This window comes from Ceratotherium simum, unplaced genomic scaffold (genome assembly GCF_057802395.1).
Source record: "Ceratotherium simum simum isolate JZ-2026a unplaced genomic scaffold, ASM5780239v1 HiC_scaffold_43, whole genome shotgun sequence".
In the NCBI taxonomy this organism is placed as follows: domain Eukaryota; kingdom Metazoa; phylum Chordata; class Mammalia; order Perissodactyla; family Rhinocerotidae; genus Ceratotherium; species Ceratotherium simum.
In genome coordinates this window covers 9380019-9440966 of record NW_028261259.1, presented here as the reverse complement: position 1 = coordinate 9440966, position 60948 = coordinate 9380019, and the positions used below count along the sequence as shown (strand labels likewise).

General features: G+C 42.2%; 1 protein-coding gene and 1 pseudogene across 1 annotated transcript; both read left to right on the top strand.

The window, feature by feature from the left end:
• Nucleotides 1-1121: 1121 nt before the first annotated feature.
• Nucleotides 1122-38422, top strand: LOC101407321 (adhesion G protein-coupled receptor E1-like). Its single transcript, XM_087428085.1, has 15 exons — nt 1122-1264; nt 3115-3261; nt 11748-11836; nt 13677-13760; nt 14446-14623; nt 16443-16562; nt 17957-18156; nt 19180-19350; nt 21149-21343; nt 22656-22891; nt 25959-26025; nt 27958-28049; nt 32589-32757; nt 32878-32982; nt 35924-38422. Exons 1-15 carry the CDS (start codon nt 1231-1233, stop codon nt 35927-35929), a joined length of 1893 nt encoding a protein of 630 aa, XP_087284211.1. The 5' UTR covers nt 1122-1230; the 3' UTR covers nt 35930-38422.
• Nucleotides 38423-47824: 9402 nt separating this feature from the next.
• LOC106800255 (putative adhesion G protein-coupled receptor E4P) overlaps nt 47825-60948 on the top strand; it is a 29732-nt pseudogene continuing 16608 nt past the window's right edge.

Genomic DNA, 60948 nt, shown 5'->3' with positions numbered 1-60948 from the left:
AGAGCCAGACAGAACGTGGATTCCAATCCTGATTGTGCCTTTCACAAGCTATGTGATGATGCACAATTTTGAAGCCTCAGTTTTCTCCTCTGAGAAATGGAACTATTAGTTTACACCTCATAGGGCTACTACGAGCATTCATGGAGCTAATGCATGTAAGAGATCTCTGTCAATGCCTGCCACAAAGAAAGCTCGACATGTTAGTGGTTAATTTTTATTTTAGTTAAGATTAACTTGCCTAGTACTTACTGTGCTCCAGGCTTTGTGGTAGGTGCTTTACAGAGGTCACCTTATTTAATCCTCTGAATGACCCTGTGGGGTGGGTACTATTATCCTCATCTGACAGATGGGGAAACCGAGACACACAGAGATGAATTGTCTTGCACATTGTGTTAGGAAGCTCGGGCTGCATCACCAAATATTATAGACTGGCGGCCTTAAACAGCAGAGATTTATTTTCTCACATCTCTGGAGGTCAGAGGTCTGAAATCGAGGTGTCAGCAGGGCTGTGGTTTCTCTGAAGGCTCTAGGAGAGAATCTGCTCTGTGTCTCTCTCCCAGCACCTGGTGTTGCTGTCAATCCTTAGCATTCCTTGAGCTGTAGACGCATCACTCCAATCTCTGCCTCTGTCATCACATGGTGTTCTCCCCAAGCCTGTCTCTGTGCCCGTTCTCCTCTACTTATAAAGACACCAATCAGATAAGATTAAGATTAACCATCCTACTCCAGCATGATCCCATGTTAACTTACATCTTAATTGCAACTAGAAAGACCCTGTTTCCAAATAATGTCACATTCTCAGAGACCCGGTTTAGCACTTCAACATATCTTTTTTCTCTATGCCAAGAAAAAAAGACTACGGCCATTTGTGCAATCTGTGATCATTACGTTTTGAAATTATTCGTCACCCTTTTCCTTACATATTATTGGCCAGAATTTATTCTCATGGTCCCACGTAACAGCAAGGGAGGTTAGGGAGAAGGGGAGAATGTGAGTATTGGGGAGCCTCAGTGCTGTGTGCCACAAGATAAGAACATGTAGAGCAAGTCTGCACTTGCAGTCTCCTGCTCTCATTTCCTCATCTGCCTTAACCCGGGTTTTCTCTTCTACTCTCTAGATGTGGATGAATGTGTGGATCTCAGAGACTGCCCAGAGCATGCGACTTGCCACAACAGTCCTGGAAGCTACTATTGTGTCTGCAACCCAGGATTTGTTTCTAGCAGTGGAAACATGACATTCCGCGGTCCAGGGGAGACGTGTGAAGGTAGGTGGAGGGATCTGTTGGGGAATCAGGTCCCATTCTGTTTGCAAATTCAGCAGTGGTGGGTGATGAGTAGGGACATGTCTCGGCTGAGTTCAAAGACTTTTCTGCAAAGCTGATGCTAATAATCATTCATTCATACACTCACTCATTCATTCATTCATTCCTGCACCTTTCGACCAATACTACTTGAGCATCTACAATACAGCATGTTCTATTCTAGGAATGGTGAATACAGCAGTGAATAACACAGGCAATAATATTTGTCCCCCTGGAAATTATCATCTTGTTTGCAGGGAGATAGATAACAAAAAATAGAAGCACGAAGATATTGTGTGTTAGGGATACCTAAAGGAGATGAAGACAAATAAGGCAGGAAATGTAGATATAGAGTTCCGGAGGTGGGTTTCTAATTTTAACACGGTGGTAAGAAGAGGCTGTGCTGAGAAGATGATATTTGAGACAAGATCTGAAGGAGGTGAGGGAGTGAGAGATTGGGTATCTGGGGAAGGATGTTCCAGGAGGAGGGAACACCAGGTACAAAAGGCTGGAGGCAGGATCCCAGCCAAGGCGCTAAGCTCTCCCTCTCGTGTGCTCATTCAGTCCTCCCAACAACCTGACGGTATTGGTCATATTCTACACCCATTTCACAGACAAGGACTGTGAGCCTCCACTGTGGTGGAATCACCCTCCCAAGGCCAAATAGATAGGAGGTAGGAGAGTCAGGATCTGAACTTGCCCAAGAGTGACTTCACACCCCAGGCTCACAACCACCATGCCATTCTGCCTCCAAATGAGGCTGCAACCTCTGGCAGCTCAAGGAGGGCTTGCATAGGACAGACATTGATTTAATCACCAAATTTCCAGACTCTGGCTCTCAAGACAGCCTGAGAAGCTGTCATGCAAATATTCCAGAGCCAGACGGAACCAGGATTCCAATCCTCGTTGTGCCTTTCACAATCTATGCGACGTTGCACAATTTTTGAGTTTCAGTTTCCTCCTCTGAAAAGTGGAAATATTAGTTTACAGCTCATAGGGCTGCTATGAGAATTCATGGAGCTAACACATGTAAGGGATCTACGGCAATGCCTGCCACAAAGAAAGCTCGACATGTTAGTGGTTAATTTTTATTTTAGTTAAGATTTGCTTGCATAGTACTCACTGCGCTCCAGGCTCTGTGGTGAGCGCTTTCCAGAGGTCACCTTATTTAATCCTCTGAATGACCTTGTGGGGTGGGTATTATTATCCTCGTCTGACAGATGGGGAAATTGAGACACACAGAGATGAATTCTCTTGTCCATTGTGTGAGGAAGCTCGGGCTGCATAACAAAATATTGTAGACTGGCGGCCTTAAATAACAGAGAATTATTGTCTCACATTCTGGAGGCCAGAGGTCTGGAAATCAAGGTGTCAGCAGGGCCGTGCTTTCTGTGAAGACTCTAGGAGAGAATCCGCTCTGTGTCTCTCTCCCAGCTTCTGGTGTTGCCAGCAATCTTCGGTGTTCCTTGACTTGTAGATGCATCACTCCTATCTCTGCCTCTGTCATCACATGGTGTTCTCCCCAAGCCTGCCTCTGTGCCTCTTGTCCTCTTCTTATAAGGACACCAATTATATCAGATTAAGGGACCATCCTTCTCCAGCATGATCCCACATTAACTTGCATCTTAATTGCATCTACAAGGACCCTATTTCCAAATAAGGTCACATTCTAAGGGACCAGGTTTAGGACCTCAACATTTCTTTTTGGAGGACACAATTCAACCCACAGTGGTCTCCTTCACTCTCAAATGCTGCCTTCCCTTGCAGCCCTGCTCTGGGGCGCTAACTCAACATTTTCCTTCTACGCTGCCTAGATGTGAATGAGTGTGCGAATTCCACCATCTGCCCAGCTAATGCAACCTGCACCAACACTTTGAACAGTTACTACTGTACTTGCAAACAAGGCTTCCTGTCCAGCACCAGAGAGGCACAGTTCATGGGCCCAGGAGTCGAATGCAAAGGTGAGTTCACGTCGCCTCACAGGTGGTCGGAAAAGCAGGTAGAATCTAGCTGGGTAGCAGATACAGATGCTTTTTGTTTTTGCCCCAAATATTAATTATTTATTTATTTCCTTCCTTCCTTCCTGCTTTCCTTCCTCCTTCCATCCTTCCTCCCTCCCTTCTCTCTCTCTTTACCTTTCTTTCTTTCTTTCTTTTCTTTCTTTCTTTCTCTCTCTCTTTCTTTCTTTATTTCCTCCCTCCGTCCCTCCCTCCCTCCCCCATCCCTCCCTCCCTCCTCCCTTCCTTTCTTTCTTTCTTCTTTGCGTTCTTCCTTTCTCTCTCTCTCTCTCTTACTTTCTATTTCTTTCATCATGAGAATTATTCCTGGTCACTAAAATTTCCAAAGATTATAGAATAGCATTAGGATGAAAATTAAAATTAAAATCATGCTCCCTGCCAATATCCAGAAATACCCACTGATATCATTGTGAGGGCCCATTGTTTGGTCGCCTTTCCATGGAGATAGTTAGAATTTCCAACATTTATAGAGTGCCAGGTCCTGTGCGAAGTGCTTTATGTGCAATGTCACGTTAAATGGACTATAGGCATTTTGATGATCTCCATTGTCCAGATGAGAAAACTGAGGCTTGGAGAACTGAAATGACTTTTTTAGGGTCATACAGTTGAACTGGGATTCAAACCCAGGACTTTCTGACTCTACTGAGGGTGTCTCAACCACGTTACTTAGCTACCACACTCTAGTTAAGAGATGTTGGTGAAATGTATTTCATCTCTATAAGCCTCAATGGTTCCATCTGTAAAACGGGCGTATAAGAGTATCCAACTCCAAGGATAGTTGGGAAGATTAAATGCAATAATGTATGCAGTGTGCTAGGCACATGTGCAGTATTAAGAGCTATATTAACATAAATAATATAAAGTAACATAATTCCCAGAAGGAGCTAAGTTCTCTGTCGGTGTTCCTTATATTTAAACCCCAGTTCTCCTCTTGACAGTAAAGATCTGATTATGCCTCTGAATAAGACCAGAGGTTGGCAATTTTTCTGTAAGGGGCCACACAGTAAACATTCTGGAAGTTGCAAGTCGTACGATCTCTGTCACGACCACTCAGTGGTGGTGCAAACACAGCCAGAGATGACACAAACATGAATGGGTGTGTCTGTGTGCCAACAAAGCTTTATGTACACACACAGGTGGTGGGCTGGATTTGACCCATGGGGTGTAGTTTGCTGAGCTCTGAAGAAGATGATGCATTTCTATCACTTTTGCAGTTAGTTTCCAGGGATCCCCAAACATCGTTCTTTATCTTTGGGCTACAGTTCATGGGTTATTCAGTCAGTTCAGTAGTGCTGATGAGCCCTGGTGTTTAAATTTGGGGTGAAATCAATATTAACCATATAGAAAATGATGGATACTACAGCAACTATTTTGTCTACTCTATGTCTTTGACCCCCAGTATGGTGACTGATACATTGTGAGTATTTAATATGTATTTGTTGAATGAAGGAATATGTACCTTATTCTTTATGTCAACTCCAAATTGAGTCATCCTTCTATTGGCAGGCACTTAGGTTTTTCTAATGTTTTACAACTTGAAACAGAGCTGAATGAGCATCCCTGTGATCTGGGAGGGAGCTATATGAGACTTGCGTTGAAGTTGTGCTTCCATAATAAGTACATAGCAAGGGTTTATTTGGAGTAACTTGTCAGAGCAGGGTTGAAATAGATTTGTGGAGGGCCACCCCATGGTTCCATGACTGCATGATTCCATGGGTCCTTCAATGAGTAAATTCCTAGAATTTGCTTTGCAAGGTGTCCGAGTTATCTATTGCTGGGTAACAGACCACCTGCAAATTTAGTTGCAAATAGTAAACATTCATTATGCTCATGAATGAATCTGCTATTAGGGCTGAGTTTGGAGAGGATGGCTTGTCCCTATTCCACACAGTGTCAGTTGAGTTGGCTCAACTGGAGGCTAGAGGACCCACTTTGAAAAGGGTCTACTCACAAGGCTGGCAAGGTGGTGCTGGCTGTTTGACTGGCTGCTCCCCCAGGGCTGTGGGCTGGATGTCTTAGTTCTTCCCCATTGAGCTGCATTTTCATGGCTGGTTGGGCTTCCTCAAAGTATGGCAGCTGATTTCCAAGAATGAGCATCTCAAGAGAAGAAGGAATTACATTATATTTCTAGGACCTATCATGACATTCTTCTGACTAAGCATGGTATTTTTATGACCTGGTGTCACTTCCACCATAGTCACAAGCATGCTCAGATTCCAGGGGAGGGAATATAGACCCCAATACTTGATGGGTGGAGTACCAAGGTCTCACTGAATGAAGGACATATGGGAGGGAAACATTGTTTCAACCATCTTTGGAAAATACAATGGGCTTCACAAGATGAGGCAACTTTGTAACTCTGACTCTTTCTCTATCCAGATATGGATGAGTGTTCTCAAAACACGCGACAATGTGGTCTTAACTCAATCTGCCAAAACCTGCCAGGGAGGTATGAGTGCAGCTGTTTGCCTGGTTTCTCTTCTTCTACTGGAACCAATTGGAACCTGGGAAATCCAGGTCATTTTGCCTGTACACGTAATGCTCTCAGGCTCTCAGGCATGGTCTTTGGTGGAAAGCTATCATTGAGTTGGGTACATGTGTTTCTCATCCTAGACACCCAATCTTTTGTCTGCTCACTCTCCTCCACTGCTCCTCAGACATCAATGAATGCCTCTCCAGTGGGATCTTCACAGAGCGTTCTGAGTGTTCCTACTCCTTAGGAAGCTATAGGTGCAGCTGTCGAGATGGGTTCTTCTCTAACAACTCCACCTGTGAAGGCACAGAGGGCCTGCCCTTCTTTATTTACCTACTTAATTAAGAATCACCTCATTTCATGATCCTATTAGGTAGTGATCATGATCCTTATTTTAGGAATGAGAACACAGAGGCTCAGAGAGGTGAAGTGACTTGCCAAGGGATGCACAGCTACTCAGTGGAAGAATCATGGTTTGAACTCCCGTTGAGGGCCTACTGTGACTTAAGCAGTAAGTCAGGCAGTTCCTGTGAATAATGTGGGGGCTCCATCTCTATAGCGATTTTCTCTCCAGTGGACATTGGCAATGTCTAGACACATTTTTGATTGCCACAGCTGTTGTTATTGGTGGGATTGTGTGTGCTACTGTCCTCTAGTGGGTAGAGGCCAGAGATGTTGTTAACCATCTTACAATGCACAGAACAGCCTCCCCACGACCAAATATGACCCAGTCCCAAATGCCAGTAATGCTGAGGTAGAGATACTGTGTTATAGGGAGAGCTCAGACTCAAACCTCAGCACTTTTTCCTAAAAGGTATTTGAATTAAGACCTGAGAGTTACCCTCATCCTCCCTCCCCTTCCATATTAAATCGGTCATCAAGTCTCAGAGAATCTAACTGCTAGATATGTCTTGACTCTCCACTCTTCTCCATCCTCTACTCAGGCTGCATCTTCACTGCAGCAGCATCCTCACTGGTCTCTCCCTTTCTCCAGGCTTCCCCTCTCAAATCCACCCTCCACACTGCAGCCAGAATATCTCACAAAGACACCATGGCTCCATCTTACTGATCTAGGGTGGTTCTATTGTTTTCCTTTTTCATTTGTAGGGAGGATGACTTCATTCAGCAGGGCATGGAGTGATCAAGCCCTTATCACATTCCCTTGGCTTGGAATCAGAGATATTTGAAGTCATCTCTGATTTTTCTGGTCCATTTGTAGCAGTTAGCTATTGCTGAGTAACAAATCACCCTGAAAGTCAATGGGTAAAAACTAGCACCATTCATTTAGCTCTTGATTCCATGCATTGGTGGTTTAGGTTGGGCTCTGCTGGTCAGTTCTTTGGGTCTCAACCATTCTTCTTCATGTGAGGAGAGAATGAGCCTTCATGAATTCACAGGTAATCAATGAATCTGGATCGTGAATTATGAAGGGTTTAGAAGCAAAAGATGAGCATAGGTGAGAACAAACTCTCAGGGTCTTGCCTGTTCTAATGAGGAGTTTGGATTTTATCCTGAGCTGTGAGGACCCTCATCAGAAGATTTGCCTGGGTCATAAACTTGCCTCTAAATGCTTCCTTTCTGTAATGATGAAAATGTGTTTAAGAAGGTGGGACCAGAGCCAGGGAAACCCATTGGCTTCAGTCAGTGGTGGGGCTGTGCACTGCAGCTGCAGCCTCAGCATCCTTCATCCTTTTGACTTAGACCAGTTTTCTGCTTAGATATGGATGAATGTTCCAGGAGCTTGACTCTTTGTGGTCCCAATTCCACCTGCACCAATATCCCGGGAGAACACAGTTGCTCCTGCCTGCCTGGGTTCTTTTTGCCTGATGTTTGGACCCCTGAGAAACCAGAGGCTTTCAAATGTACCAGTCATTCTCCCAGCCATGCTGAAGAATCCTCAATGGATGTCAAACTACTCTGAAATGCAGCAGCTTATAACAACAACCATCTGTTCTTGCTCATGATTCCATGGGTTGACCACATGGTTTTTCTGGGGCACTAGGATGGCTGGCAGGTCCAAAGTAGGCTCGCTTACGTGACTGGTAGTTGGTGCTGGTCTCTGGCAGGGCCCTCAGTGGTCCTTTCCACATGGCTTCTTGGGCTTCCTCAGAGCATGGCAGCTGGTTTCCAAGAAGGAAAGTTCCAAGAAGAAGAAAGCAGAAACTGCCAGTTCTCATAAGGCCTGGGCTTGGAAGTCCCCAAGTGTTATTTCTACCACATTCTATTGGTCACAGTCACAGGGCCAGCCTAGATCCAAAAGAAGGGGAAATAAACTCTCCATCTCACTGGGAGAGCAATATGTGCATACAGGAAATGGAAGAACTGATGGCGCCATCTTCAGAGGGTCTACCATACAGCAGAACACATTTTATAGTCTTCAATCCCCGGGGAAATGCATGCTTCTTTTCATTAGAAATATTATATTTCTTCTTATTCGTTGATCTTTACTAGCTGCTGACATTGTTAGAAGCAGAACAATAGAGGCATAAAGACGAAAAGGACCTTAGAGAGATTAACACAGCTCTAAGGGCTCTAGGAACCTATTCAGAATCCCCATCTAGGGCCAGAAAACAAGGCCATGGTCTTCCACTCTCCTTTCAGTCAAATTGTCACCTCTTTTATTTGTCTTACCTATTCGGGTTTCACTTCACAAGAAGGAAGGTTTCTTGGGCCAAAAAGTTTTGAAAGCCATGCCCCTAGTCCAGTTCTATATGCAAAATATAAATTGCACCTGTGGTATGTCTGACAAGCGCTCACTTAGTCAATGCTTAAATATTTCTGGAAGTGAGCAGCTTGCGGTGAAAAGAAACCCACTCCTTGGTTAGAGATGTTTTCTGTTATACCAAGAAAAAAACCACTTCCCCATGTCTTCCAACCATGTCATTTGAGGCCTCCAAATTAGTCTACGTTCCTATCACAAGGACTTCTCATCCCAACTCTCCATGGTATCGCCTGGTGCAATATACCATATACTTGTGTAAGCCCCTAGTGTGGACAGTGCCTATTTATCCCTCATGTTTTTTGAGATGACATAGAAATATGAAAGGTTTTGTCCTTACCTCCCTCCTATTCTTTTTTTTTAATTATTTTTATTTATTTATTTTTTTTTTGGTGAGGAAGATTGGCTCAGAGCTAACGTCTGTTGCCAATCTTCCTCATTTTGCTGGAGGAAGAGTGACCCTGAGCTAACATTTATGCCCATCTTCCTCTACTTTATATGTGGGATGCTGACCTAGCATGGCTTGATGAGTGGCGTGTAGGTCCACGCCTGGGATCTGAACCCACCAGCCCTGGGCTGCTGAAGCAGAGTGTGTGAACTTACACCACCGGGCCAGACCCCTCCTATTTATTTTTTTCTGGGACATTCTATTCCATATATCCTCTGTGGATCAGAAACCTTCAGAGGGAGAAGTAACCTCTTGTTGCCACAGTGACCATACATCACCCTGTATTGGTTAAGCTGGGTTTTCTCAACTTTTGCACTATTAACATTTTGGGCTGGATAGTTCTTTGTTGTGTGTAGAGCTATTCTGTGCATTAGTGGATATTTGGCAGTATGTTTGGCCTCTACCCCCAGATCCCCGTGACCACGAAAAATGTCTCCAGACATTGCCCAACGTCCCCTGGAGGGGCAAATTGCCCTCAGTTGAGAACCACTAGCTTAACATAATAGAAATTTCTTACTCCCTTAACCATCCAGTATGGATATCCTTGGTCAATAGGCAGCTTTCCTCCACAAGGTGATACAGGGATCCAGTCCTCTTGCATCTCTGGTTTTTCTATGGTTAGGACCTTGGAATCCTTGGTTTCAGCCAGTGGCAGGGAAAGAGAGAGAAGACACACTCACTTCTTAACCACCTGGGCCCAGGAGTGATATGCCATACCCTCTCCCATTCTATGAGTGAAAGCTAATCACATGGCCTGCCTAGATGCAGGGGGTTCTGGGAAATGTAGTCCCTTGTTGTGCCGCCATTTTTTAGTGACAACGCTATGCCTTGGAAGGGGAAGCATGACTTTGTTGGATTGTTGGCCAACTCTGCCTCACTCCACAGGTATTGATGAGTGCCTTGATATGTAACCTTTCGGCCAAAGGCATTGAAAAGTGCCTTTTCAATGCAACGTGCACCAACACCCACCAGGAGCTACTTTTGTACCTGCCACCCTGGCTTTGCACCAAGCAAGGGACAGCTGAACTTCACAGACCAAGTTGTGGGATGCAGAGGAGAGCAGAGGGTTTGCTGGTCCACCCTGGAAAGAAGGATATCCTTGTTCCTCTGGGTTTTTTGATCTTTTTGAGTTCTTTGCAGATATTGATGAGTGCTCCCAAGATCCATCACCCTGTGGTCCCGATTCTGTCTGCACCAACGCCCCAGGCTCCTACAGCTGTAGCTGCGTTGTGGGCTTCCGTCCCAATCCAGAAGGCTCCTGGAAACATGGCAACTTCAGCTGCGAAATTAATCCTCTCCTTATGTGTCTTGGCAACGGAATCTGTGTCTTTCTTTGGTTGTAAAATCCTCACTCTACCCAAACTCTGGATCCTCTTCTTACTTTCATTCATTCTCCCTTTTTATATTCTTTCACTAATACATTAATTTGATAAATTATTTTTGAAGCATTAATTAATTAATTAATTAATCAAACAGGCCCCTGCACTAGGTACTGGGGATTCAATCCTGGATGTGATGGACATGATATTTGCCCTCATGTAGCTTATAGTCTAGGGAAGGAAGTAGAGAGCACACACATAATTATTTAATAATTGAAAAATTGTCATGCCCTTTGGCATATTATATACCCCATTAGTGAGATATATAATATGCTCCAGGCAAGTGACATTTAAGCTGAAGCTTGAAGGAAGAGTAGGGATTATGCAGATGAAGAGTGGAGATCACAGCCCTGAGGCTAACAAAGACTGAGGACAAAGGGAAATGGCATTAGCTGCATCTGAGCAGGTGGGCAGAGGTCAGATTCTGCAGGACCTTGTGTGCTGTGTGAAGAACTTTAGTCTTTCTGCTGAGAACAGTGGGGAACCATGAAAGGTTTATGTTTTTAAAATTATGGATTATCTGATACATTAAAAATATAAGTAATTTATATGGATGCAATGAAGTATAATAATAAAATTGATATATCCAAGGCCCTTACCAACATAAGAACCAGAATATCATCAATTTTATTGCATTTTCTGCATGCTTCTTCTCCACTCCGTATATCCTTGTCTTCTCCCCAGAGGGAACCACTCGGAATTTTGTGTTTATAATTCCCCTACTTAAAAAAAACCCTGCCATTTATGTATCCCTAAACAATATCTTGCTTAGTTTTGTTTGCTTTGGAACTTTATAAAAATGGTTTCATAGCACATATGATCTTTTTTTATTGATATATAATTGACATATAACATTCTGTTAGTTTCAGGTGTACAACATAATGATTGATATTTGGATATATTGCAAAATAATCACAATAAGTCTAGTTAACATTCATCACCCTACATAGTTACAAAATTTTTTTTTTCTTGTGATGAGAACTTTTAAGATCTACTCTCTTAGCAACTTTCAAATATGCAATACAGTATTATTCACTATTGTCCCCATGCAGGACTTATTTATTTTATAACTAGAAGTTTGTTCCTCCTGACTACCTTCATCCATTTTGCCCACCCTCCACCCCCACCTCTGGCAACCACCAATCTGTTCTCTTATCTATGAGTTTGGATTTTTTTTTTAATATTCCACATATAAGTGAGATCATATGGTATTTTCCAGAGTTGCTCTTTTTCACTCAATAATCACACTTCCCAGAGTCCCTGATGTTGTGGCGTGTAGCTGTAGCTTGTTCATTTCCACTGTTGTGTAACATGGCAATGGATGCATTTACAGCATGGGGTATGATTGTGTAAATAATCATATCTGTCTGTGGTTGACATTTGATTTGCTTGCTTTTGTTTTCATCCTAGTGGTTGCCTTCAAGTGTAAAGAAGATGTGTTACCCAACAATGAGCAGGTCCAGCTATGCCAAGAAGGAGCAGTGGCAGAGCCTGAATATGTAAGTATTTTTGAAGGTTCCTAGCTCTTGACGTTGTCCTAGAAGCCACTTAGGTAGGATGTTGCTTTGCAGTTTTAACAAAGACAAAAATATACAGTGGCCTAAACCAGACAGCAGTTTATTTCTCTCTTTGTAACAGTCTGAGTGTAAGCTGCTGAGAGCTGATGTGATGGCTCCATAGTGCTCTGTCATCATGAACACAAGACTCCCTTGTTGTGGTCCAACGTGGCTGCTCCAGCCCCTGCCATCACGTCTGCATTTCAGCTGGTGGGCAAGGGAGAAGGGGAGGTGACAGGCACTGTCCTTCCCTTCAAGAGTATGACCCAGTATCACTTCTGCTTATACCTCATTGGCCAGAAATTAGTCATGTGATCACACCTAGCTACAAGGAAAGCTGGGAAGGGAGGACATTTGCTCATCTAAAACTTGGGAATTCTCTTACTAAAAGAAGAAAGGATGTTGGAGTCTCATTATTAGTGAAGATGTTGGTGCTGCGTCTGTGTGATATGGGATGCATGTGTGATACATAGCCCCCAGGCCAGGCACAGAGGAATCTGGACATCTGATTCTCTAATGGAGTCACTCCAGTGAGTAAAGGCTCCATGAGCATCTTCAGGAATTGGTGTAACTATTTTAAATATGAGCTTATACGGCTTGTGAAGGCGGCGTTTTTCCTCTCCGGAAGGGAGTCTCTGCCTCTTCCACCTCAGTTAGGATTGTCCGTTGTTGCAGGAGTTCCTCTTATCCAGTTTTCAGTTCTGTCTCAGGGGTAATTTTTCCACGAGTAGCTGTAAATTAGCTGTGTCCACGGGAGGAGGTGAGTTCAGAGTCTGCCTACGCCGCCATCTTGACTAGCAAACACATAGGGACAGAGATTGGATTGGTGGTTACCAGAGGGGAAGGGGGGAGGGAGGAGGGTGAAAGGGATAATTCGGTACATGTGTGTGGTGATGGGTTGTAATTAGTATTTTGGTGGTGAACATGATGTAATCTATGCAGAAATAGAAGTACAATGATGTACACCTGAAATTTTTACAATGTTATAAACCAATGTTACTGCAATAAACAAAAAATTTAAAAAAATACATTTAAACTAAAAATAAATAAATAAATAAATAAATAAATATGAGCTTATAAATTAGCTTTGGAATTCCCATGCACTTTGGACCATTGTCATGTTTTTTTTTCATTGTGGTGAAATACACCTAAAAAATTCACCATTGTAAAGTATACAATTCAGTGTTATTTAGTACTCATAATGATGTGTAACCACCACCTCTATCTATCTCCAAAACATTTTCATCACCCCCAAAGGAAACCCTGTACCCATTAGCAGTCACTGCCCATTACCCCCCACCCCAACCCCTGGTAAACACTTATCTACTTTCTGTCTCCACAGATGTGTCTATTCTGGACATTTCATATAAATGGAATCATACGCTATGTGGTCTTTTGTGTCTGGCTCCTTTCACTGAGCAACATGTTTTCAAGGTTCATCCATGTTGCAGCATGTATCAATGCTTCATTCCTTTTTATGGCTGAGTACTATTCCATTTGGACCACTGTTTTTTCACACATTTCCCCATCTTTTTACCCCACTAAATAGTTTTGCTGTCTATGTTTCTTTTGTTGTTGTTGTTGTTCATGGAAGAGAAAGGTGCTGTGGTTCCAATTCTGATCAAATGGTGAGTTTTTATTTCCCCGAGAATTCGAGAGACTCACGAGACCTCAGGAATTTGGGACCACCCTGTATGGTGGGCTTGATGGCCCAATTTGTACCTTACATGCTTGGGGGATAGACTGATCAATGCTCACGAATGCTGTTCCCTCTGGGGCACAGGTTTCCTTTTGTGCACTAATGAACACCACCTTCAGCATCCTGGACGATGCCTGTGAGAACAAAGCCACCGTCGTTTCTCTGCAGGTAATGAGGAAATCTTTGCAATTGTGTTTCCAGTTTCGAGCATCTTGGGGGACACTTTGGGAGCAGAAAGTCCTCTTTATAATTAATAGACTGTGAGTTAATATTTAATTTATTACAGTTGTAAGTTTTTAAAAATTAACACACAGTAAAATTGCCCTTTTCTTTACAATCCTATGAGTTTTATTACCTGAGTAGATTTGTGTAACCACCACCACAGTCAGAATACAGAACAGTTCCATCTCCCCCAAGAACTCTCTCGGGTTTTCTCTTTACAATCAGATACTCCCTCCACCACTAGCCCCTGTAAATCCCTGATCTGTTCTCTGTCATTATAGCTTTGTCTTTTCCAGAATGTGATATAAACGGAATCACATGGCCTTTTGAGTCTGGCTTCTTTCATTCAGCATAATGCCTTCGAGATTCATCAATGTTGTGTTTATCAATAGTCCCATTCCTTTTTTTCTGGTAACCATTAATGATATTTAGTACATTTACAATGTTGTCTAACCATCACCACTATCTAGTTCCAGAACATTTTCATCACCCCAAAATGAAATTCCCTACCCGTTAAGCAGCCACGCCTCATCCTTCCCACGACTGCAACCCATTCTCTTGATGAGAGAGAGAGGACAGCTGCTATTTCATTGATGAGAGAGAGAGAGAGCAAGTACACCTTTCTTTGCAGAATACGGCTGAGAGTGTTACCTCTGTGCTTGAGCAAACGTCCATGTGGTCCAACTTCACCAAAGAAGAAACGTCCACCCTGGCCATAGTCTTACTGGAGACCGTGGAGAGCACCACGTTGGCAGCGTTCCTGAAATCCTCAGAGAATGTCAGTCAGTCTATTCAGACGGAACACCTAGGTAGGCTATACCCTCCACGGCAAGCTCACACCTGGGCACTGATTTTGAGGGGTGACATCAGCAATGTGACTCTCCATGTCTTTTCCATATACCGTTTCCCTGACTGTTTCTAACCTCTGAACTCACACAAAGCAAGCCTATTATAGTAACGACATCTCTCATTTATTGAGCATCAGGCATTGTGTTAAGAGTTTGTGGCCAGGCACTGTTTGGAGGGCGTCGTTAATTCATTCAACAAATATTCGTTGACTGCCTACTGTGTGCCAGGTGTTAAGATATGATAGTCATTTGCTGTGTTCAAATATTTCGAGCTCTTTCTTCTGGGCCCACGTTAGGATTGTACTTCCTGGCTTGGGGTTAGGTGGGATTTTGTGATGAGTTTAAGCCAGTGAATTGTGAATGGAATAGTTGCTGGTGTGAGGCCTTCCAGAGCCTTCTTTCCCTCTACTCTAGGGACAGGCAGTGTTTCAGATCACAATGTCTCCATCTGTGTGGGTCCCAGGGCAAGGAGAACACAGAGCACAGCCCCAAGTCTATTCACGATGGACACAAAGCATTAATGAGAAATAAATAATTATTTATAACCCACTAAGATTTGGGGTTGTGTGTTACTGCTGCATGCCCAATCCTCTCCTGACTGATACAGCTATGGATTTACCACCCTGAACGTGCTTGGTGGGTGACTGCGTGGGAATTTTGGGTACTGTACGCCTTAATGGCAGCACCCCACTCCTGGTGTAGCTCCAGTATCAGTCACATAATCCCGGGTAGTTCCATCCTCATGGGTGCCCAGGAGGCTAAGAGGTGGAAATAGAGTGTTTGGTGAACTGCCAACAGAGTTGAACAAAACTAGCCTCGTGAATTTTATATTTTAGTGATAGACCTATGGCATACCAGATAGAGCTAGTGCTACTGAGAAAAATACAGCAAGCTAAGGAGGCTCGAGAGTGTCAAGATTAGTGGGAGCGTTGCTATTGTATATAGTGCGGTTAGGGGAAGTCTCACTGGGGCAGAGACCTGAGGGAAGGGAGTGTAAATATTGGGAGACAGAGCAAGTGTGTTCCTTGGAACACCTGGTGAGTTCAAGGAACAATGAGCAGGCCGGTGTGGCTAAAGTGGAGTAGAGGATGGTGACAGCTGCAGCAGAAGGGGTCAGAACAGAAAGGGAGTGCAGATTTTGTAGATGAAGGTAGGGACTCAGGATTTTATTTGAGGTAAGATAAGGGGGTGGGATTGGAGAGTTTGAGAAAATGCATGGCATTATCTGGCTGATATTTTTCGAGGGTACCTCTGGTAGAATTATCTATTTTGTTTTCAATAAGAGTCCTTTAATCATTGCCATGCTGCAGGTGAGAAATTTGTGGCTCAGAGAGGTTAAGTCGTTGCTCAAGTTTGCACAGCTGGTGAGTGGCAGGGCTGGACTCCATCTGACTGCAGAACCCAAGCCCTCATCCACCATACTGGGCTTGCCCCGGTCCCTTCCTAATTCCTTTGGCTTTGGAAAACTTGCCTAAATTTGGAGTAGCCAGAGTCACAACTCTGTCACCTTCCATCACTGTCGACTTCAATCCCATCTTTTCCTCATGCATCCCGTATGATGTGAGGGCTCACGCCTATGGCTCCACCTGGGTTGCTCACATGTTTGGTGCTACCATCCTCCTACCAATCATCAGGGGCTCAAGAGGTTTCCCATGATGAACTGGCCTTTCTGTTCTCTCCTTTGCTTGCTACTATGGATGCTTACCTTTCTTGGACAGAAACCAAATTCCGGACCCACTTTCTGGGTGACCTCATGCAAACTCTCCCTTTCTCCTTCTAGATATTAAGACTCAAGTTATTAACAAAGAATGCTCTGAGGAGAGCACCGTCTTTAACTTGAAAGCCAAAGGGGATGAGATGAAGATTTGGTGCTCCACAATTAAAGAATCCGAATCCACAGGTACAGACCCGCTCCTGAGAATCAAGGAGGCTGGTTGTGGTATATTCAATCAGCAAATATTTATCCATCACCTCCCAGGTGCCAAGTCCTGTGCCAGCTGGTGAGGGAATCTCTGATGGCAGAGGCAGAAATAGCCCATGCCCTTGGGGAGTTTTCCATCTGCTGGGGAAGGCAGACATTAAATAAATAATCTCACAATACTGGAGTACTGAAACCTTCCTGACCAGTACAGCAGCCACTGGCCACACTTTGTTACTGAGCACTTGAAATGTGGCTAGATTGTGAGCATAGAATACATACCAAATTTCAAAGGCTTGGTACACAAAACAGAGGATGTAAAACATCTCATTAATAATTTTTCTAGGGGCCGTCCGATGGCGCAAGTGGTTAAGTGCACGTGCTCCGCTGCGGCGGCCCAGGGTTCGCCAGTTCAGATCCCAGGCGCGCACTGACGCACTGCTTGGGAAGCCACGCTGCGGCGGCGTCCCACATAAAGTGGAGGAAGATGGGCATGGATGTTAGCCCAGGGCCAGTCTTCCCCAGCAACAAAAGAGGAGGATTGGCAGATGTTAGCACAGGGCTGATCTTCCTCACATACAAAAATATAATAATAATTTTTGCTATTGATCATGTGTTGAAATGATAATATTTTGCATGTATTGAGTTAATATATTATTAAAATGAATTTTACCCGTTTTCTACTTTTCTGAAATGTGGCTACTAGAAAATCTAAAATTGCATATGTGGCTCATACTATGTTTCTAGCAGACGGCACTAATCTGTATCAAGGGTTGGCAAACTTTTCCTGTAGAGGGCAGGTTAGTAAATATTTTAGGCATTGAGGGCAATACAATTTGTGTTGCAACCATTGGACTCTACTGTTGTGCAAAAGCATTCATAGGCAATATGTAAATGAACGGGTGTGGCTGCGTTGCAATAGAACTTTTATTTACAAAACACAGGCGATGGCCAGATAAGCCTGTACATTGTCCACCACCCCTGATCTACATGCTCTCTGGAGGGCACAGACCTAGGACACATCCTGGGAGACCCCCAACGTTGAAAGGGGAAGCCGACCAAAGAGATTAGACAAGAATGACCACAAATGTGGGAGGGGAACTTATTTTCCACTGCTGAGTTGAATTGTCCTTTAAAAACACAAATTCAAATTTGTTTTTAAGTATAGCCAAGATTTCTCCAGGTGATAGCACCTCAGGATTTTTTTCTATGGTTCTATGAGGGTCACCAACCAGAAGCCCACCCATGTTTTAATCCTCAGAGCAGGCCAGTGAAGGTGCAGGGATGCATGGGATATTACGGTGCATATACTAATAAATACTGAGCAAATGATTCCCTTTTTTTGTTTTTTTTTTGGCGTTTGGGGCAAATCGCAGGGACCACTGGGGTGGCATTTGTCTCCTTTGCGGGTATGGAGTCTGTTTTGGATGAGAGCTTCTTCCAAGACACTCGGGCGCCCTTGGGCAACTCCAGGAGGAAGCTGAAGATGAATTCTCGCATCGCTGGGGGCATCATGACTGGGAAGAAGAAAGATGGCTTCTCCAACCCAGTTATCTACACTCTGGAGAACACCGAGGTTTGTGACGAGGTCTCCACTGAGCCCCCATCTACCCGTTGAGAACTCCCCATCCCCTAGTGGGCTTAACTCTTATTTTTGTTTATTGAGGTAACGTTGGTTATAATATCATATAAATTTCAGGTGTACATCATATATTTCGATTTCTGTGTAGACTATGTCATGTTCACCACCCAAAGACTAATTACCGTCCATCACCACACACAGGTACCCTGTCACCCCTTCTGCCCTCCTCCCTCCCCCTTTCCCCTCTGGTAACCACTAGTCTAATCTCTGTATCTATGTGTTTGTTTACTGTTGTTGTTGTTGTCTTTATCTTCTATTTATGAGGGAGATCATATGGTATTTGACTTTCTCTCTCTGACTTATTTCTTTTAGCATAATACCCTCAAGGTCCATCCATGTTGTTGCAAATGGAAAGATTTCATCTTTTTGATGGCTGAGTAGTATTCCATTGTGTATATATACCACATCTCCTTTATCCATTTGTCCATTGATGGGCACTTAGGTTGTTTCCAAGTCTTGGCTATTGTTAATAACACTGCAATGAACATAGGGGTGCAAGTATCTTTACACATTCATGTTTTCACGTACTTTGCATAAATACCTGGCAGTGGAATAGCTTAACTCTCATTTTTAATAGGCACCCATTAAGGTGGCAAGCTTCCACAATTTCTAGCAACTTAAGCCAATCCTCAAAATCCACCTCTAGAGGAGTAAACTTTCCTATTTCTATGTGGCGTTCTTCCATTCATCAGCAGGCAAGATTTAGGTTAGGTTAAGTAACACGGATGCAGGTATATTTACAGACTTTAGTTACATTAGCTATGACCAAGTCAGTGGGAGAGACAGATCTGACATCCAAGACATTTCTTCTCATGACTGCACAATGAAATGGCAGCGTTTTCCTCCATCCCCTATAGAGCATACCTGCATCTTCTTGCCCCAGATGACTTCAGGTTGGCCACATTGCACTCATTCAGGGGGGATTCTCAGGTGACCAGGGCCTTTGAATTTTTTCAGCCAAAGCAGAAGTTTGAGAGCCCCATCTGCGTTTCCTGGACAACGGATGCAAAGGGTGGTAGGTGGACGCCATCTGGCTGCGAGATCCTTGAAGCTTCCGAGACGCATACTGTCTGCAGCTGTAATCGAATGGCGAACCTGGCCATCATCATGGCTTCTAGGGAGCTCACGGTGAGTACTGATGCTCTGTTTCTTGCTCCCCAAATCCAATGGGAAAATATTGACTAAACATGCATGGTGTGCCTCTCAAGGTCTTGTGTGTTGTGGGAGGAGTCATGGGGGCACAGAAGGGGTGTGTGCCATACCTCTGCCCTTGGAGAATTCATGGTCTTGTTGGGAAGCCATGGCCCTCATATGTCAGATGAGGAATGACCCTAAACAGGTGCAGGCACAGTAAAAATCACAGATCCCATTTACTGAGCACTGATCTTGTTCTGGACCCTTTATTTTAAGTGTTTTTAGACCCATTGCACAGGATAAGAGACTGAGGCTCAGTAGCCTTCTAGTAATTGGAAGGTGGGATTCTATTCCAGGATAGTCTGGCTCCAGAAGTCTCTTTCCACTGAACCATACAAATGGTGCAAGAGGTTGCGCTGTAGGAATTCAGAGGTGTTTCAGTGAGATCTGGTGACAGATCAGGGAAGAAATGAAGAACAAAGTGAGCCTTGGTGAGCAGGCAGATTTGGTAGAGAGGAAAGACATCCTCATTAGTGCTGTGGTGAGTTTCCTTACCTCTCATGCAAGATCTGAGGTGAATTCTCTGCCAGGGAGGCCCTAACTGCTAGTTAGAGGAATATGTGGCTTGGGACTTGAGAGAACTGGATCCAGAGCAAGACCAGCCGAGTTTCAAGTCCATCTCTGTCACTTCCTAGCTGTGTTTCCTTGGGAAAACCACTCAGCCTCTCTGAGCTGAGCCCAATTTTCTCATTTCAAAAATGAGAACAAGAAAAAAATAATGATGACAACTAACAATTATAGGGTACGTAATATGTTCCTGGCACAGTTGTGAGTACTTTAAGTATTTTCACTGAATCCTCCTGAAAAAACTGTATAAGGTAGTTACTATTAGTAGCCTCTTTTTAACAGATGAGGAAACTGAGGCACAGAGCAGTGAAGTGTCTTGCTCAAGCTCATACAGCTAGAAACCGGCAGAACTGTAGTCAGTTCTCTTAAACACTAAGTCACGCTAGCATGGAGATGAGCTCATGAGATGGTGCCTGGCATATCTTTAACACACAGAAGGCATGCAAATAAATTTAGGATTAATTTAAAAATTAGTTATGAATAACAGCACAGGGGAAGGACTCAGCTTGTCATTTCCACTCCCAGAAGTTGAGGCATCTCTGAATGCCTATGTATCAGTCCTGGTTTGGTGCAGGAAAAACAGGAAGCACTCTAGGTATTTCAAGCAGAAAAGGATTTAACACGGGGAACTGGGTGCTCACCAAATCTGTGGAAGGGACGAAGCAGTTGAAGTCAGGGGCTGCTGCTTGGATTTTGGTTTCAAGATCACCCCTCTGCAGCTGTAATCCAGAGGTGAGAAGTTGCTTCTGTCAGGTCACCCCACATCCATGAAATTAAAGACTGGACAGTTGGAATGTGGAGTCCAGCCCCAGCTCACTCCTGTCTGCAGGAAGCTGGTATCTGCCTCCATTCTGCCTTGTAAAACTTTCATGCAGGCATCTCGTTGGAGAACCTAACTGACATCCAGGACCTTAGCCCCAAAGGATTCTGGGAAATGTAGTTTGTAGACATGATGGGATGGGGTGTAGGATAGGGGTGGGAATGGGTGCTGATGGATGGCAACAGATGCCAAAGGATGATGATGGACAGTATCTACTTCACTCTGAGTGTCAGAGGGAGAAAAGGTCCTCAAGACCTTTTTGCCCAAGCCAGGAGTCTGGATAATTCTTTCTCCTGCCCAGGGCATGCTGGTCCCTCTCTGAGTAGTGTATCTCTTTCCTGACAGATGGAGTTCTCTTTGTACATCATTAGCCACGTGGGCATGATCATCTCACTGGTGTGTCTCGTCTTGGCCATCGCCACCTTCCTGCTGTGCCGTAGCATTCGCAACCACAACACCTACCTCCACCTGCACCTCTGCGTGTGCCTCTTCTTGGCCAAGATTCTCTTCCTCACCGGTGTAGACAAGACTGACAACCAGGTCCCACATCCCTCAGGCTATGCCCCCATCCAGCCCCATCATCTCCACATCTGCCTCTGCTCATCCCTACCCACTCCCTCTATGCAAGTTCCCACCTCAGGACCTTTGCACACGCTGTGCCCTCTTTCAACAATACTCATCTCCCAGCTCCTCACCTGCTTGACTCCTTCTTGTGATAGAAAGGTCTCAGTTTAAAATAATTTCCCTGATCATGTTATATATTGTGGTGGTCCCTCCTATTACTCGTTAAACCATTGGTTCTCATCTGGGATGATTCTGCCCCCTAGGGGACACATGGCGATGTCTGGAGATGTCATTGGTTGTCACCACTGGGAGCAAGCGCTACTGCCATCTAGTGGGTGGAGGCCAGGGATGCTGCTAAACAGCTTACCATACACAGGACAGTCCCCACAACAGAAAAGAATCTGGCAGCAGTGGTTCAGATGTCAATAATGCTACAGCTGAGAAACTGCTCCTTGTAACTCTAGTTTGCGTTCTTTCCCAGCACTTATTCGAAACTATATTGATCAGTTATTGTTTTACTTGTGTATCTACCTCCTCCCCTACGCTATGTGCCCCGTGAGAGCAATGACTTTGGCCAATTTACCCCCTATAACTGTGCCAGAAATAGTAGGCTCCCAGGTCTTTCCAAAAGGAGCACTATTGACATTTTGGGTGGGATGATCGTTCTTTGTGTGGGCCTGCCCCTCTCGCTATGGAATGCTTAGTTTCCCCAATCCCTTGAGAACTCAAGACCCATAGTGCCCCGCTCCCATCATTTGACCAGGGGTGGGCAAACTCTGTCCGTAAAGAGACAGATATAAATATTTTCGGCTTTGCGGATCCTACAGTCTCTGTCATGACTGCTCAACTCTGCTGTTTAGTGTGAAAACAGCCATAGAGAATACATAAATGGGTGTGGCTGTGTGCCAGTGAAACGTTATTTACAAAACGGGCAGCCAGCCCAACGGCTGTAGTTTGGGGGCCCCCCGTCCCCATCCCATGTCTTCAGACATCTCCTCAAGTAGGGGGATCATCCATCAGCTTTTCCCCCAAACTCTCCCAGTTGTAGCGTTGACAGTCACGTGTCCTGGGAAACCTCAGTCCCGGGCAAACCAGGGCGATTGGTCACCTTACCAGAGGGATGGAGAAGAATGGTGAATGTGGTGAAGAACATCTCTATAAGTATTTGTGGAATGAACGAATGGGTCGTGTTTGGGGAACGCCAAAAAGAGTACTCTCTCCGCTGCCCTCTTCTTCTGAGCCTGCTCCTTGGAGGGGGGTCCTGAGTGCACCCGCTCCTCCTCTGCAGACGGGCTGTGCCATCATCGCGGGCTTTCTGCACTACCTGTTCCTTGCCTGCTTCTTCTGGATGCTGGTGGAGGCCGTGATGCTCTTCCTTATGGTCAGGAACCTGAAGGTGGTGAATTACTTCAGCTCTCGCAACATCAAGATGACATACCTCTGTGTCTTTTGTTATGGGCTCCCGGCGGTAGTGGTGGCTGTCTCCGCCGGCCTGCAACCACAGGGCTATGGGATGTATGATCGGTGAGTGACATCCCTGTCTCTCCCAGAAGACCCTGCTTCCGGGGTTCATGATGATAATTACATGAACAAGAAGAGCAGTAACAGTAGCAGTAGCTGTGGCTGCTATTTATTGAGCTTTTACTTTATGTGCTTGGTCTCAGGTTGCCATGGTCTCAGGGCTGCCATGTACAGTTGCACAAGTTGTGCGCTTGATTGTACACAACAGTAAACTTGATTGTACAGTTTTAAAATCATGGACTCTAGAGCCAGCCTGCTTGGGTTTGAATCTTGGCTCCACCCCCTTCCGTCTGTGCTACCTCGGGCAAGACGCTTAACCTCCAGATGCTTCCATGTCCTCATCTATAAAATGGAGGCTAACAACAATGCCTACCTCATAGGGTTGCTGTGAGGGTTAAATGAGTTATCTGCAAAACATTGAGAACAGCGTCTGGCGCAGGCTAAAGCATTATATACATTATTATTATCACCATCATTATTAGCGTTGTCTGTTTTAAAGTGAGGTATATTTATCGCATGGTTCCATGCCAGATGATTTTAGGTAGTATGCTGGTGAGGACTAATTTTTAAAATATTTTTGTATTTATTTTATAGGGCATTAGAAAAAGAAATTTCCAGCATACCAAAATCATGATTTCACAGACATGCTTCCATTGTATAAGTAAAAAATGTGAGTCAATTTGAGGGGAAAAAATTAGGTAAAGGGCAGAACAAGCAGTATGTGGATAGAGCAGAGACTGTAACTCAGTGTAATATTTCATTTAATCCTACGACGGACCTTTGAGATAATGTTGCTATTCTAATTTACAGTTGAGGAAACTGAGGCTCAGATGGGTGAAAGATTTTTCTCGCCATTATGGTGAGAAAGGGGCAGCGTGAGGATGTGAATCTGGGTCTTTGCAATCGCAAGGCCCCTGCTTGTCACCTCGTGCTGTAGGCACTTTGCTGAGTTGTGTTAGGGGATTAAATATCCGGGTTTCCTCCCTGCCTGCTGATGGCTGATACTTCAGGTAAGGTCATGAGATAAGGGGTGAAGGGAAGAATTTGTACTAAGTGAGCACCCATCGTAACCTAAATCCTATAAGCTTTACAAACATATATTATCTCTGTTACTTCTCAACAAAATTCCTATGTCTCCACTGTGTACAGCAGTGTCATTCAACTATACTATAGTGTAAATAGTACCCCCCAGATTTGTGCAGTGCACAACCTGTGCTGCTGTATGTGGTGGCCCTGAGACCAAAAGTATATAAAGTAACAGCTTCATAAATAGTAGCTACAGAAGACATTGAGGCTCAGTGCAGTCGCAGAACTTGCCCGGGGTCACATGGCTAGTAAGTGTCCAAGCTGAGTTCAGGTCTGACTGTCTTGTCAGGAGATGGTGGTGACAATGCAGGGCCACCATGAGGAAGAGTCTGATGTTGATGTGAGTAGTATAAGCCCTGACACAGAGCAGAGAAGGACGATGGCATATGGGAGCTGGAAAGTTCATGGAAGGCTTCCTGGAGGAGGGAGAATTTGAATGAGCCTTGAAAGCTCTAGTGAAATGTACACAGGCAAAGAGGAAAGGGGGTGGCAACATAGGTGAGGGCAAAAGCTTGCCCAAAGGAGAGCTTGAGGAGTGTTTGGAGGTCCGATGGATTGCACGGGAAGAAGGGGAAATGGGGGGGGGCATGGAATTTGGAGAATACCTCTCAGGTGGTGGGAACCACAGAAAGTTTTGGAAGAGAGGAGTCTCACTGACAAGGATTTGAGATGATCTTAGGAAGCACTGGAGAATGGGGAAGTGAGACAGGGAAGAGAAGGAGCAAATACGGGGTGCTTTCATGAGCAGGCTCTGCTCTGGGAGGCTGGGCTCGGTCTCAGTGGGTACCTCTGGGAGACCCTGTAGGGCATGCACCACAGTTATCCCACCCAAGCGGTGAGGGAGCTGGTGTATTTATCCACAACTCCCTCCCATCAGCCGTCGGTTGAGGGCTGCTCCTGGGAGAACTAATTCTCCAGCACTTTTAGTCTGATGCCCCAGGCAGAGATGCAGATGCTGATAAGGGAACTGGCCGGTATTTACTGACGTGATCATCCTGAAAGGAGGTGAACAGCATCTTCTCATGATGCAAACATTTTCCTGCCTTTTATTCACTCTATTACTGGAGACTCACAACATCTGGTTGGCCAAACTTGATTATTTTCCTTCTCTTGAGCGGGGAGGCACACTTCTGCTAAAGGAATATTGGGGTGCTGTTACCCAACATGGTGGAATGGTTGTTGGGTGATGAAAACAGCGAATATCTACTAGAGACATGAAGGAAGGAGGCAACGTATTCCTCCTTCCTTCCTTCCTCCCTCTCTCATTCCCTCCCTCCCACCCTCCCTTATTTCCTTCCTCCTCCTTCCTTCCTCCCTCCCTCTCTCCCTTCTTCCCCCTCTCTCTCCTTCCCTCACTTTCTTCTTTCTTCTTTCTTTTCTTTTAACAAATAATTCTGGAATGCCTCATCCATGCCAGGCTTTGCACAGAGTCCTAGGTATTCAGAGATGAACAAAACATTCGAGGTCCAAATTCTTATGCAGCTCATAGTCTAGTAGGGGAAGATGGACAATTCGCAAGCAAACAAACAACTGAACAAGATAATTTATGATACTGAGAGATGCCATAAAAAAAGGCAGCAAGCTCTGCTAGAGAGGCACCAGGAGCAGGGATAGTACACTTAGCTGGGGGTAGTCAGGAATGGCTTTTCAGAGTAGGTGACATTTGCGCTGAGATTTGAATGACAAGGTGTGCCAGTGGGGATTCTGGAAAGAGGGAAAAGGGGTTACGGAGTTTATGAATGGAGAATGGGCTCTACCCAGGGCACTAAGTAAACTTTTCAGGAACAGTTTCCCAGCAAGAAGGTCTCTGAGAGGATTTGCTGTGGTCCAAAGAAAACTGAAATTCGACCAGCCCCATCAGGAGAATTTTCGTCTCTATCTCATCTCCCAGTAGTCTCCTCCATTAGTGCCTTTGTCAGGGCATGAATAGCTGTAGGGTCAAGACCCTGAGACAAGCACTGACTCCTCCTGTTTGTCTCTATAGCTGCTGGCTGAATACGGAGACGGGGTTCATTTGGAGTTTCCTGGGGCCAGTTTGCACAATCATAGTGGTAAGCAGATTGCTTGGTGCTGTGTGTTCTGGAGCAGGAGCAAAGAGAGTTGAAACGTCAGGAAATGCCAGTGGAAGATGCATAGCTGAGGTCACCTATTCTCCTCAAACGTTCTCTATTCTGATCCTCAATTCTCGAGATTTCCAAGTGAGACTGTAATTTCTTTGATTTGGGATTTTTTTTTATGCCAACATGCAAATGCTCCTGGGAGAACCCACAGTCTTATGTGCCCTTTGTGCTTCAGTGTGAATGTGCCTGTCAATCTTTTCTGAGTACAGATATTAAATGAGAAAAAAGGTAGAAAGAAATTAAAAACAATTGATGGGGAAGAGAGAGAAGGAAATGATGGGATGGAGGCAAAGGGGAGCCTAGAGGTTCTTTTCCAGCTTTATGGAGGTATAACTGACAAATAAAATTATATATATTTAAGGTGTACAACTTGATGTTTTGACATATGTATACATTGTGAAATGACCACCACAATCAAGCTAATTAATATATCCATCATCTCACATACTTCCATTTTTTTCCTTTCTCTTTTTTTTGTGGTGAGAATACTTAACGCCTACCCTCTTAGAAAATTTCAAGCGTACAATACAGTTTTGTTAACTATAGTCACCATACTGTACATTAGCTCTCCAGAACTTATTAATTGTGCATAACCGAAACTTAGTAGGCTTTGACCAACGTCTCCCCATTTCCCCCAACCCCCAGCCCCTGGCAATCACTATTCTACCCTTTGAGAATCCTGGGGATGTTCAGCACCATCTCCTTGCCTCCAATCCGGACTCTGCAATCCTACAAGACGTTTCTTCTGACTCTCATTCATGGTGGCTCATTTCCTTGTGTCATTTGTAATTGCTACTTGTGAGCTCCTATCTGACCGATCTAAATCTTGGGAATTCTTGAGGTTGTATTCCTCCAGGAAGTTTTGCTTTGACTTCCATCAGATTTTTGGGGGGCCATGTATTAGTTTCCTAGGGCTGAGATGATAGAGTATCACAAACTGGGTAGCTTAGAACAACAGAATTTTATCGTCTTAGGGTTCTGGAGGCTAGAAGTCTGAAATCAAGGGGTCAGCAGGGCCACGCTCCCTCTGACGGCCCCAGGGAAGGATCTGTTCCAGTCTTCTCTCCAACCTCTGGTAGCCTCAGGCATTCCTTGGCTTGTAGATGTCTGTTTTCTCCCTGTGTCTCTTCACATCATCTTCCCTGTATGCATGTCTGTCTCTGTGTCCAAATTTCCCTGTTTTATAAGGGCACCAGTCATATCGGATTAAGGCCCATCCTAATGGCCTCATTTTAATTTGATGACCTCTGTAAAGACCCTATCTCAAAATAAAGTCACATTCTGAGGTCCTGAGGGCTAGGCCTTCAACATATCTTTTTGAGGAGGGGGCACAGTTCAACCCATAACAGGGTACTGGTCTTGATTCTAATTTCCTGGATGCATCCAGTGGAAATAAACGAAGATCGCCTAAATAAGAACAAACAAAAGCTATTTATTCGGAGATTGCCGTAATAAGAAAGTCAGCCACCATCACTTCCATTCGTCAGAGCCTCAAAGGCAGGCAGAGGAGTGGGAAAGCTTTGTAGAGAGAAACAGAAGGCTTCAGACGTGCCCCGAGTGGAGGTTGTTGACATAGGGATGCTATAGGTGGGCTAACTCGAAGCAGGCATCCTACGTGATTGGTTAGGGGAGCATATTGGCTTTCTCCTTTTGGTGCTAAGTCAGAAACAGGGGCAGAAGTTAAGGAGGCTGTCAGTTATTGATCAAGTCCTGGTCATTTGGAATTGATTGCTACAGAAGTTATTGTTTGGCTTCCTGGAGTGGTTACTGCAGACTACGGGTCAGAGTTCTCTTTTTATAGATGGTCTGGCCATTGTCCTCGTGTATATCCAATCTTTCAATCCCTTTTGCTTGACTTTGTAGATCAATTCCATCCTCTTCACTTTGACACTTCGGAGCCTGAGGCAGAAGCTTTCCAGCGTCAATGCCGAAGTCTCAACGCTCAAAGACACCAGGTGAGTCCCTCCTTCCTATCGTCTCCCCTTCCAATCTCACTTCCTTATTTCCACAAATGTTCATTGAGTACCTTTTATATGCCTGGTCCTGTGCCTAAGACGGACCAGCACAGTATCTGGATCTGGGGGGATAAAACCCCAGCTCTGTCACTTACAAGCTGTGTGACCTTAGGCAAGTTACATAACCTCTTTGAAACTCTGTTTCCTCATCTGTAGAATATGTGGAGATATTAACATTGCCCACTTTATGTGGCTTATGAAGCATTTAGCACAGTTACTAGGAGAAGTGAGTGTTTCATATATAGAAACTATTAATAAACTTTTTAATTTTTCTCCTGCGTGTACATAGTAGAATAGAATCATACTGTTTTATTTTTATAACTATTTTTTCTCTTAATAACACGTCATAAAATTTTTCTTGTTTGATTAGAAATTTGTCAACTATACTTTTTTTGTATAACTCTTCAGCGTAAGGAGCCAGCACAGTTTACTTGAATCATCCCTCATTTATGGACATTTAAGTTATTTCTGACTTATTATTATTTTTTTTTTTTTGCTATTACAAACAGTATTGTCTTGAATATCCTTGTAGGTAAATCTTCTTCCACATCTGTGGTTATTTAATCATAACACTAGGCATGAAATTGCCTGAGTCAAAGGGTAGGTTGGATTGTAACACTTTTAGTGTATATTGCAAATTGTTTTCCAGAAAAATTATTTCCATTCACAAGAGTGCTTGTTTACCTCCAGCCTTGCCAGCATTAGGGTTTATCATTTTTTGTTGTTTTGCTGATTTAATAGATGAAATACACTATCTCATTATTTTATCTTCATATATATTATTCTGTCTTACAGAGGTGGGACTTTTTCATATTCTCATAGAGGATCTGTGTTTCTGAACTTCACCATTCAACTAATGTTCATTTTAAGAATGTACCCAAACTAGACATTGTCTAGATTTTATTGTCGGTAACCTAATGATGGTCGCTTGTTTGTTTTCCCATCAGTGTCCAATCCTTCATCCATCTTAAATATTTTTTTCTAAAAATTATTTTTTAAAAATTAGTGCAAAAAGTTAGAATAAAGTTAATGTATGCCATGGCAAGAAAAATTAAGCAGTAAAAAAGGAAACACGTGAAAACTAATTCCTTCTCTTTTCCCTGACTCCCCAGGTCCCCAGATCTCTCCCACCTCAAGCAACCATTATCACCTGAATTGAGCTTCCTTCCAGAATATTCTATACTTACACATCCATCTTCTATTACATAAATGACAGGGTACTGTACATATCATTCTGCACTTGTTTTTTTCCACATAATAGGTAGCTTATTACATATCAGTACTTAAGGTTAAAAACAACTAACAAAAATGTTTATTTTGTGCCAGACATTGTTCTAAGCACCTTTAGGTCTAATGCTATCTCATTAATTGGTAGAACAAGCTTATAGTGTAGGCATTGTGTTGTCATCCTTATCTCAAAGTGAGGAAACTGAGGCACAGTGACGTTAAGTAACCTACTAAGGCCACAAAGTTAGTGAATGGATCAGAATTTAAACACAGGCAGTCTGACCCAGAGCCTTACCCACTATAGTATATTGTCACTCTCATCTCATTTTATTTTATTTTATTTTTTAATTTTTTGTTTATTGTAGTAACATTGGTTTATAACATTGTAAAAATTTCAGGTGTACATCATTATACTTCTATTTCTGCATAGATTACATCATGTTCACCACCAAAATATTAATTACAACCCATCACCACACACATGTATCGAATTATCCCTTTCACCCTCCTCCCTCCCCCTTCCCCTCTGGTAACCACCAATCCAATCTCTGTCTCTATTTGTTTGTTTATTGTTGTTATTATCTACTACTTAATGAAGGAACTCATACGGTATTTGACCTTCTCCCTCTGACTTATTTCACTTTGTATTATACCCTCAATGTCCATCCATGTTGTCACAAATGGCTGGATTTCATCATTTCTTATGGCTGAGTAGTATTCCATTGTGTATATATACCACAGCTTCTTTATCCATTCGTCCCTTGATGGGCACTTAGGTTGCTTCCAAGTCTTGGCTATTGTAAATAACGCTGCAATGAACACAGGGGTGCATGTACCTTTGCAAATTGTTGTTTTCAAGTTCTTTGGATAAATACCCAGCAGTGGAATAGCTGGATCATATGGTAGTTCTATCCTTGATTTTTTGAGGAATCTCCATAGTGGCTGCACCAGTTTGCACTCCCACCAGCAGTGTATGACAGTTCCCTTCTCTCCACATCCTCTCCAACACATGTTGTTTCCTGTCTTGTTAATTATAGCCATTCTGACGGGCGTGAGGTGATATCTCATTGTGGTTTTGATTTGTATTTCCCTGATAGTTAGTGATTTTGAACATCTTTTCATGTGTCTGTTGGCCATCTGTATATCTTCTTTGGAGAAATGTCTGTTCAGGTCTTTTGCCCATTTTTTAATTGGGTTGTTAGTTTTTTTGTTGTTGAGATGCATGAGTTCTTTATATATTTTGGAGATTAAGCCCTTATCAGATGTATGGTTTGCAAATATCTTCTCCCAATTGTTAGGTTGTCTTTTCGTTTTGTTGATGGTTTCCTTTGCTGTACAGAAGCTTTTTAGTTTGATGTAGTCCCATTTGTTTATTTTTTCTATTGTTTCTCTTGCCCGGTCAAATATGGTGCTTGAAAAGATGTTGCTAAGACCGATGTCGAAGAGCATACTGCCTATGTTTTCTTCTAGAAGTTTCATAGTTTTAGGTCTTACATTCAAGTCTTTAATCCATTTGGAGTTAATTTTTGTGTATGGTGTAAGGTAAGGGTCTACTTTCATTTTTTTGCATGTGGCTATCCAGTTTTCCCAACACCATTTGTTGAAGAGACTTTCTTTTCCCCATTGTATGTTCTTGGCTCCTTTGTCAAAGATTAGCTGTCCGTAGATGTGTGGGTTTATTTCTGGGCTTTTGATTCTATTCCATTGATCTGTGTGTCTGTTTTTGTGCCAGTACCATGCTGTTTTGGTTAGTATAACTTTGTAGCATATTTTGAAATCAGGGAGTGTGATACCTCCAGCTTTGTTCTTTTTTCTCAGGATTCCTTTAGCTATTCGGGGTCTTTTGTTGTTCCATATAAATTTTAGGATTCTTTGTTCTATTTCTGTGAAAAATGTTGTTGGAACTTTGATAGGGATTGCATTGAATCTATAGATTGCTTTAGGAAGTATGGACATCTTAACTATGTTAATTCTTCCAATCCAAGAGCACGGAATATCTTTCCATTTCTTTGTGTCTTCTTCAATTTCTTTCAGAAATGTTTTATAGTTTTCGGTGTACAGATCTTTCACCTCTTTGGTTAAGTTTATTCCTAGGTATTTTTTTTTTTTGTTGCAATTGTAAATGGGATTGTATTCTTAATTCCTCTTTCTGCTACTTCGTTGTTAGTGTACAGAAATGCAACTGATTTTTGTATGTTGATCTTGTATCCTGCAACTTTACCATATTCGTTTATTACTTCTAAAAGTTTTCTGGTGGATTCGTTAGGGTTTTCTATATATAAAATCATGTCATCTGGAAATAGTGACAGTTTCACTTCTTCCTTTCCAATTTGGATCCCTTTTATTTCTTTCTCTTGCCTGATTGCTCTGGCTAGGACTTCCAGTACTATGTTAAATAGGAGTGGTGACAGTGGGCATCCTTGTCTGGTTCCTGTTCTTAGAGGGTCATCTCATTTTAAAAAACAGTTGTATAATCTGATTTCTGTCTCTATGGATTTGCCCATTCTGGACATTTCATATAAATGGAATCATATACTATGTGGACTTTTGTGACTGGTTTCTCTCACTAAGCATCATGTTTTCAAGGTTCATCCATGTCGTAGCGTGTGTCAGTGCTTCACTCCTTTTCATGGCTGAGTAATATTCCGCTATATGGATGGACCACGTTTTGTTTATCCAGTCATCTGTTGATGGACATTTGGGTTGTTTCTAATTGGGGGAGAGGGAAGTGGGGGATGACTTTTTAATAGGGACGGGGTTTCTTTTTGGGGTGATAAATGTGTCTGGGAACTGGATAGTGGTGATGTTTGTACAACACTGTGAATGTTCTAAATACCACCGAATCGTACTTTAAATGGTTAAAATGGTGAACTTTATGTTATGTGAGTTTTACCTCAGTAAAAAAAAAAGAAGGCTTCATAGTATTTCATTGTATGGCTTCATTGTTCACTTAACGTGTCCTAAATTCTTAGACACATGGGTCCTTCTAGCCTTTCATTACTAATGAAAATATTGCATTAAATACATGTGTCCACACATCTTCATGCCGATGTGTATCTGTAGGCCAATAGCCTTTTAAATGCCTATAGGATTCAATTTCCCTACACCTAGGCTTGGAGGCTCCACCCCACGTTTATTTCCGTCTAGGTGGTGGGTCACATGGTGGCAGCCTCAGATCATTCCTGGGAGTGTGTCCCATGAGGACAACAGCCACCTCCCAGAACCTTATCCTCTGCAAACTTTCTCCTCCAGGTTATTGACATTCAAGGCATTTGCCCAGCTCTTCATCTTGGGGAGCTCCTGGGTGTTGGGCATTTTCCAGATCGGACCCATGGCTAGTATCATGGCCTACCTGTTCACCATCATCAACAGCCTGCAGGGGGCCTTCATCTTCCTCATTCACTGTCTGCTCAACCGCCAGGTATGTAGCTGCTGCCCTCGCTGTCCCTGATGCCACTCCTTCCAGGGGACATGCCTGTGACAGCATACTTCCCTGCATCTGGGAGTGATTCATCTCCCCGTGATATGTCTCCATCTCCAGGTACGGGAAGATTACAGAAGATGGATTACCAGGAAGACCACACCCAGATCCCAGTCCCAGACTTCAGGGGTCATACTGATATCCTTTTCCTCCACTTCCAACACGGTGAGAGACTGTGTGTTTTATGCAGGTTCTGGTCAAACAGAATACTTGCTTCTTAGCAATACTAAACACCACCATGTGTTGAGTGTCTACTGTGAGTTAAGTGTCTCCATGTATATTAGCTCATTTGATAGAGGGTAGGGTTTAAGAGTGGAGGTTCAGGAGCCAGGCTGCCTAGGTTTAAATCCCATCTCTGCCTCTTAGTAGCTATGTGATCTAAAAAAGATAAAATCATGGGGGCTGACCCCATTGCCTCGTGGTTAAGTTTGGTGTGCTCCGCTTTGGTGGCCCAGGTTCGGCTCCCAGGTGCAGACCCACATCACTCAGTGACCATGCTGTTGCAGTGCCCCACATACAAAATAGAGGAAGATTGGCAACAGATGTTAGCTCAGGGTGAATTTTCCTCAAGCAAGAAAAAAAAAGATAAAATCGTGACTCACACAGATATAAAATGAGCATACATTAAGGATTTTATTCCACTCATCAGTCAGTGAAAAAACCAGATAGATGTTATAACTGGCTCAAAAGAGAACGCAAAGAACAGACATATATGTATATAATATATAATATATACAATGTATATAATGTATACATAATACATCATACACATAATGTATCCAACATATACATAATACATAAAACACATATAATGTATACATAATACATAATATACATATAATATGCATACAGTGTATACATAATATATAATATATATTGCATAATACATATGCAATGCATCCAATGTATATAATGTATACATAATACATAATACACATATAATATATACAATGTATACATAATACGTAATATATATTACGTAATACATGTATATGTCTGTTCTTTGCTGTTCTCTTTTGACCCAGTTGTAACATCTGCCTGGCTCCCTCACTGATAATTATATACACATAATATATATAATATAATGTTTAATTATATATTATATAATTATACATACAATTATTAATATTATAAAATACATACAAAATTTCATATACCTATATGTTATAGATGTATTACATATATATGCATTATAATACCTATGAATTATAATACATATATATAATTTCAGGAATATTGAAATGAATGTGCAAATGGATGCAAAACTGTTTTTTCCATGGAATTATTTTGCATCTCTGTCAGTTATTTAAAATTTACAGAATTGTAAAATATCTCCCACATAGATCAGAACTGGGTAACCTGGAGATGTGTGCTCTGACAATACATCATTTTCCATGGAAGTACTCATTTTTCTCTACACCATAGATCTCATCCAGTCTCACAGCCATAAACACCATTTATTAGCAATGACCCCAAAATATTAAACAGTGTGCAGTCCAGCCCCTTCTCCTGAATTCTGGACTCATATAACCAACCACCTACCAAGTGCCTCCACTGAGATGTCTAACAGATGTGACAAATGTAACATGTTCCAATCTGAGCTTCGGATCCCCCCACCTCTCATTTCCATGGAGGGTCCCCTATCCTTCTATTGCTCAGCATAAGGCCGTGGAGTTATCCTTGACTCTGCCTTTCTTCTTACCCTTCATCTCCGATCCATCAGCAAATCCTGTTGACACTTCCTCAGAATGTATCCAGAATCTGATCGCCTCTCTGTTCCTCTGTTGCTTCTATTCTGTTCCAAGTCCTATTGTCTGTAGCCAGGATTATGGAAATAACCTCATAAAGGGTCTTTCTCCTTCCCCTCTTGCCTTTTCCCTGCCCCACCTTTGGTCTGTTCTCCTTGCAGCAGCCAGAGGGCGCCTGTGAACTCCTGAGTCAGGTCACATCCCTTCTCTGCCTACAACCCTCTATGGCTCCCACCTTACTCAGTAAAAGCCAAAGTCCTCCTGATGGTCCACAAGGCCCTGTACGATCTGACCCTCTTTTCCTCCTTGGCCTCATCTTCTGTTAATCTCACTTCCCTCTGCTCCACCCATGCTGGCCTGCTCAGGATTCTTCAGACACACCAAGCTCACTTCCTCTTTAGGAATCTTGACCTGGATGCTCACTCTGCCTTGAATGTTCTTGTCCTGATACCCACATGGCCAACTCCCTCACCTCCTTCAAATCTTTGTTCCAATCATTTGTTATCAATAGTATTTCCTCTGGCAACTCTATTTCGTACTGCCTCCTTTTCTCCTACCCTGACATTCATGCTTCTCCTGCCCCTAATCCTGATTTTCTTTTCATAGCGCTTACCGCTTCCTAACATGCTATAACTTCCTTATTTATTTATGGTCTTCCATATCACACTAGAATGTCTTATTTTTTCACTGACATATTCCAAGCTCAAGTAAATAAGATCCAGTGGCTTAATTAAATAGGGAATTTTTTTTTGCAAGAATAGAAGCCCAGAGTTAGGTGTTGCTGGTACTGGTTCTATTGCTCAGTGGTATTGTAAAGGATTTAGGCTCTTCCCGGTTTTCCAATCTGCTAGCAGCATGTTGGCTTTTCATCAAAATGTTTTTTATGGTTGCAAGGTGGGTGCCATAGCTCCAGACATCACGACCATGTTCAAGGCAGGAAGAAGAGGGATGGTGCAGAAGCAGCAGCCTCTCCTTTCATGCCTCTCCCTTTAACAGGAAACAGAAGCTTTTCCCAGAAACCCCTCAGCAGATTTCCCTTTCATCTAATTGGTCAGAACTGCGTCACATGGCCACTCCTAGTTACAAAAGAATTTGACAAAACAAGTATTTGGCTTTCTAACTTCTAGAGCGGGAGCTATCAGTGGTGAAGAGGTTAAGAATGGGTTTTGAGTTTGCCTGCAGTGCCTGCCATGCTAGAGATAATCACTGTTAACATTTTAAGGTTTATCCTTCTAGTCTGTGTTGCTATATTTCTCTCTCTCTGTATTTATAAGACCCATGTCCCTATAGATATGACCCCTGGGATCATGTTTGTACTAATCTTGGTACTGATTCCAGTTCTGATTTCTCTCTCACAGGGTTAAAGCTCTTTCTTGCTTTCAAATACGCTATGAAGCAACATTTGAGGACAGCAGGTGCTGGCAGGAGCTGACGCTGAAATCTTCTCTTCATGGCTTAATGTGGAACTGCATATCTCACCAGCCCCAGGACTCTCTGGGTGATTCAGAGCACTGATGGGTGGGGCGCTCTTCCCACGTTCCATGCGCTGGTGAGAAACAAGACTTTCTGTTCCAGATTAACATTTTATCTTCTATGTTCTGCAACCCTTTGAATTTCCAGAGTTTTGAGGAAATAATTGATCCTAGTGCAATGGCACGACCAAGAACATCTGACTACCGTTTTGTTTTCTCCTAAGTTCTTTGGCGTGTGGCTCCAAGCCTGCCTCTCCAGCACCTGTCACAGAGTATGGAAATGGCTTCAGGAAATGGCTTGTCTTCTGACCGACTGGCTTACCCTTTAACAAAGACTCCTCCTGCCTTTAAAGAAATGGCCAATAAAACTGTAACGAGAGCCCCGGGGGATAAATAAAGCACACTGACATATAGGCTACTTTGGCACAAACACTTAAAAGAGTTATGTTGGTAAGCAGGAGTGTCGATAGAGCAGAATTCCAGCATTTCACAGAGAGTTGAAGGACTTGATGACAAAGCCTTTGTAAATATTTTGGTTTCCTGGAAACTTTCGGGGAACCAATGTCTCCTTCCTTCCAGGAACTGTTTTGTGACTTGGCTAGGATTCACAATGCTCACAAAGTTATCACCATCCTGCCTTGCTCTTCATCCCCCATAAAATCTTGAGTGCCAGGGAGAGAAGAAGGAAAATTTAAAATGTAGATATCCTCCCTTCCGTGGCCACTCTCCAGCCTGCCTCCTCAAAGTGTGGTCCGTGGACCAGAAGCATCAGCATCCCTTTGTTAGATAAACAGGATCCCAGGCCCCGCTCCAGTTCTGCTGAACCAGAACCCGGGGTTTAATGAGATCCCCGGGGGGTTTGTGTTGTGCGTGAGTGAATGCTCTAGAATATTCTTCTGTTTTCCATGCTTATACCAGAGCTTGTTTTTAAAACTAGAAAGGAAAACATATTCTTGGCTTTAGGATTTTGCATCTGCCATTCTCTCTTCCTAGGACACCTTTCCTCAAAATTCGGCTAATTTTTGCCCTCTCTTTGAGTCTCAGCATAGTCATCACTTCCACCAGGAAGCATTCTTTAGACTCTTCAAGTAGGATTAGATGTCACCTCTGCGTGTCCTCTAAGGCTTCATGCTTTCTAGCTCTGTATTATAATTTCTTTTCTTCTTGAGTGTCTCCAATTAGATTCTGAGCTCCGTAAGTGCAGGGAAGTATAGTCAGTGGATTCTTCATAAATATTTTGAATGAAAGCGTGAATGAATGGTTACTCTCCATTTTGAAGATGAGGAAACTGAGGCTCAGAGAGGTTAAGTAACTTTCCCATCATTACACAGCTGTAGCGGGCTGAGCTGGGCTTTGAACTCTTGACCAGAGAGCTCCTCTTCCAGGCCACTAGTCCTTCTCCTTCTCTTTCTTTGACCCTAGGAATTCTTAGTTTGGGGATACAGAGAAAAGACTAACTATTTACTTTGAGTCAACTTATCATTTAGGATTCAGTTCGCTCGGTAATGATCCTGTGTTGAACAATTTGATCACAACATTAAACTTGATTGATGGAGGCTCAGTCTTTGTTATTTGTGGCAGCCACAATTTGGGAGGGGGGCTGACACATGTTTACAAACAAGAGTTCATTTATGATAGGTTGGTCTTCAATTCTTGGCTTGTCCAGAGGGTTCAATATAGAGGTGACAATTCTAAGGGATATTGAAGGCAAGAGAAGGCATGATTTTTACCCATTGCCAATTGTGGTAGGTTAATTGCATCAATGCCTTCATGAATGGTTTCCATGCCTCCACATCCCTTCCCTGTAACTTTGTAACCCTTCCTTCTCTGACTCTGGCTTGGCCTTGAGAGTTTATTTGGCCAACGGAATGTTAGCAAGCATGACTCAGAGGTTTCAAAATTGGGTGTGCATCCCTTCTTGCCCTTTGCATGATTTGTCTTGCTCGCTCTTGCACCCCTGCCTCCGCCATAAGAACGTGCCCAGTCTAACCCGCTGGAGGGATGTGAGAAACATATGGAGGAGAGTTAAGTCATCCCGTTACACCAGCTGAGGCTGTCCTTAATCAGCCACCTAACCAACTTGTAGCTGACTGCAGTCACATCAGTGAGCCAAGTCAAGATCAGCAGACCTGCCCACCCAACCCATCAACTCAGGAGCAACAATCAGGTATCATTATTTTAGGGCACTGAGTTTCAGGAGTGGTTTGTTATGAAGTGTTATTTGTGGCAATTGCTAACTGATACAGCAGCCAATGGATTGTCAACATTTTGCATTTGATTGCAACAATTTGGAATATACAAAGAGGAGGATTTGCATCTATATTTCCTCTTAGCTATCAAGGTCTATAAATCTATAATGCTTGAATAAAGTTCTTTCTGACAGAAGACTTGCACAAGGCATTGTCTATCTCTATTACAGTGTTACATGTTGGTTTAAAATACAATCGTGTTAAGGAACTCTATGTTTCTAAGGTAAGTGAAAGCTGTAACCTCCAAAATAAGGATCTTTCTTACTATAAACATCAAGCTGTGCTTGGTACGTTCCTTTACCCCCATGGCCTCATATGCCTCCACTAGAGACAGAAAATACACTTAGAATAAAAACTGCATGGTTCTCAAATCCCATAAATATAAAGTGAAATAACTCTGTCCTCTTAGAATCCAAATAATTTATGGTGTCCAAAAAAAGACAGATCCATTCATTCAAGAAATATTTACTGACCACCTAAAATGTACTTTTCCTTCCTAAACCATTAATCGTCATTGAAAAAAAATTAAAAAATTGAAAAGCAAGGATATTAGAACATAAAATATTATTTTAAATTTAAATATTTTATTTTCCCCAAACCAGAATTTATTAAAATTTGACATTCTTGATTTTAATGGAAGAAAATTCATCAATAATTTTTCAAAATCAATTTCTAGAAAAAAATTAACCATTAAAAGTACATTGAGGGCGGGCCCCATGGCTTAGCAGTTAAGTGCGCGCGCTCCGCTGCTGGCGGCCCGGGTTCGGATTCCGGGCGCGCACCGACGCACCGCTTCTCCGGCCATGCTGAGGCCGCATCCCACATACAGCAACTAGAAGGCTGTGCAGCTATGACATACAACTATCTACTGGGGCTTTGGGGGGAAAAAATAAATAAATAAATAAAATCTTTAAAAAAAAAAAAGTACATTGACAAAGTATATGTAGGGGCTCACATTTTTCCTTTTGTGTCAGGTTCCATTATGACCCCAGCATAGCACTGTCAGATCTTGGATTTGGATATTTTGCTTATCATGGATTTTTCTTGCATTGATTTTGATATTTTTAAAAATTGCATTTACATGGTATTTATCTTGATTACTTAGTTTTTTTGATGCATACTTAAATTTTGTGCCTGAAACGAGTGCTTCCCTCCCCTCCCCCCAGTGCTGGCCCTGATCGTGATCTTTTGTTTTACTGAGGAAGATTCTCCCTGAGCTGGCAACTGCTGCCAATCTTCCTTGTGTTGTATGTGAGCTGCCACCACAGCATGACCACTGACAGACGAGTGGTGTAGGTCTGCACCCGGGAACCGAACCAAGGCCACCGAAACAGAGCACGCCGAACTTAACAACTAGGCCACTGGGGCGGGCCCTGGTCATGATTTTTGGGAGGCAGATTCATACTGGTTTTTCAGGAAGTGGGACAACATCCTTGGCACCCCTTGCTTAAAAACACTTGAGTATTAATAATGCTGTATTAGTCACACCCGTCTACATGGAAAGAGAAAACCATAACATAGTGCCAGATATCTCATGGCTACACAGAGAGTTATCCTCAGGGTGACATAGAACAAGTATGCCCATGTTATTTTAAAACCTTTATTTTTCCCACTTGTCATATTGTGAACATCTTTTCAACTCATCGAGCCTCTTAGAACTTCATTTTTTTTCTCGAGAGCTGCATGGTATACATGTGTCATAATGTATTTAGCCTGGGTTTGCATCATTTTCAACTTTTTAGTACTATAAACTATACTGTAATAAACATCTTTGAGCTAAATTTTAAGCACTCTTCTAGTTAAATGCTTTTAAAATTAGTGGTAGGTTATCAATGAGAGGAAGCTTATATGTCTTCCTTAATGTCTGGTTGAAGAAAAACATTAGTAACTGCACAAATCTATCAAACTTTCACAAACTGTCTAAAAGTAAATCATTAGAAATATAGTAATTTGAAGTTTACTTAAGCTCTACTCATAGAAAATCTTTCCATCATCAGTTCTAAGTCATCTGGTTGCCTCCCTGCCTTGACATTTCTGTTCTGTTGTGCCTAAAGTTATCAATCTTTTATTTGTGATACTCAGCATGTTGGATTATAATCAGATGCTCATGTGTTTTTGTGCCCCGCTATCCTATGAGTTCCTTGTCATTTATCTCTGCACGCTTATGACCCAACAGAAGATTAGGTTCATGGATTGGATCAATAATGTTTATTTAATGAATGCATCAAGGAAAGAGTGTGTCAATCTACCACACAGCAACAGGACACTGTTCTCTATTCTGCCCCCTGAAGGACACCCCTTGATTTTACAGATAATGTCATGCTCTTGCAGAGTCACCCAAAGACCCTTTTTTTAAATATACCTTAATTTTATCTATTTATTTATTTTTCCCCCACAGCACCAATAGATAGTTGTATGTCATAGCTGCACATCCTTCTAGTTGGTGTATGTGGGGCGTGGCCTCAGTATGGCTGGAGAAGCGGTGCACACCCGGGATCCGAACCCTGGCCGCCAGCAGCGGAGCACAAGCACTTAACCACTAAGCCACAGGGCTGGCCCAAGACCCTTTTGTTTAAGTTTCCAATAACAATAAGTCTGTGCTAATTCCATTATGAACACTGCTATTTCTAAAACGACAATAAGCAACTTAGGTCAGCTTCCCTAAAAGCAGAGCCTGAGACAGGGATTTTGGTGCCCATGATCTTTGAGGGAGTGCTCTGAGAAGAGAGAAAGTACGGGAAGAAGAAGGAGCAGAGCAAGGCTGTGGTCTCAGCTGGAACCTACTTGCAGCCTGACCTCACTCTGAGCTCTGGAGCATGAATTGTACCTCAGCGTTGGTCCCATTTTGAGGCACAGGGACCAGCCTGTTTTGTCCCTGTGTCAGTTAATTCCTGGCTGTGTGCTGCCCCCATGGTGGTGGGAAGATGTATAACAGCTCCCCTTTGGCTGAGGCCAATTTTCTGGAGAAGGGGACAGCTGGCCCAAAAAGGGGACTAGGGAGAGCCACCAACAATGTTGACTATTTCGCCCCATCCTCGTGACCACCAAATATGAAAAAGTAAGTTGTATCAATAATTCAGATACTTGCTTGAAGCTCATTGTAATGAGATTTCGAACTGCATTAAAACAACTTGTTTCAAGTGATGCTGCAAACTTCTTAGGCCTTCCAGTAAAACCTTCCTCTTACTAAAGATCTTAAAGATTATTTACTGTTACCATTTGGCTTTATTGAGTCTATAATGCAATGGTTTTTATATTTCCAAATATACATCTAATAAAGTACTTCCATCTTTAAAAAATATGAAAAGTGTCATAAAGAGACATTTCTAATTCTTATCTTGGGAGGGGGCATACCTTCTATTTGAAATCCTATAATGTACAACACCCAATAGTACTTGCCATTACTCCCTGAACATTACATCACTTTATTATCGATATTTAATCTTTGTTATGTCCCACTTCTGTGACCCCACTTCATGGGTAATTCCCAGCTTTAATAAAAGTATCCACTTTATGTGCAATTTGAAACTCTCAAGCTGCGTCTGCCAGCGCTACAGATATGGGCTGGCTCAATTTGCCTGTCTAGCTTTTGACCATGGAATCTCAGATTGTCTTCCTTCCTCTTCTCTATTTCTCATAAAAATCCCTCTTTGGGAGTTTGTGGGTTTTGCTGAAGTAGCATCTGGTCTCTGCTCCCCATCTTCCTCTTCTCTGACCTCCTTGTCAAAGTCCCTCATATGCCTTCCCCAAGTTTCTGCCCAGCTCAGCACAGCGATATTTGCTTGTGGCCAGGTCAAGCCCACAGAGTGCCGAGAGTCATCCTGACCTGTGCTGGAAGAAGCAGCTTCTCTCCCCAGCTTGGGGCTGCCATTGTCTCCCGAGCTTGAAAGCAGCTGCCCTTGGGCATGGAATCACTCCTGACTCATAAACACCATGGCACCATCTCTCATTCTATCCCTTCACTTAAGGGGCCACCAAATAGCCACTTAGGTCTGCTGGACACATGGACATTCTCCACCCTTCTGTCTTCTCTCTCTTTTCCTTCCGGTGGAATCTTCTCAAAACCTCCATGCATATCGACTCATGCAGGTAGGTGTTTTGGAGGCGTTATAAGGGTGTATCTCAATCGCTTGCCAGAAGCATCTAAATTCTACCTCTGGTCCAGCCCAAACACCCTGTGACAGACAGCTGAGAAAACCCAGGAGGCTTGGAGATGTTAAGGAATTGTCACGATGTCATTTATTCATCCTGTGAATATTTATGAAGTATCTATTGTCTGGAAACTGGGGCTGTGATACTAAACAAGACATACATTGTCTTTCCTTTCATGGAACTTACATTCTAATGGTGGGGGGAGACCCAATAAACAAGTAAATAGATATTAAACTGAGCTGGATGTCTTCCATTGACCCCTCCAAATCCATCCAGTTGTCTGCCTGGAATGCTGACATCTTTGGAGTATGACAATGGACTTTCTTGACCTCTGCCTTTCAGTTGGTTTTGGCCAGTGGGAAACACCAACAAGATATCAGAAAAATGGAGGAGAGAGAGGTCAGAGTATTTATTCTCTTAGCTCCTTCCCTGTGAGTCACCATGAGCTGTCTGTCCCTTGAATGAAGACCACAGCTCCAAGATGTGGTTCACCAAATCTTATCAATTACAATTTCTTATCCTTGTCCATTCTGATATTTTCTCAATAGCATTACATGCAGTTCCTAAACATCTTCAGCCTATCCTTTGATTTTATTTCCACATAGAATAAAAAGAAAATTTAGAAAGCTTCAGTTAGGACATTTGCAGAATTAACATCCATACTTTTTATATGAATTACCTCATGTCGTGCTTTCCCCACCAGCATATTGCATGATCACCACAGAGATAAAAAAAAAGCCAATGTTGTCTGGATTTTATGAAAAATAATGTTCACCAAAATTCCTGGGTAACGGATATGATTTTGCCAAAACCCAAACTGATCAACTAGGTTCCCTGTTTAAACCCGTATGGGACCCGTAATTTTTTTGTTATTTTTTAATAAAAGTCACATAACATAAAATTCACCGTTTTAGCCATTTTAAATTAATATCCAGTGGCTTTTAGAACACACAAAATATTGTGCAACCATCACCCTGTGGGGCCATGTTTTAAAGCATCTCAGGTACCAAGCACACTTGGCATGAGAGGTTTGTTTGAAACAAAAGTGACAGTATATTCTAAGGGCAAGATTCAGTTGATTTCCAGTGAGCCGGGTGAGAAAGAACGTTTGTATGAGCCACTAACCAGGACCACTTTGGCATCAAGTCTAGGCTGCCATTCTGATGGGGCAGAAATACTGGGCTTTACTTGATACTTGTGTCCTGTTCTTTGCAGGGCAGAACACCTTCACCTTATTTCCAGCCAATCCTCCTAACCAAATATCACTGCTTCAAGGCGTGGGAAGTTTGCTGAGAAACAATTGTGTTTAAACGATAGGCAAAGGAGGAAGTGGCTTTTGTGTTTTGTGCTTCAAGCTCATATATTGGCAAAGGGTGAGGTTCCTTCTTTTCTTGAAATGTGGCTTCCTCTTCTGTGACAGTGAATAAGAGATTTGGCTTCTGGTTAGAATGAGTAGAGCCGGTATAGTGCCAGGGTGTATGTTAGTTGGCAACTTGTCGAGAAGCGGCTGCCCAGTCAAACGGATTAAACGAAGAGGGTTTAATGAAGATACTATTTATATAAGTGTGAGCAGGTAGAACAGGTTCTGAATCCAATGCCACAGCATGAGGTGGGGGGGTTTCCCCACACATTCAAGCAATTCTCTGACACCATCTGTGTGTTCTACAATGCATCTCAATTGTGACAATATCTACCCAGAGATAGCGTCAGATCCCATAGGTTAATGGCTCAGTCCCACAAGACTGCCTCCCCTCCTACTTCAGAAACCAGTCGAAAGCCTAGATTGTCACTTGTGCTTCTGACTGACCGGCTATAGATTGGAGGTTCCCATGACCCCCTCCTCAAGTCCCATTAATTTGCTAGGGTGGCTCATGGAACTCAGAGAAACATTTTACTTACTAGATTACTGGTTTATTATGAAAGGATGTAACTCAGGAATAGCCAGATGGAAGAGATGCATAGGGCAAGGTATGGAGACGGGGCTTGGAGCTTCCATGCCCTCTCCAGGTGTGCCACTCTTCCCAAATTTCCATGTCTTCACCAACCTGGAAGCTCTCCGAACCCACCTTTTTGTATTTTTCTAGAGGCTTCATTGCACAAGCATTGATTGATTGGATTGATTAAATTATTTGCCATTGGTGATTGAACTCAATCTCCATCCCCTCTCCCCTCCCTGGATATCAGGGGGTGGGACTGAAAATTCCAAATCTCTAATCTCTTGGCTGGCTCCACTGGCAACCAGCCCACCTTAGGTGCTCTCCAAAAGCCACCACATTAGCATAAACCAACTTATGCTGGAATGGGGCCCAGATGGGGGCCTTCCTTCAAGGATAGATATAGGGTGTCTGTAAAGTCATTAACTTGGTGGACTTTTGTTTACAGTTAGGTAAAGACAATTTAGAGGATTACTAGAATGAGTACTCAAATAAAGGAGGTTAGAAGGAAGCTGTAGGAGTTATATTAGTTGTATTGGGGGTTTTTTTGGTTTATTTTTAGGTACTTATAACTTTAATTTTTTTATTAGCCTTTTACAACAAGTCTTTCAATGAAGCTATTTTGGAATTTTGAAGCCTTTTGGAAGCTTCTACATACCAATTAAAATGGGAGTCCCATTCTGTTTATTTAAGTTGGGAGCCCTTGCTTTTATTTTATTTATTTATTTATTTGTTTATTTATTTATTTATTTATTTATTATTTTTTATTGCAGTATCAGTGGTTTATAACATTATATAAATTTCAGGTGTACATCATTATATTTCAGTTTCTGCGTAGATTACATCATGTTCACCACCAAAAGTCTAATTACAATCCATCACCATGCACATGTGCCTAATCACCCTTTTCGCCCTCTTCCCTCCCCTCTTCCCCTCTGGTAACCACCAATCCAACTCTGTCTCTATGTGATTGTTTATTGTTGTTTTATCTTCTATTTATGAGTGAGATCATACAATATTTGATTTTCTCCCTCTGACTTATTTTGCTTAGCAAAATACCCTCAAGGTTTATCCATGTTGTCACAAATGGCCAGATTTCATTGTTTTTTTGGCTAATATTCCATTGTGTATATATACCACGTCTTCTTTATCCATTTGTCTCTTGATGGGCACCTAGGTTGCTTCCAAGTTTTGGCTATTGTGAATAACCCTGCAACGAACGTAGGGGTGCATGTATCTTTACACATTCCTGTTTTCATATTCTTTGGATAAATACCCAGCAGTGGAATAGCTGGATTGTATGGTAGTTCTATTCTTAATTTTTTGAGGAATCTCCATACTGTTTTCCATAGTGACTGCACCAGTTTGCACTCCCCCCAGCAGTGTATGAGAGTTCCCTTCGCTCCACATCCTCTCCAACACTTGTTGTTTCCTGTCTTGTTAATTATAGCCCTTCTGACAAGAGTGAGGTGATATCTCATTGTAGCTTTGACTTGCATTTCCCTTATAGTTAATGATGTTGAACATCTTTTCATGTGCCTGTTGGCCGTCTGTATATCTTCTTTGGAGAAATGTCTGTTCAGATCTTTTGCCCATTTTTTAATTGGGGAGCCTTGCTTTTAAATGCACTTCTTAAATGATTGTACCTAGTGGAATTGCCTCATGATGGACGTTGCAATTCTAGATTGTAATTCTCTTGAGAGTCGGCAGCAGTTTGGTAGGATCCTAGCCACAAATGGAGTTTAATCCACATTTCCTGTCCAGCCATATTTAGCTGGAAACGGCTGTGTTAACCAAAATGAAATTTTAAAGAAAAAGAGGCTTTATTTAAAAAAATTGTTTGCAAACTTGGGAAGTACACCTCAACCCACAAGTCAACAGGTGAGGCCCCCATCAGTCTTTGGGTGGCTGGTTTTTAGAGGCAAAAAGTGCAGAGTTTGCAAGGCTAAGTCCAGTTCTGATTGGTCGCCCTTCCCAGCTACAGTGTATCTTGTGTCCGGGGTTTCTAAATGTCCTAACTGCAGGAAAAGGCTACTGCATTGTTCTCCAGCCACCTGGTGACAGTCAAGGTTAAAAACGTAATTTTTTATTTTTCCCCTAGTTCAGCCTTGAGGTCATCATGGTAACCATCACATGGACTCTGGTCTCATTCTTTTCTTTTTCTTTAATCAGGTGCAAACCACATTTCTGTTCGACCGTATTTTGGGGCCCCCCACCTGATGATTACCAAGCCAAACCCTCAGGACACAGTAAGATTTTACCATTTTTGTAGATATTTATAGTTTCTGGGACCATAATTCTTAGACATAAAATAAGCAGGTGTGCTGGAAGGTGGTGTGCTCAACTCTGGAATTTAAGGATCCCATCTTTATTGTTTCTTTATTTATTTTAGGTAAGCCTTTGGGTCTCTCAGAGCCAGATTAATACATAAGAGGGATGTGCTGCAGGGTCAGAGCCAGACTAATACGTAAGAGGGATGTGTTGCAGGGTTGGGGATTGTGTGATGTTTTACAGTGTACCTTGTTGCATGGGAATTTACCCCACAGATCCTTCACCCAGCTTTAAAAATGACCAACTTCTAGCCAAAATTTTTTCATATTTACTCTCACTTTCTGCCCCAAAGTACTCCCCCTCCCCTATTATATGGACATAAATTCAACTCATTACATTATTTCACCTGCAAAAATTTTAGTATGTATTTCAAAAATATCAGTCCTGATATTTTTAACATATATATTTTTATATGTTTTATATGATATATGATTTCATATATCATAAATATATATGATATATATTTAAACATAGCCATTTTATCATACCTATAGCTTCCTTTGGAGCAGCTGTCTGAGTTGACATGGGAGGAAACTAAGAGTGAATGATCATATCTACGAAAAATGAACAATCATTCGTTAATATCATCACATTTCCAGCCTTATAACCTTTAAAAAATTATTTGTTTCATTTGGGATCCTGTAAGACACTGCAATTGGTTGATATGTTGCTAAGTCTCTTTTAATCTATGTCCTCTATGCATATTTTATCCTTTAGAAAAATTTTTTTTTTGGATGAAGAAACTGGATAGTTTGTCCTGTGGAGCTTTCCACATTCTGGATCTGGCTGATTGCAATAGACCAGGATTTTCAATTCCAACAGGATATTCCATCAGATGCCTCTTTGTTCCCCATTTGCTGGATGATAAACTTGCTTCCTATAAGCAACACTGCTGTGATCATCCTTCCAAGATCCTTTCCTTGGGATAATTTCCCACAAGTGGACTTGTTGGATCAAAAGATGGGCAGAAATGAAAGAGTTCTGATAAACATTGGCCACCTGCCTTTTAAACTCTGTGACCTTCAGAAATTGATTTTCATGGGGCTTGTACATTCCAGGAACTCTTGCCACGTCTTGCTTGAGAGCGTCTCTCAGATTGTTGTTCCTGGAATCTCAGTGCTATGGGACACAAGTGCCTGCCCCTGCTCTCAGGTGAGTGGAACAAAGAATTCCTATCTCTTCTCCCCTTGATCACAGTATCCTAGCTTTGGTTGCTCTTCCAAATTTGGCACTTTCTCCAGAAATTACTGTGTGTGCCTGTCCTATTAGAAAACCTCATAATGAGTCTCTTGGTTGCTCTCCTCCAAAGCAGAACTGAGACAAAGACTTAGAAGTAAGTAGTTTGTTTGGGAGGGGATCCCAGGAAGCACAAGGGAGGGAGTGAGGTGTCAAAGAGGGAAGCGAGAAGAGTGAATGAAGGGTGTGTAAATGTGGGGTTACCACTCTGGGTAACTGACACTGAATCCTGTGGGTGACCCTCTAAGAAGCAGTAGCGAATGTGCTTATATGGGCAAGGAGTCTGGGCTATTTATCCCCCAGTCTGCATCCCTCACTACCTGACAGCCATTCCTAGTGTAACTCCCAAACATTTCTGGTCTACCATGCACAGGCAACAGAAAAATACCCCCTTACAGAAACATGCAGTAAGTTATCTGCATGCATAGGCTAAGGGACACTTCAAGCATCTGCTACACTGATTGACTGCCAAGAGGTTCCATGCTTGGAATATTGTAGCTTATAATGTTCCAACGACCTGGATTTATCCACCCTTCTGCTCTGAGATTTAGGATCTTCAAGCTCATTTTTAAAAAACGATGGGAGTATTCATATAGAGTTTAAGTCTAGGTTTGTAAGGAGATGTTATAAGTAAGCATGCGATATCCAATACCCTATGGCAAGGGTGGACAAGCTTTTTTGGAAAGGGCCAGACAATAACTATTCTCAGCTTTGTGGACCATATGGTCTCTGCCTTAATTTCTCAGCTCTATGCTGCAGTGCAAAAGCAGCCACAGACCTTACGTGAACTGAAGGGAATTACTGTGTTTCAATGACACTTGATTTATAGACATAGATATTTGAATTTCATATAATTTTCACATGCAATGAAATATTATTTTTCTTTTGATTTTTTTAACCATTTGAAAAGTGTAAAAACCATTCTTAGCCCATAGGTCATACAAGAACAGGCAGTGGTTCTGGATATGCTGATGCCTGAGCGTTTTTGACTTGCAAAAATGGCCACATCATGTGATTTAGCCTAATATTATGGATACTTAAATATAATGGTTTTCTCAGTATCCATGATGTAGAGCATCATAAATATTGTAGAAGAGGTAGGAAGAGCAGATGTTGACCTTGTCTAGTCCAGGGGATTTGTCTGGTTCTATGATAATCCAAACGGGTCATGGGCAGATTCCCTACCCATCCCCCCTTCCATATGATAGAAATCCAAATTACCTAGTTTATATTCATCTTACTTAAACCATCTGGGGGCTGATGTCAGCTGTGAAAGCAGATGCTTCCAGATTTTAGCAAAGGATTCCAACACAACATGCTTGCAATGAAAGGCATACGGGAAAAATCCATTTTTCAAGTGTCTGGTCATTCCCAGCCTATCTTACTTTGAGGGAGTGATATTAGGAAATATGTAGAAAGGTTCTCTGCCTTTCTGAGTTCACACCCAACTTTAATTAAAGCTTCTGTCTAATAATGTAGTAGACATTTTAGATCATCTTCAAAATGAATCATCCTCAAAACAGCTGCATCCATTCCAAATTTGCCACAGTACGTGGACTCCCAGGATTCTTATGGTCTGTGCTATTCAGATCTCCTCTTACTCCAGATAAAGCACTAGTTCTTAACATGTTATACCTGTGTTGTTCAGTACCATAGCCACCAGCCACTTGTGGCTACCAAGCACTAGAAATGAGACCAGTCTGAATGGAGATCTGCTATACAGGCAAAATGCATATTGGATTTCAAAGACTTAACACACGCAGAAAAGAATGTAAAATACTTTTATTATTGAACCAGTTTTGTCCTGCCCACTACACGATTATGCCAATCACTAATACAACGAGTTTGCAGGAGAGAAAGGGTTTAATTCACAAGGTAGCCAAGTGAGGAGATGGGAGAACCAGTATCAAATACACCTCCCCCAAAAATGGAAATTAGGGATATTTATGGGATAAAAGGGTGGGGAGGTCTGAAATGTGGGAATATATGATTGAAGGTAAGGACAAGTGAGGTAACTGATCTGTGCAAGGGCAGTCAAGCTTCATGGCTCTTCACAGGATGCATGTTCACAAAATGGCAGCATTACCATGATCTGAGGGTGGAGTTTTCAGTTCCTTGACATCAAAGGGTCACCTATCGGTCATCTCTGCAGCCCCAGTTGATGAATCAGTGGTCTTAACCAGCCTGAATTGGACAAAGAGTCAACTCTCAGTTCCTGAAAAACTTAGGCACTCATTACCATGGTGACTCAAGCGTCAGAGATGTCATCTATAGAGTGGGTTTTAGTAATGTGTTATCTAACCACTTTTGCAAACAGACAACAGTTAAAGCAAGGTGGCCTCCAGTTCCACTTTATGAATAAGTTGTTTCATATCCATTGCATGTTAAAATGATGACGTCTTGACTATATTGGGTTAAATAAAGTATATTAATGAAATTAATTTTTTTAAAGATTTTATTTATTTATTTTTCCACCAAAGCCCCAGTAGATAGTTGTATGTCGTAGTTGCACATCCTTCTAGTTGCTGTATGTGGGACGCGGCCTCAGCATGGCCGGAGAAGTGGTGTGTCGGTGCTCGCCCAGGATCCGAACCCAGGCCGCCAAAAGCGGAGCGCGCGCACTTAACCGCTAAGCCACGGGGCCGGCCCCTTAATGAAATTAATTTTACCTGTTTCTCTTTGCCTTTTAAAAATGTGGCTACTAGAAAAATTTAAAAGGACCTATGCAGCTCATATTATATTTCTATTGGACAATGTGGGGTTAGAGGTCTGGGTGGGTAGAAACAGCACGTTGAACATAGAAAGAAGGTTGTGAATTTGGCCTTTTGGTTCTAGACCTGAAGAAAAGTTTTATGAGCTGCTGGATTTTCAGAAATTGGGACATATAGCTTGTGATATTGTGATTTATAATAAGAAATATATACTTGGTCTTCATCTTTGTTTCTAGCACAGAGCTCCTAAAACCCTTGGAATTTCCTGTGCGTAAAGAGATAAAGTTGTCTTACGTTATCTTAATGAGGCGACTTTTGGAAAGCCCCAAGATCACCAAAGGATGGCAGCTGGTTGCCAGTGGAGCCAACCATGTGATTAGAGGGTTGGAACTTTCAGTCCCCCCCCGCCACTTACCTCCATCAAGGGGAAAGGGGCTGGAGATGCAGTTCAATCACCAACAGCCAATGATTTAATCAATAATATCTATGTAATAAAGCCTCCAGAAAAACCCAAAGGGACAAGGTTCTCAGAGCTTCTGGGTTGGTGAACCTGTGGAAATTTGGGGAGAGTGGTGCTCCTGGAGAGAGCATGGAAGCTCTGCACCCTTTTCCCATATCTTGCTCTACACATCTCTTCCATCTGGCTGTTCCTGAGTTATATCCTTTCTATAATAAACCAGTGATCTAGTAAGTAAACTGTTTCTCTGAGTTCTCTGGTTGCTCTAGGAAATTAATCAAACAAACACAAGGAGGTGGTCATTGGAACCTCCAATCTAGAGCCTGTCAATCAGAAGCCCAGGTGACAACCTGGACTTGTGATTGGCATTTGAAGTGGGGATGGGGTAAGTCTTGTGGGACTGAGCCCTTAACCTGTGAAATGTGATGCTATCTCTAGGTAGATAGTGTCAGAATTGAGGTGGATTATAGAACATCCAGCTGATGTCTGAGAATTTCTTGTTGATGTGGGAACCCACCCCACACACCTTAGAATTGGGTGCAGAACCTCTAACAGCTGCAACTGGATGTACTTCTCGTGTTCCAGTAGTATATGATGCTCTCCTGTGACCCTCAGGTTTATAGCCTGCCTGGAAGAATCTGCAATGAAGCTAGCACATGTATGACTGGGTAGTGGAAGACAAAGCCCCTAATTCACCTAGGCTTCAGCCAAGCAGAGCCCCAGGGCATCCCCCATCTGAACTGTCCCTTTCTCTTTCTGTTCCACATCTCAGTGTCCTGCTGATTCTGTCAGGATCGGATGCAAAGAATTCTGGAGGTGAGTCTTCTCATTGCCAAAGACCTGGGGAATGGAAATTGGGACCTGGAACCTGCCTCCAGAGCCCTTTCCAAGGGAGAGAACACTAAATCTCTGCTGCCTTCTGCCTACTCTTTGGAGCTCCCAAGGACTATTCTCCCTTCTTCACTATCACCCCATTTCTTTAGCTCTTGCATTGCACCAAGCGCAGTGCTAAGCAAATTGCACAGGCCATCTCATTCAATCCTCATGACATTCCTGCAGAGAAGGTCCTCACATTATCCCCACTTGACCAGTGGCCCTCTAGAGAAGTATCTGGCTCAAGAACACACAGCTGTTGGACGTTGGACTCTGTCATTTGTTTCCCAAAAGCCTGTGTCCCAAGTCATGCTGGAGATAATTTTGCCTTTTCCCCATGTCTTGGGTTGGGTTCTCCCAGAAGCACACCCTGAGATAAGGACTTGAGATCAAGTCATTTTTCTGGGAGTTTATCCCAAGAAGCACTAGCTGGGAGGGGGAAGTCAGATGGGGAGGTGAGGAGCCAATACAGGGTCCCTTATCAAGCAAGTTACATGTGAGTAACTGGAGCCTAATACCCTGGAGACTGTTGGGCATCATAAGAAGCATGCACCTCAGAGTTATTCCCCACAACGGGTAAGGAAGCTGTTTTCTTCTTATTGGTTTATTTTTAAATGGTGGTATAATATGTATATCATAAAATTTACCATTTTAACCATTTTTAAGTGTGCAGTCTGTGGCATGAAGTACATTCACGTTGTTGTGCAACCATCATCACCATCCATCCACAGAACATTTTTCCTCCTGCAAAACTGAAACTGTGTACCCATTAATCCATAATTCCTCATTCCCTCTCCCACCAACCCCTGAAAACTACCAGTCTACTTTCTGTCTCTATGAATATGACTACTCTAAGTACCTCAGGTAAGTGGAATCACACAGTGGTTGTCCTTTTGTGATGGGCTTATTTACTTACCGTAATGTACTCCGGGTTCATCCATGTTGTAGCATGTGTTGGAATTTCCTTCCTTTCTAAAGCTGAATAATATTCCATTGTATGCGTGGACCACATTTTGTTTATCCATTCATCTACCAATGGACACTTGGCTTGCTTCCACTTTTTGGCTATTGTGAATAGTGCTGCTATGAACATGGGTATACAACTACCTCTTCAAGATCTTGCTTTCACTTCTTTGGGATATATACTAGGAGTGGAATTGCTGGATCATATAGTGACGGCAATTAAAAAATAAATTTAGGAATTGCCATATTGTTTTCCACAACAGTTGCACCATTTTACATTCCTACCAGCAGTGGATTAGGGTTACAGTTTCTCTACATCCTACCAATGCTTGTTGCTTTCTGTCTATTTTCAGTAATAAAGAAGCTGGGTTTTTAATACACTGACTCCTGCCAGTCATGGATTGAGGGGGCTGCTCCCAGGGGGAGAAGGCATTGCTAACCTGCCACGTGGTGAACAAAGAGGCCTCTGGTGGCCAGAGAAAGCCCTCAGTGAAGAAGCACACTGCTGACAGTTGGAAATTCTTCCAGGTGAAAGTGGCTTTGGTGGCAGAGGTGGGATATGGGTGGAGCACTGTGAGCATCTGTGCTCAGCAGTGAGATGCCTGCAAAAAGGATGTCAACAGAGCTCTTCCCAAGAAGACACTTCCAACCACAACATCTAGATGCTCAATGAATATTTCTTGAATGAATGAATGAATGAAGGAAGTAAATGAATAAATGGATCCTGCACTCCCTGCAGCTTTCTGTCCTCAATGCCCTGAAAATGCCAGCTGCTACAACAGCACCCACTGTGCTTGTAAAGATGGATTTCATTCCACGTCTGGGAGGAGATACTTCATCGAGTCCTCTGAGGAATGTGAAGGTAGGGAAGCAATTCATACTCATTTTGGAGTTTGGAAGGGGTCAGGGGCATCTTTCTAAGCCCCAAACACTGTGTTACATAGGGGTTCTGGTGCTGCAATGATGGAATAATATTACAAGATGAAAAATGTCAGGGCTGCTTCAATGTCCTTAGAGAAGTCCCTAGCCCTTGTCCCCCCTCTACTTTCATCCTAATGCTGGCTTGATGATCCCTGATACTGGTTTGGTTTTCCTTTAGAGGGAGATAGAGTTCTCAGGACCCTGGCTTCTTGAAGTCTCAAGCACTGGTGTTTCTTGTTTGTTTGTTTGTTTGAGAATTCCACAAGGGCAAGGGTCATATCTGATTTGTTTATTGCTGTGTGCCTAGTACAGGGAACAATGTTGCATAGCAGATGCCAAATAAAAATGAGTTCACGAAGGGAACAAATGAATTAATTAATATATTGACACTCACTATCTTCCATGATCTGGCTCCAACTTAGTTTTCCAGTTTCATTTTTCACTACTCCCATGTCCTCTAGCCAAAATCCTTTCTCATTTCCACAAATTCTAACAGTCAATTTGAATACTAAAGGGAAATACCACTCCTGAATATCTGATTGGTGGAACTGGATATCTGATTGATGGAGTTGTCATGTAAATTCACAAGGTGAAGCAAAAAACAGTAGACCATTTAGGATATATTTTATGTTATTGTGGAAAAATATACATAAGATACAATTTACCATTTTAACCATTTTTAGATGTATCTTTCAGTAGTATTAAATACATTCACATTGTTGTGCAACCATCACCACTAATAATATCACTGAACATTTTATATTAGAAGACCATGATTTATGTGATAATTTGTGAATTATCTGTTCATGTCTTATCACTATTTTTCTACTGAGCTTTTGTTTGTTTGTCTCTCAATTTTTGAATTCTTTACATATTAGAGATGTTAATCCTTTATCTATACTATACGTTGGAAATATTTTCTCCCTGTTTGTCAATTGCCTTTGGACTTTGCTTATATATTTTTTAGCCATGCGATTAAATAAATTGTTTTTAATGTAGTTAAGTTTATCAAGAGTCTTAAGTCATCATTAAAATGCCTTCCCCTACACTGAGATTAAAGAAAAATTTCTCTATGTTTAATTCTAGTGATTGTATGGTTCCAGGTTTACATTTAGATCTCTGACTCATGTAGTTTATTCTTGAGAATGGTGAGGTGCAGGTCTCATTATATCTTATTAAGAAATCCATCCTGAGCAGGAAGAAGGGCACTCTAGAGAAAGGAAACATGTGCAAAGGTGTAATGTGCATTTGTCATATTGTTTGAGAACATTCAGTTCTGCTGCAGAAGAAAAGTAAAAAAACAAATGAGACATATGAAACTCATAAGATGTGTTAAATGTAAACAGTAGGTAGAGCATGTGTGAGTTAAATGTAGATAGAAAGGAATGGAAAGACCAATGTTAATATTCATGAAGCAATAAATATACACGAGACACCTAGGTACTAAATATTCCTGGCAAATTAGGTATAGAAGAGGCATTTAATGCCCAAGATATACACTATCTACAAGATATACAAGAGCACTTAATGTTTTTGAGGTTTTAATTCAGTCACTCATGGTGATAACTATTCTGGCTCATATATCCTCTGCCCAAAACACCTAAACCCATAGGCCAAATAAAACCTATAGGTGTGAAGCAGACTAATATGCAAGCTACAGCTATTGGACACGTGTACTTGTCTTGCGTCCTTCCAACAGAGAGAATAAGTGTGAGTCATTGGCTCAGGACAACTTCTGTCTGTGGCTTCCTTTGCTTGAACCTCAACTCTAGTCCATCAGTGGCCAAAGCTGATGTGACCGGCAGATGCAGGACATATGAACATTGCATAAGCCAGGATTTAAGCAGTATAGTCCATTCATCTCACTTGCACTTTTTCCTAATATTATACAGTCATGCATTGCATAACTATATTTCAGTAAGGACAGACCACATATATGACAGGAGTCCCATAAGATTAGTACCATAGAGCCTAGGTGTATAGTAGGTTATACAATCTAGTTTTGTGTAAGTACACTCTATGATGTTTGCACAATGACAAAATCGTCTAAGGACACATTTCACAGAGTGTATCCCCATCGTTAAGCGATGCGTAACTTTGTTCACTTATCCTATCTCTTTCCCTTTGTTTTAAATTGATTTAATAAACTGTGTGATTCAAGCATTTAAAACCTCCATCTTTACTTCAGTGATCTGACATAGCATCATTATCATGTTCTAAAGCTCCATATGTACTTGGGTCTATCTCTGGACTTTTAGTGTATTCCATTAGTCTATTTATCTATTCATGCACCAGCACTTCACTGTTTTATTGAGGCTTTATAATATGTTTTAATGTCTGAAAAGGCTAGTTCCTGCCTTGTAGTTTTTCTGGTTATTCTTGCTTTATATTATCAACTTTTCTCACTCCATAAAATACATGTAGATATTTTTTATTGGCATAGTATTGGATTTATAAGTTAACTTAAGGAGAACTATCATCCTTATAATGTTGAGACACCTTATCCAAGAACAGGAGGTATTGTTTGGGGTACATTTATGAACAATGTTGGGTAGTAGAGATTGCACAGGCAAGGGAAAATGGTTTAGTTCTATGAGAACGAACAATGATATTTTCTCTTGATTCACAGATATTGATGAGTGTAAGACTGGACTGGCAAAGTGCAAGGAGATATCATAGTGTGTAAATGTAATTGGAAGTTACTACTGCAGCTGTGTCCCAAATTACCCTATCCTCAACTGGATGGCTGCTTTCACTAAATTGAATCGTTCAGATTGTTATGGTAAGAACCTCCAAATACTCTTTTCCTCCAAGAAAAAGGAGGCGGAGGGAAAGCCTTTGAGAGTTCTACCAATTTCAGTCCAGGGTAAGAGAGTAGAGATCTGTCCTGGTCCTCATCTTTCAATCCATTGTTGCCCTTTATAATCTTCTCCCAGGAGATCTCATTCAAGCCCATGGTGTCAATCACCATCTCTACACCATCTCTAGATGCCTTACAAATTTATATCTCCGGCCTGGATCTCTTTCCTGGGCTTCAAAAATGACATTTCTAATTTTTTACTGGACTTCTCTACTTGTATCTCTCTCATTTGCTTTAAACTCAATTTCTATATGGATCTATTTTTCTGCCTATATACTAAAACCCATGAGTTCACACTGATACCTCTGATTCCAATCCAACACTGGGGCTTGATCTAACCTTCCCTCTTTCCTTATTTGTAACTTCTCTCTCCAAAACTGAGAAACCTGGTTCTCACTATCCAATATACAGTATTTACTTATTTTCTCATTCCTAGTATAATTCTAGGTTTTGAGTTAGACAGATTGGATTTAACTTCTGGCTCTACCACTTACCACCTAACTTTTAGGTAATGACCTAACTTCTATATGCTTCATCTGTAGGTGGGAATAATAATAGCATCTACTGTATTAGCTATGCTGCATAACAAATTATCCCAAACTTGGTGGCTTAAAACAACATATATTTATTGTCTCACAGTCCATGTAGATCAGAAATTGGGGCATGGCTTACCTGGGTTTCCTGCTTCAGGGCTTCTCACAACTATAATCAAAGCGTTGGCCAGAGCTGAAGTCTCATCTGAAGAGTTATCTGGGGGCAGATCTGCTTCTAAGCTCACTCACACGGCTGCTGGCAGGATTCAGTTCTTTGCAAGCTGTTGGACTGAAGGCCTCAGTTCCTCTCTGGTGGTTGGTGAGAAGCTGCCTTCAGTTCTTAATATGTCAGCCTCTCTAGCTTTCTTTATTATAGCCAGCCCATGAGAATAGCCAGAAAGAGAGTGTGAACGAAACAGAAGTCATAGTCTTCTGTAATCTAATCTCAGAAGTGATGAGTCAGGCAGGAGTTTACACAAGGGTGTGAATGAAGGGATGTGAGGTAAGGATCAAGAGTCATTTCAGAAACCTTCTTACCTCATATACTCATCCCCCTAAATTCATGTCCACTCTTGGAACCTGTGAATGTCATTGTATTTGGAAAGAGGGTATTTGCAGATATAATCAAATCAAGATGAAGTTATACTGGATTATGGTGGGCCCTAAGTCCAAGGTGACTAGTGTCCTCATAAGAAGAGGGAAATTTGGACATAGAGACACACACACAGAGGGATGCGTGAAAAATAGAAGCATAGGTTGGGGTTATGCTTCCATAAACCAATAAACATCAAAGATTGCTGGCAACCACCAGAAGCTGGAAGAAGAAAAGAGGGATCTTCCCTAGAGCCTTCAGAAAGACCACAGCCCTGCTGAAAGCTTGATTTTGGACTTTTAGCCTCCAGAACCGTGAGAGAATAAATTTCCGTTGTTTTAAGCCGCCTAGTTTGTGGTACTTTGTTACAGCAGCCCTAGGAAGTGAATGCATCTCACCGATGATTATTAAGGCAGTTAAAATATTTAGTGCAGTGCTAGGCACCTAGGAAGGCTCAATAAATATTAGCTATTATTCTTCATAACTCTATTCTAGAATCTTTGTGTCCCATTAAAAGAGATAGTATATATGAAGGCACTTTATAGATTGTGCATGTATTATTACTGCTTCTATATTATGAACTCAATTAACACCCATTACTTCAGGAAGCCTTCTTTGCACCCCTGATGTGTGGGGCCCCTCTTCTTTATACTCCCAAGTCATCTCGTCCTATTTATTAAAACATGTTAGACCCTTCCAATCACTTAATTATTTATTTGTCCTTATTCTCTTAGTGACTTTCCTGCCAGACAGCACACCCCACAAGGGAATATCCTTTGTCTCTTTATCAACCTATATCCATAAGATTTAGCATCATGACTGGCTTTTAGTAGGGGCTCAATAAATACTATTGACTGAATTATCGAATTGGAGGCTCCATCCTAATTCCATTTTACAATTCTACTGTAGAAGACATTTGGGACTTCTTAGAGGGATATTAGGATAAGATGTGGAAGCATCAAGGAAAGACCAAACTTGAGGATGATTGGAAGAAGGGATGGGAGCCATGGTGTGTTACCTCCCATACTCCATTTAACAGCTTCTTTTCTTTCTCAGAGAACTCCAGTAAGAAGACACCATCGGTGGACATGTGGATGAGGAAGGTGAAGCCTAGGTTTGGAAAACAGCCAGTTGGTCTTACCATGTCATTCTCCTGCTCAAATACTACTATGGTTCCCTATGACTTTTAGGATATAGGAGTTATCATTAGGAATGATTTTTGTCCTCTGTCCCAGGGGACATCTAGCAACGTCTGGGGATGTTTTTGGTTGTCACAAACAGAGTGCCAGTGGGTAGAGATCAGGAATGCTGCTAAACATCCTACAATGCCCAGGACAGCTTCCCACAACCACTACCTGTTCTCAATACCAATAGAGATTGAGAAGCCCTGGTAAAGGGTTTAAATGCCTCAGCTGTCATTCAAAGACCTGCAGGAAGCATCTAGAGCTTCATTCCACCCCTCTTACCATTTCCCATTTCCTATCTTTCTCCATAAGTCATTCTTTATAGGTTCCAGACATCTCATCCTTTAAGCCTTCATGTTCTCATAAATACCATGGAGATAATGATACACCCTTCACAGGGCTGTGTGTGGTAAACAAGAACACACATATCAGGTTGACAGCACAGAGTCTAGTGGCACCTTGATAAATATTATGGCCTTCTGGGCTCACCCAACCACACTTATTGTATTCCTGCTTTCTTAAGTTTCAGTAAGAATCTACATAATTATATTTACTTCTTTGAAAGGAAAATCTGAGGAACAGTGGAAACAAAGTGTACATTGCAAAACTGGTTACCCAACTACTTCAAAGCGTGGAATTAACCATATGGAATGGGAGTTTTGCTTCTCCAGGAAAGCATGAAAAGTCTATGTTCGACATAGGTAAGAAACACTGAGCATTTTCCTCATGACCAAAAAATTTTATGAGGGTGATCTTTCATCAGAGCTTGTGTTTATATGTTTACATGGCACGGAAAGAGTTCACTCATGGGATTCTTCCCAAATGCAGATCTGATCCCAGGTGACTATTTCCTTGGAAAACTTTTAAATGCTTAGCTTCTCTTACTTAAAATATTAAGCTCCCCCCCGCCAATCAGGTACTCCAGTACACATTATTTAAAATTTTTCCCCCCTTTAATATTCTATGGTAAAGGCTAAGCTTGCCTACTCTAGTTCCACTCTGGGAAACATGGCCGCCTCCTCTCTTCTCCTGGGTTGTTTGGCCAGTGTGTGTTGCTTAGGCCATTTTGACCATTTCATCCCCACCAGCCAGAAATGTGGAGGGGAGTGCCATCTGATCTACCTTGCATCCAGAAAAGTAAATCACCAGTAAAAGGTCTTTCCGAGAAGGGAGTTCTTCAACAAGTTTCTTAGCCGTGAGAAGTGAACAAAACGGACTCACTTTCTTAATGTTTCCACTCTATGAAACCAAGACCTGCAACGAAACAAGTGAGAAGATTCTTCTGGAAGCTGGAAATAACACAATGCATATTGACTGCACTGATGCTTTCAAAGGAACCACAAGAGGTACTGTGTCTAAGATAGATTTTCTTGATGTCCAAATTCTGGGCATGAGACTCTTGTTTCATGTCTAGGTGACTGTCCAAGAGGTGGGGACTGACAGAGTTTTCAAAGCAGGGGGATTCTACATGGTGAAATTAAAAGATCTGCCTTGATCACAACCGGGCAATTTTGGGGACACAATTTGTGTGTACTTTGTGACGCACACTGAGGTTTAAACAAGGATCTCTTGACATGCTTCCTTAAAAGGGACAGGCTGATGCATGCCCTGTTTCCATGTGATGGTCTGAAAAGGTAACAATCAATGGTGGCAGATGAATGTTGCCTCAAACACTCCTTCCCTTGAGCAGTGTTTTATGATGATCCTATTTAAAATAGTCACCCGGTCTTCCTCTATCCCAAGTTGGCAAACTTTTTCTGTAAATTGTCCAAATAGTAAATATTTTTGATTTTTGTGGCTAGATGATCTTTATAACTACTTAACTCTGATATTGTAGTGGGAAAGCAGCCATAGGCAATACGTAAATGAAGGGGCATGACTGTGTGCCAATAAAACTTTATTTGCAAGAACAGGT

Coding starts and splice junctions, on each gene's coding strand:
- LOC101407321 (XM_087428085.1), top strand. CDS start 1,231: ATGACATTCCGCGGTCCAGGGGAGACGTGTGAAG. Junction 1,265..3,114: donor TCCAGGGGAGACGTGTGAAG/GTAGGTGGAGGG, acceptor TACGCTGCCTAG/ATGTGAATGAGTGTGCGAAT. Junction 26,026..27,957: donor CAGTTTGCACAATCATAGTG/GTAAGCAGATTG, acceptor TTGACTTTGTAG/ATCAATTCCATCCTCTTCAC.